The sequence below is a fragment of the Staurois parvus genome, unplaced genomic scaffold (genome assembly GCF_062004578.1).
Source record: "Staurois parvus isolate SC_StPar_1 unplaced genomic scaffold, SC_StPar_1.0 ptg001014l, whole genome shotgun sequence".
In the NCBI taxonomy this organism is placed as follows: Eukaryota; Metazoa; Chordata; class Amphibia; order Anura; family Ranidae; genus Staurois; species Staurois parvus.
Window position 1 is genome coordinate 2445638 of NW_028318810.1, and position 72089 is coordinate 2517726.

The window sequence follows — 72089 nt, forward strand, 5'->3', positions numbered from 1 at the left end:
CTGCTCCCCCCACAGCCCCTCCCCCCCTATACTCACATGAGCCCCGTCCCGATCTAGCATTGTGCCAGGTCTCTCTCTCCTCAATGACTGAAAAACAGCAGGGGGGCTACTGCTGTTAATCATGGCCAGTGAACCAACGAGAAGAGAGGGAACAGGGCCGAGCCACGGCTCTATGTGCCTCAAGTATGCACAGAGCGGGGCTCAGGAGCGAGCAGGCACCAGTGCCCCCATAGCAAGCGGCTTCCTATTGGGGTCACTGGTCAAGGGGGAGGAACCAGGAGTGCCGAAGAGGATGTGGGCTTCTCTGTGCAAAACCATTGCACAGAGCAGGTAAGTAGGACATGTTTGTTATGAAAAAAAAACAAACCCTTCAATATCACTTTAACATGTAATTTTAAAAGTTGTTTTCCATTTCCTTTCAGTGAAAATATAATCGGCCCTGCTGATTGTCAATGCGCAGTTATGTTGCACCATTGAAACCATTAGGAAGCCCACCTTAAAGAGTAAAAATAAAACAATCTCCCTTTGGATAATCTTTGTACATTACAAGGATTTTAACAAACTTTGTATCAGATTTCTACCTTTTGTTGCTATGAAGAAATAGCTGTTTGTTTAGTTATGCCAAAGTGCAAAATTAAGCTGAATGGGAGTGACTTTCAATATCCATTAGCTGGTGAATTTGCAGGGTTTCGGTGAGGAAATTTGCAATATCTAAATCCCTTTAGAAATGATTAATCCCTTTGGGAGTATATCACCAATAATGAAATTCCTTTTGCACAGGATGCCTAAGATCTCACTTGTATCTTAGTGTAGACCTCTAGGAAAATCAATGAACCAATCACACAAGCAGGAAATGACATTTCTGGGGTGTAATGTACACAGGGGTGACTGACCATTTGGGAACTCGGGCACTGCCCGAGGGCCCAGGGTCAGAAGGAGGCCCCATGAGATGCCCCGGTACCTTTTTCATAGGCTTTTTTGGGTGTGGTTTGAATGTGGGCAAGGACACAGGGGCCCCATGGTCCCCTATTGCCCGGGGGCCCCATGAGTTGTCAGTCAGCCCCTGAATGTACACCAATGGTATGTGGAATGCCTCCACATTGCATTGAATTTTACAGAGAACTACAGTGCTGCCGCTTGAAAAGGAAAGGTAATTTTTAATAACATTCAATTACAATATGGTCTGTGTAGCTATATTATATGCTATATTATTTTTCCTTTCCAATAGTTTTTGTTGTTTTAATAGAAAAGATGAATTACAAACATTCATTTGAAACAGAGTTTTGAATAGGGCAGAATCGGTTACCTTATAGGTGGTAATATACATGGGACATCATAAAATATCACATTAGAAGAATCTTTATGTAATAACGGTGCATAGAGTTCCCTTTCGCCATATGCATTCCGTCTAGCCAAAAATAGCTCAAACCAGGCCATGTCCAACTGTAGGGTGAGATAGTCCATTGATGAGTAAAAAAAATGTACATTAACAGTCTCGTAAAGGATTTTGTCTCATGGTTCAAGCTTTATGATGAAACACATCAAACAATCTCTGAGAGGAGGTGAGTTGAGTAAGAAAGAAGGGAGGAAAAGAGGTGAAAAGGAAAGGAATAGAGATGGAGATGGTGTGAGAGGGCTTCAACTAGTTGCTCCCTCAGTGCTGTACCAAGGGCCACAGACCTTATTGAATTTAGTATGCTTACATTGTAAGTTGCTAGCTAGTTTTTTGTGAAGCATAATCCAAGAAAGTTTTTCATGGTAGCGATTACTTGGACAACTGGGGATTTCCTTGCCTTGGCAATCCACATATTTGGTGCCATAAATACTGTATAAAGAATATTAGGGTCTGGTTATCTTAAGGGATTTCTGCAATTGGTTTGTTCAAGAGTGCTGTTCTTGCATTCTTCAGTATATTGACAAAGGTAATGGTGTGGATAAAGGTGAATATGTGCGTCCAGAACCATCGAATTGCGGGGCAGGTTCACCATACGTGGAACATGGTGCCATCTTGTCTGCATCATCGGGAGCAGAGAGGAGATGCCTGAGGATATATTTAGGTGAGTCTGAAAGGGACTAAATACCATCTGGAAAGGACTTTATTATTTTCGTTGAGCAAGGTTGTGTTAAGTATACTTTTATGGATCCTTTCCATCTATTTAGTCCAGTCCACATCGGATATCTCTGTGCCTAAGCCTGCTTCCCAAGCCAGTTGGTGGGGCAATCTAGTATTTGTCTGAAGGAACCAATACAGCATCGAGATACCTCTCATGAAGCCTGCATCCTGCAAGAATCTGGATTTGAATATTGATCTCCGTTTAATGTTTGAGGGAAAGGAGGAAATTAAATATTTGGTGCATATGCGTATGGAATATATGCTATGTTATTTTTTTTTTTACTTGCTATTTTCTGCCCACAAAACAGGAGTTACCCTTCAAACAATGATGTGCATTCCATACTGTTGCACATGTATGTAGCCCTTTTTTTTATCCACCGCTATATATGCTCCAACCTGAAGCATCTCAAAAATATAGAGTTAGAACTGCAGTATACAGAGAAGTCTTGGCTAAGCACTGAGGTGTCCACATATATTTGCAAATGTGTGCAACTAAATCTTCTGTTTTTATTGTTAATTATTAAACAGGGCCATTTTTTTTTTCTTGCAGGCTAGCTGGTAAGTGTGCTGGGAAATCTTTGTCTGTTTGTGATGTGTGTTGCCCTTCCATGTGCACCTTACTGCAAAAGCTAGTTATAAATTGGGGTGGTTGCCATATTTTTTTGTATAGCACATACTGTATGTAGACAGTGAGTGGCTGAACGAGGCTGGTGAAGATCAGCATCAATGAGATGCAAAAAAAAGAGGTAAAAACTGTAATTTCTAAAACAGTGTACTTGTTTAGAAAATGCAATGTTCTCCACTTATGCCTTACATCTAAATTTCAATTTTGATTGTTGAGAACCTTTTAAGGAAATGCAAACTGCATAATTCTGGTTGTGGAGGAGTCAGAGCATTCAGCCACCGCTACTGAGAGGACATAGTGCCAATTGGTTGAAGTTCTGTTATCCAATATAATACTTTGCAATCATAAAAGTATTTGATGTGTCTGACTCTGTGGGGGATGTTTGGAACTATTAATTCTGGAACAGTAAATCCTGTGAAGCGGACAACGTGCAGCAAACAGACACTGTGTGCACAGAAAAATTGTAAATAACATGACAGAGAAGGACTTGTCATCAGTGCAAGCTGGAAAAATCAGTGTGGGAGAAGACACAAAGATACAGTCAAATTATTAGTTCCACATTCTGTTTACGGAGCTTAGCTAGAGCTGTCAGTGGTATAGTGGCTTCTCTGGTGGTGAATGGCTCCTGTGTTCATCAAGACAGCGAAAAAGCCAAATGTTCTCATTTTCTCAGAAACCAAGGAACTGACATCATGCAGAAGTAAACCAAGTTCGCTATTTGTGTACATATAGAATTATAATACATGTCAAAAATATTTTAAGGTATCCAGTGCTGACCATTGTATTTTAGTGAGTCCACCAATTACTGCAAAGTCTCAGGCAAAGTCTCCTGTATGTAGAGCTCAACCTTTTTTTTTTAGTTTTGGATAAAGTATGGCAGTGTTAGATATAGCAGGAGAGAAACCCAGACTTTATGTACTGTATGTCCACATCTCAACAAATCATGTACAACTATGAACAAAATATGTAGTCATGGACTTTGTGTGGACATATAGAAGAGAAACTGAGCACCGTAAAACAACTTTATTATGTACCATTAAAAATCTATTACACATCATTAAAAACTACTCTCCGCATAGGGCTTCACAACATGCAAAGTTTCAAATTACAATTCACATGTGGGCTTGACGAATTTCAGAAATCCTCGTTCAGGAGAACATGTGACAGAATCAGTACACTGGAAGGGTAGACTGGAATATACAGTATACTGTAACATGGGCATGTTTCCCATAGAGGTGCAAATGAGTAGACCAAGGTGAAGCCACTGCCTCTCGGGTGGGAAATTCAGGTACATTCAGTAAACAGCCAATGGTCTTGTATACGTAATCTTAAAAAAGAAGGATCAACTTCTTAATGAGGAACCATCCAGATCCAATGTAAGCAAGTCACCATGAAGACAGCATGGTAGCCAAGGTAATCGTGGCACATATATTCCAAAGAGGGCGCTCTTGATAAGTATCTTAGAAACAAAATCAGTTCACATCAATCCAGCCAGAAGGGTTCCCTAAACGCGTTGACTCTACATGTGAATTGTAATTGGAATCTTTGCATGTTGTGGAGACCTATGTGGAGAGTCATTTTTGTAATGTCGTGTAATAGATTTAATGGTAGCTAATAAAGTTGTTTTTACAGTACTCAGTTTCTCTTCTATATGTCCACACAAAGTCCATGGCTACATATTTTGTTCATAGTTGTATAAAGCAGCATTAGATCTTTTAATATTTTTTTATTGCAGTCTGTGCCACATTAGGGAGATCCATCCTACTTATTGTTTCTGACCTTTGCCTCCAGTACAGAAAGTGATGAGATATCTAGAATTTTTGAACTTTCAGTGAATTCTTAGTCCTTGACTTGACTTTTTTCCAGCGGCTGTTTTTGGCTTTTGATGTTTTTTCTACAGCTAGTAAACTACCCAGCATGTTATCCTATGTGTCCATGCACACATAGACTGGAATCAACATTTTTTGGCTGGGACGTTTCTTAGCTGGAAAAAAAACCCAGGACTAGGTTTCTAGAGGAGTTTTTAGCTCTAACTCTGAAAAACATGGTAAAACGCCACAAACAGGTGCTTTTGGACTTTTTTTGACCAAAAAAAAAATGTTTTGTCTTGGTCAAAAAAACGCTAAAAAACGCAAATGTGTACAAACGCAGACAAATGCAGCTAAACGCTAATGCAAAAATTCAAAAAAAAAAGCTGACAACTCACGTATTTAACATGACACACATACACAGCTAACGTTACCAGTTATCGCAATGTCCAGTGTGCATGAGGACTTAAAGGAAGTGAGGGAAAATGGTGCAGTGGGTAAACCTATCCAGGTTATAGCTGTGTGACACCTAAAAACTTCTAGGTCTGTCTCTAGAAATGGAAGTGAAGACCAAAAAAAACAAAGGGGTGTTAAAATCCAGCCGGCTGATCATTCCTGCTGAACCGGTCAAGATTTGTACCGTCTATGGTCAGCTAAAGACTGCATCCTATCAGATGTTCAGACGGGAGGGTAAATAGGGTCATTTGCACATGTGTATTGGGTCTTGTAAACCATTATTTGCTTTTAAAGGTTGTAGTGTGTACAGCTACCCAATGCCTGGAATTTGAGCTGTATCGGAAAGAATCTGTCGAAATTCAAGCTGTGTATGGCTAGTTTTAGTCAACTTAGACAAAGTGGTGAGTAATTTGCCAGCAGAGGACAGGAAGCTTAGTGTTCCTCAATTAGGCTCCATGCACACTGGCTTGAAAAAATGCCAGTGCTCTTGGAAGAAAAAAATGCTAATTTTGAGCATTTTTTTTGTACTAGTGTTTAGAACCATTTAGGGTCATTTAGCATTTTTTTCTGCCAGAAAAACGCTCTCAAAAATGCAAAACAGAAGAGTTTATTTCTGCCTCTAAACGCTGAGCTTAAAAAACTCCTTTAGACTACCTAATGTGCATGGATGGGATAATATTAGCTGCTTCTACAGGCAAAACGCCAAACTAGGAGCAGTGTTTTTTTAAGCCAGTGTGCATGGAGCCTAAGAGTTTCCAAAATTTATGGAGGCCATTCTGCAGGATTTGTATGAAGTAGTCCCCCCGGAAAATAGAAGGTGTAGAGTGCCTAATTTTTTCTATTAATACAAAGACCACTAAACTTTTTTTTCCACTTGTTTCATGACTTAGGCCTCATGCACACTAGGCTCTTCTGAACGACAGGAGAAAAGTAGCATTAAAAACACAGCTAAAGCTGTGTTTTTCAAATGCGACTAGATGCATTCAGGCTCATCAAGTGTTTGGGCATTTATTTATTTCATTCATATGAATGAACACTCAAGCTCTAAACGCATTGGGTGCTTAGGCGCTATTTAGACGCGTGTACATACATTTCAGCACGTTGAGCGCGTTTTCTGCCTGAATGTGCGTCTCTTAACCTCCCTGGCGGTATTCCCGAGTGTAGCTCGGGGTAAAATGTCAGTGCCAAAAGCGGTAACCAAGAGCTACACTCGGGCTTACCATGCGGCGCTGCATAGGGAGTCCCTGCAGAGCTTACCTTGTCCTTCGCTCCCGCGATGTGTCCCCTGCAGCGTCCCCGGCCATCTCCTCCGGCTGATGCCGGCATCCGGCTTCTGTGTTCCAGTCCCTGTGACGTCGGGACGTACGGGCGCCGCCGGCGGCAGGAAATTTGAAAATTTTAAAAAAATTAAATTTTTTTCAAAACGAATTTTACATAGTAAAACATTGCTGTTTCAAACCATTTCACATACATTTTGTCCCGAGTGCTTTGTCCTGTGCCCTGCCTGCATTTTGACTGTTCTTTCTGCCTGGAAACTGAGAAACGTCCATGGCGTCCAAAAAGTGTCCCTTTAGGTCAAAAGCGGGTTTAGACCAGCTAGAGAACAGCGATAGTAAATCAGAACCACTTGCAGAATTGAGTGATAATGATTCGTGGGGGAAATTCATCATCAGACACTGAAAACAATTTTGCGACTTTGCTCAGTGATGTGCGAACTTGGCGCTATATTTCAAATTTCAGTGTTTTTAGTTTGATTATATTATTGAATTAAATGTATTATTATTATATTATTATTTTTTATGATTATTTATTAAATTATAATTTATGATTTTGTGTTTCAAATTTTATCATACCCGGAATGTTTACTAGACTCTTGTTCGGACAGATTTCAGTGTTATTCCTAAATATTACAGCCTACAATAAAAAAACTACATTTTTCCATGCAAAATAATGGTACCGCTTTCAGCACCAAAAATCTGAAATAATCAGACCGCTAGGGAGGTTAAATGCGATTTTAGTGCATTCAGATTTCTGGCCCTAAACACCCCTGCCCAAAAATGCCTGTAAACGCTTATGTGGGCATAGACACATAGGCTACCATAGAGGGGCGTTAAGGGGCATAAAAATACCAAATTTATAAAACGCCTGTAGAATGGGCATTTGACAGCTGCAGCGTGCATGAGGCCTTACTCTAACACACTGTCTGACATTTTGTGTAGATCACTTGGCACTCTATTAATCAATAACACCTACACACAGGGAGGAATTTGAAGGGTAAATAATGACCAATCTGGCAGCATTTTTAGGTACAGTCCATTCTGAAGAATCAAATCTGTGCTGTCATAAGGCTCTGCCCTGGAATGACAATACATTTCCAGATTACTCTTTATTTTCTGGCAGCTGGTACTCCGCAATGACGCAATGGTGATCAGGAGGGAGGAATGGTGGGGATATGACAGCATCTTGAAGGGTAGCCAGTGGAGAGTCCAGCTGTTGAATAAGCTCACCTTAATCTTTAACCATTTCCTGCCCGTGCCTATTCCGACGCTTCTATCCTACATGGAAAAATGCTACAGATAATTACTTAGTATCCCCCAAACATTATATATATATTTAAGCAGAGGCACTAAAGAATAAAATGGTGGAAGTAGCAATTTTTTTTATGTCACACGGTATTTGAGCAGAGATTTTTCAAATGCACTTTTTGGGGAAAAAATACACTTTAATTGAATTTTAATGCACACAAACACAATATAATACTCACCTGCCTGGAGTTTGCATCTCTGTACCTGTAATAAAAAAATAAATTTTTGGTGAAATATAAAAGATGATGTTACGCTGAGTAAATAGATACCGAATGCTCATGGAATGGTGACAAACTACGGTACTTAAAAATCTGCATAGGCAATGATTTAAATGCCTTTACAGATTACCAGTTTGGGGTTACACAGAGTTACAGTCTGGAAATAGAATTATTGCTCTTGCCTCACGTGTGGTGCAATCGCCATTTATGTATACGTGTAGGACCAACATGTGCATTTACCTTTGTGCGCAAGCACGGTGAGACACTTTAAAAAAAATTATAATTATTATTTTATAATTTATTTTATTTTAATTTATTTTACTTTAACTTTATTTTTTTTATAATCTTTATTGAACAACATCCCTTGTGATAGCTGAAGCAGTGACAGGTCTTCTTTATGGCGAGATCTGGGGTACATTAGACCTCATATCTCTCCTCTGCCCTTTAAAAGATCTAATCAAACCAAAATCAGTTTGATTATATACTTTCACGAGCCAGTAATGGCTTCCTTACATCCTGGCAAAACTGGAGATGATTAGGGACATTCAGGTCCTCAATCATCCCTATGGTAAGCCGGTCTAACCGACATCGATAAGCTGTGGGAAGGGGGAGGACAATTTTGGACTAAAGCCCACTAGATCAGAAAAAAAGATACTGGGATGAAGCCATCCAAATATAACTATTTCAACCTGGCAACGTATGGGTATGTCATGGAGGCTGAAGTGGTTAAAGGCAAAGTGTAATTACTTTTGGTCAATTGCCTAAAAAATTTTTAAGTTTTCAAATTTGATTTTTTTAAATACAGTATATTTTTGTAAAATATTTATGTGGCAAAGGTTTGGGTAGAGCAGAACACACAGAGAGAGCTAGAGTAGATTAAGGACCCTTAGCACAAGGGTTTCTTTACTGAAGGGTTCAACAGAGAGTTGGGCAAGGGTAGATCCATTGAGAAGCAATTTGGCTGTACATAGCCACCCAAAGGGGTCCCTGGCCAGTGATTGGGCAGGGCAAGGTTTAAGTCCAAGGCCACAGGACATTAACCGGACACAACAGCAGAAAGGCAACAATATGACACAGCAAGTGTTAAAGCAGAAGTCTGGTACAGCAAGGGTTAACATCTCCCAATACAGGGCATTGATCCAGGCACAGCAAGAGTTAAGACAGCAGTCTGGCCACCAAACAAGTTAGCCAGTCCAGTTGTCATGTACCTGATAGGTGACAGAAATTACGAAGTTGGCTTCCTGGTCGGTCCTCTCAGCTGATATCTCTGGCCCAAGCACTACTGGAGTGAGACAGATGGTGCCAAGGGAGGGGAGAAACAAGAGTGCCAGTAGATGTTGATGGCAGAAACTTGGACTGGAGATGCTGACTCAGAAGATCCAGCAGAACATCTGGTGAGGAACAGAAGAACCAGCAGAGGTTAAAGGCATACTTCAAATGTGCTGCAGATTCAGAAGCCAAGAGTCTATTACACTCCCAGTGAGCCTGAGACAGGAACACACAGGAATGACTGGAGCTGATGTTGGATTCAGCCAGGGCAGGCACTCAGTAATAGTGTAGAGCCAAATCAGAGGGAGAAGTGTAGTCACATAGGAGGCCAAGGTCAGCAGCAAGGTACAGGTACAGTCATAAGCCAAATCAGAGTTGTGGATGGAGTCAAGGGCAGGACCTGTATAGTCAGAATCCAAGATCAGGTCAGGGGCAAGCTGGCTTGTTATTAGGAAATTTATACAGGACACAATCAGAGCACAGGATACAGCTGAAGACAATTCAGCACTGACACTGTGTTAAAGCATCCCTGAAAGCTGGAGAGACCAAGAATTTAGCAACTGTTCAAAAACAGCAGGCACACTATGAGTTAGGTCCAATTAGGTGCATGTCACCTTTGAGACTTATCTCTATTACCTATATGTGATTGGTAGGGTTAGGTTTATTGCACACCCAGAGAATACAATTTGGGAGAAGCACACAGAGCAATTATGCCTGTACCTCCCCTCTGCTGCCCTTTCACAGAAGCCTTTTTTTAATTTTAGAACATAATACAAAGTCTTCTGTGAATGTGCTAAGGAGGGGAGGGGCAGGCATAGCAGTTCCAGAGACTCTGTTCTTGAAGGACCTGAGATCACAGAAAGCACTGTCAGAGCTCCACAAATTATCTTCCTAGTGGATAATAAACCTGTCAGATGTGATAGACCTTGGTAGACTTAAAGGAGAAATACAGCCAAAGCTCTCTTGGCTGTACATCACCTGTGGATCACAGGAGTGCAGTTCGTTCTGCCTTCTGTGACTATAGCCGGTCCAGACTGGGGAAAGATCCCGACTTTAAAGTCGGGATCCACCCCAGAGTCAGCAGCAGCACTTGGCTCAGGCTCTCAGCGAACTGCCGAGAGCCTGAACCAGCTGCTCCCTCCCCCTTCATAGCCCAACACTCCAGTGAGCTCGGTTTGGGCAGAGCAGAGAGCGGTGACTGACAGAACTCAGCAATCAGCAGTCATATAATCGCTGAGTTCTCACAGATACAGCACCGGACCCATGCTGCATCCACCTAAGTAAGTATGATTTTTAAAACTCATGGGATGCCTGCAGTTTTTACAAAGTAGCTGAATTCCTGGAATTCAGATTTAAACAGGCCATCAGGTCCTAATGCTAATTCTGGGCATGCACACGCATCCACACACACGTCACTCCCATGCACGCATACGCATTTAGCTAATGTTCGACCACATCATGGAGCCAGCTGGCTAATATGAAATTCTTGATACCAGTAGAAAGAGGTTTAGGCAGGAATCTTTCCAAGGCAGTTCGATGGGTCCTGGAGAAGGAGAAGTGGACCTGGGTGGCCTGGCTTCAGAACCAGACAGGCAATGCAATCGCAGAGCTCTGTCACTTGTCCCCTGGCTCAAATAAATATACTCCACATGCCAGTCGCAGCAGGGGGGGTGAGACTGCATGGCACCTCACACACAGGGGTATGGAATGGGGGAAGCTGTGTGTAAGGCGCTAGATGCATGGCTCCCTGCATACGCCATTGTAGATTGGTGGGAGACAAAGTGGAGTTAAAGGGGGGAGGCTGGGTGCCCATGATATCAATATATTTAAATACAGGATGTATCTATTAAACTTTGCAAACTTGCTGGGCTTTCTAATAAGTAAGCCCAGCAATGCCTGCATGCTTCTTTGTAGCTTGTGTATAGAGTAAAGCAGAGTAAAGCAGACTAAAGCACAGAAGGTCATTCCTCTGAATTATTCAACAGCCTCTGTAATCTGATCTCTCCTGCTGTTCACAGCTGTTTCACAGCACAACCATAAAGAGAAGCCTTTGAAAGCTGCTGTTTTACCTTAGAGTTGGTCACCTGCTGGCCACCAGTGATAAATACAAAATGCAATCATTCATCGGGGGGGGGCGGGTCCAAACTGCGCTGTGTGTGTCAATGGATACACACATGGCACGGTTTGGGATCTAGCCCACACAAGCACCCCCATAACAAGTGGCTTGCTATGGTGGGCAGGAGGGAGGAGCCAGGCCACCTGCGGGAAACCCAGAAAAGGAGGATCAGGGCTACTCTGAGCAGGTAAGTATAACATGTTTAAATTGAAAAAAAAAAATTCCTCTATAATGTGGACATTCATAAGACACCCCCAGCCCTTACTACTCACCCCCAACATCACAGGGACAAGCTCTCTTGGTATATAAATGGCTTACAACTATAACAAGGGCATTATTTAAAAAGATACTAAACACACACTAATTTACATTCTCCCTTCTCTTTCTGTATGTGGATGATGGCTCTGTAATCACTTTAAGTCCTCATGCACACGGGATGTTTTAACAGCGGTTGTTTTTGTCTTTCGACATTTGTTTCTACAGCCAGAAAACCCCCCCAGCATGATATCCTATGTGTCTGTGACTGTAATCAATGTTTTTTGGCAGGGACGTTTTTTAGGTGGGAAAAAAACCCAGAACTAGTGGGTTTCTAGTGGAGTTTTTTAGCTATAAAAACGTTCTAATGCTGAAAATGCAGTGCATCGTGGTAAGTTGGAGCAAATCAGCGTTTTTGGACTTTTTTTGACAAAAAAAACGCAAATGCGAAAGAAAAAATGCAGCACAATGCCGCTAAACGCTAATACAAAAACGCTAAAAAATGCTGAAAAACTCACGTTTTTAACGTGACTTTCTGCAGCTAATATTAGCGGCGTTATTAAAGCGCCCCGTGTGCATTGAGCCTAACAAACAAAAACATTTAAGTACCTTTTTCCTAATCGATATACAGCTGTCACATGACCCAGATCTTTCCCAGCCTGTCTGCAGGGAAACATAAGTAGGAGGAGCTTCTAGTCCTCTGCTGCTGGTCACATGTTAAAAATTAAAAAAAAGCAGCCTTTGGAATACAGAGTAAAAATAAATAATAATAATAAACAGTTTAAAATTGTCATACAAATATATATTTGAAATCAAATCTTTATTCTTTTTTGGCAGTAACATGGTGTGGGCATATTTCTGCCAGTCACAGGCTGTGTCACGCCCCTCCAGCCTGTGTTTTAGAATAAGAGGGAGGTAAAGCCTCCATCAATTAAAATGTAATATCCCACCTCCCCCACTGTGTTGCTGGTTACTGGGCATGGAGGAAGAGGGAGGGAGTGGGCTGTCATTTACCACTGTGTATACGCCCACATGTGTGACTCTATAGTCACATGGGCTGCTCAGTTGTGATAGAAAGGAAATACTTTTCATAGAAACTCACTGAAGACTGAGCACGTGCACAGCTACCAACACTGCTCTGCAAAATCCCCAACTGCATTGGGGACATGGACAGGAGGGGGAGACAGAGAACAGCAGGGTCAACCAGATTTGTTGCAGAATACAGAAAACGAATCCCATAGTAACTGAGTGAGTATGAACAGCATATAATACACCTTTTTTGATAGATTTTTATGATGTGGGTTTAACTTTGGTCAGAGTTGCTCAGTTTGTTTTTACCTACAAGATCTCCTTGCCTGCATAGGCAGTTTTTTTTCAGTGAAGGTGACTTAACCAGTTAAGGTAGGTACTGTATATTTTAATGATGTAAAATTTCAGAGAGAGGTGAAGGGGAGGAGGGAGGACTGTGGGGGTAATTGAAACCCGGAGAGATACTTTAACCACATGCCGCCCAGCCACTGTAGAAATACAGCTGCAGGGCGGCATGGGCAGACAAAACCACGTTTTAAAACGTGTGTTTTGTAAATAGGTAGGGATCGCGCGCGAGGCTGTCCCGCCGTTCACAGCCGCGGATGTCAGTCGCCGGGTCACAGCTGGTCGTTACCGGCTATGTCCCGGTGATCAGCGGCAATAGCTGACAGAGAGCACAGCTGCAGTAGCTGTGCTTTCTGTCAGTTCCCTGACAGCTCCAGGACAAGCTGATTGAGACAGAAGAGTTTCTCTCTCCCGATCAGCGGTATCCCGTGCAGTACACACCCCCGCCCCCTAGTAAAACACTCCACCTCACACAGATAACCCTTCCGTGAAAAATAAACTTAACCCCTTCCTCCCCAGTGCCATTAGTACAGTGTCAGTGTTTTTTTTTTTTGCACTGATCACTGTATTGGTGTCACTGGGGATGTCAGTGACCCCAAGTCAGTACCCCCAATGTCAGTCCCGCCATAAGTCGCTGATCGCCGCCATTATTAGTAAAAAAAAAATAAAAATCCCAGTATCTTTCCCGCCATTTGTAAACACTATAACTTTCACGTAAACCAATTAATTTACACGTATTGGGTTTTTTTTTTAGCAAAGACATGTCGCAGAATACATTTTGGCAGAAATTTATGACTAAATTTGATTTTTAAATTTTTTTTTACTGGACATGTTTTATAGCAAAATGTCCAAAATATTGGTTTTTTTCCTCAAAATTGTCAGCCTTTTTTTTATAGCGCAAAAAATAAAAACTGCACAGGCGAGCAAATACCACCAAAAGAAAGCTCAATTTGTGGGAAAAAAAAGAATGTAAATTTCATTTATGTACCGCATTGCATGACCGCGCAATTGTCTGTTAAACTAGTGCAGCTCTGTATAGCAAAAAAATGGCGTAAATTGCAGTATCTATACCATAGTTTGTAGATGCTATAACTTTCACACAAAGCTATCAATATACACTTATTGGGATTTTGTTTTACCAAAAACATGGAGCAGAATACATTTTGGCCTAAATTTATAACCAACTTTGAGTTTATTATATATTTTTTATAGCTGAAAGTAAAAAATATAGTTTTTCCTCAAAATTTTTGGCATTTTTTTGTTTATAGTGTGAAAAATAAAAAGCGCACAGGTGATCAAATACCACCAAAAGAAAGCTCTATTTGTGTGAAAAAAAGGACGTAAATTTTGTTTGGGTGCAGCATTGCATGACCGCGCAATTATCAGTTGAATTAGTGCAGCGCCGAGTAACAAAAAGAGGCATGGTCAGGAAGGGGGGTAAATCCTCAGGAGGTCAAGTGGTTAAATTATACCGTCACTGGTTTTTATAACACAATGAGCTAAGAATAACATGTAAACAGCCTTACAGAGGATTAAAGAAGTTTTTTCCTAAGGACAGGTAAGCCGATGTACCAGTGACTCCTCTCTTTGCTATTAAAGGAATGCCAGCAATGTCACCTGAAGAGGCACCTTGGGCTGGGTGAAGTGACATGATATTTGTCAAACCTGGAGGGGAAATGTGAAGAATCAGAGTTCATGGCTCACTGGGCCTGCCAACAGGTGGGCCACATGTCTCCTGGGAGGCCTTCATATACTGTCACTGTCCCTGGTGACCTGGAGTGTCAGGAGCCACGCTCTGTAGGTCACCCTCCTCTGCAGGAAGCTGCACTGCCTCAGCACTTTTAAATCTACCAAATAAAAAGGTTATCATCTCAGCAAACATTCTATCTGCCTACCGCCCACTGCACCTACTTTATCATCCTTCAGAACTGCTCTGGAACTTCTCATTACGTTAAATATCTCCCACCTCTTTCCTCTGAAATGACTAGTGTGATTTCCAGCTGCATTACCACAGAACGCAACTGAGAGCTTAAAGCAGTATTAAACCCCCAAAAACAAAAATGTATTAAAATGCAGCTCAACTGTTCTTAGATGTGATAGTTGCATTAGTTTTCTTTTCCTTTATTTTCACCTGGTGATGCAGACAGTAGAAACATAGAAAAGTGACGGCAGAAAAAGACCGAGTAGTCCATCGAGTCTGCCCGTTTTTTTTTTTTTTGTTTCAGTTTTTTTTTTTGTTTCTTTTATGTGTTTTTGTTTTTTTTTTGTTAACCTTTTTGTCTGAGTATAGATCTATGCTTGTCCCATGTATGTTTGAAGCTATTTACTGTTGACTACTCACTACCTCTGCTGGAAATTTATTCCAAGCATCAACTACTCTTTCAGTACAAATGTACATTCTGAGATTAGATTATAAATTTCCTCCAGTTAGTTTGAGGTCATGTTCTTGTGTTGTTGATTTTGATTTTGTATTGGAAATACTGCCCTCCTGAACCTTATTCACCCACTTGATGGATTTAAAGGTTTCAGTCATGTCTCCCCCTTCCCTTCTTTCCTCCAGACTGCACGTTAAGTTCCTGAAGTCACTCTTGATATGTTTTATCCCTCAGACCATTCACCATTTTTGTTGCCCGTCTCTGGACTTGTTCTATCTTATTAATATCTTTTTGTAAGTGAGGTCTCCAGAACTGGACACAGTATTCTAAATGAGGTCTAACTAAAGATCTATAGGGAAATCAGGACCTCCTTCCTCCTGCTGGTGACCCCTCTAGTGATATAAAGATCTATGTAGGGGAATCGGGACCTCCTTCCTCCTGCTGGTGACCCCTCTAGTGATATAAAGATCTATGTAGGGGAATCGGGACATCCTTCCTCCTGCTGGTGACCCCTCTAGTGATATAAAGATCTATATAGGGGAATCGGGACCTCCTTCCTCCTGCTGGTGACCCCTCTAGTGATATAAAGATCTATATAGGGGAATCGGGACCTCCTTCCTCCTGCTGGTGACCCCTCTAGTGATATAAAGATCTATGTAGGGGAATCGGGACATCCTTCCTCCTGCTGGTGACCCCTCTAGTGATATAAAGATCTATGTAGGGGAATCGGGACATCCTTCCTCCTGCTGGTGACCCCTCTAGTGATATAAAGATCTATGTAGGGAAACCGGGACCTCCTTCGTCCTGCTGGTGACCCCTCTAGTGATATAAAGATCTACGTAGGGGAATCGGGACCTCCTTCCTCCTGCTGGTGACCCCTCTAGTGATATAAAGATCTACGTAGGGGAATCGGGACCTCCTTCCTCCTGCTGGGGACCCCTCTAGTGATATAAAGATCTACGTAGGGGAATCGGGACCTCCTTCCTCCTGCTGGGGACCCCTCTAGTGATATAAAGATCTACGTAGGGGAATCGGGACCTCCTTCCTCCTGCTGGTGACCCCTCTAGTGATATAAAGATCTACGTAGGGGAATCGGAACCTCATTGCTCCTGCTGGTGACCCCTCTAGTGATATAAAGATCTACGTAGGGGAATCGGGACCTCCTTCCTCCTGCTGGTGACCCCTTTAGTGATATAAAGATCTACGTAGGGGAATCGGGACCTCCTTCCTCCTGCTGATGACCCCTCTAGTGATATAAAGATCTATATAGGGGAATTGGAACCTCCTTCCTCCTTCTCCTTCGGGTGACCCATCTAGTGATATAAAGATCTATATAGGGGAATCGGGACCTCCTTCCTTCTGCTGGTGACCCCTCTAGTGATATAAAGATCTATGTAGGGGAATCGGGACCTCCTTCCTCCTGCTGGTGACCCCTCTAGTGATATAAAGATCTATATAGGGGAATCGGGACCTCCTTCCTCCTGCTGGTGACCCATCTAGTGATATAAAGATCTATATAGGGGAATCGGGACCTCCTTCCTCCTTCTGGTGACCCATCTAGTGATATAAAGATCTATATAAGGGAATCGGGACCTCCTTCCTCCTTCTGGTGACCCATCTAGTGATATAAAGATCTATTTAGGGGAATTGGGACCTCCTTCCTCCTGCTGGTGACCCATCTAGTGATATAAAGATCTATATAAGGGAATCGGGACCTCCTTCCTCCTGCTGGTGACCCATCTAGTGATATAAAGATCTATATAAGGGAATCGGGACCTCCTTCCTCCTGCTGGTGACCCATCTAGTGATATAAAGATCTATATAAGGGAATCGGGACCTCCTTCCTCCTGCTGGTGACCCATCTAGTGATATAAAGATCTATTTAGGGGAATCGGGGCCTCCTTCCTCCTGCTGGTGACCATTCTAGTGATATAAAGATCTATATAGGGGAATCGGGACCTCCTTCCTCCTGCTGGTGACCCCTCTAGTGATACATCCTAGAATTCTATTCACTTTCCCCGCTGCCTGGCCACACTGTTTGCTCATTTTGCAATCATCAGTAAAGCTGAGTCCACATGGATCGAAATTCTGCCAGTTCAGCAGTATCTGAACACCACAAACTGAAAACACAATTTAATTAAGCTCAATATTCAAAGCAACCCCTGACTCCCACCCCCTGATCCATCCATGTCGCCATGGTTTATTTTGTTAAGAAATCACTTTGAAAAACATCCTCCTAACATTTTTAGTGCTGGCCATCTTTCTGGAATCTATCTATCTATCTATCTATCTATCTATCTATCTATCTATCTATCATCTATCTATCTATCTGTCTGCCCTTAGCTCAGGCATGCAGGCAGGAGGGAGTGCCTAGCCCTTCCTAACCTACAGGTAGGTTTATAATAAAGCTCGCCTGTAGGTAAAATGATATCTTCCAAACATTCACCGTTTAGGAGATATTCTAGAGAGCAGCAGCCGGTGAAGTCACCGGCATGCTGTTCCTTCAGAGCTCTGTGCGCAGCCGGCATGTGCAGGAGTGACGTCTTCGTGGCTTGGCCATTCAAGCGGCCACATACCGGGAACCCATAAAGAAGACTGGGTGAAGATGGAAGCCTCTGCAGCGATGTCAGAGCGCCGCTGAAGGGCTTTGTTCCCAGGTAAGTCTTTCATAATGTGCTAGTATGTGATGCATACTATCACATTCAGGGCTGCTGAAACCATGGTGGGGCCACATACATCCAACCTGACAGCAGTTATGAATGAACACAATGAGTGATCATTACCAATTACTCATTGTGTTCATTCAGGAAAGGAAAGGGCTGGTAAATGTGCCATATTTACCGGACCCTTCCCCCACTCTTCATCCTAAAGGATCCTATTGTGTGCTTGCAGCTGCCAGTGGAAAGGAGAGGAGGGAAAGCAGCAGCACTGGGGGAGGGCACACAGGGGGGCCTGAGCAGCAGGGGGAAATGGTGCATAGGGAAGGTGCGGCAGGGGGAGCAATTACCCTGCAAGGTAAACGCATAATGTGATCAGGGCCGTGGATAAGAGGGTACCACTAGACCTCCTGTATGGGGCCAGGCCAGCAGGGGGGCCCAGGCAGCTGGGTGGATCAGATGTGGGCGGGGGGTGATTGGCACGGTGGGAGGGGCAATTACTGGAACCAATCCCTTTATGGCTCTCTCTGCAGCAGCTGACAGCGAGCAGGAGGGAGAGGAGAAGAAGTCAGCTTTCAGCTGCTGCAGAGAGCCATACAGGGAATCAGTTCCATTAATTGCCCCTCCCACCGTGCCAATCACCCCCCCCCCCCGCCCACATCTGATCCACCCAGCTGCCTGGGCCCCCCTGCTGGCCTGGCCCCATACAGGAGGTCTAGTGGTACCCTCTTATCCACGGCCCTGATCACATTATGCGTTTACCTTGCAGGGTTTTTTTTTATACCGTTTGTATAGGCTCAAATTGCACTGAAAAAAATTGCATATGATTTGAACAGGAATGTGGTGAGATATCTTTCCAAATCACATGTGGTTTCCCTCACCGCTCCTGTGTGAACCCAGGCTGAAGACACTATGACAAGCCTGGGATCACACAGGAGCGGTGTGGAAAACCACGTGGGATTCGGACAGGAATCGCACTGCTTTCCTGTTCAAATCACGTTATTTTTTTTTCAGTGCGATTCGAGCCCATTCATTTTGTATAGGCTCAATTTGCACCACAAAGGTATCGGTTTCAGGTATCAGAGCATTTGCACGAGTATGAGTACTCATGCAAATACTCGGTATAGATTCCAATACCGGTATCGGTGCAACCCTAATAGTAACCCTAATAGTTGCTCTAAAACAGCCATTGGTCAATGGAAAGAAAGTGTGTTTTTTGCGTTTTTGTCTTTCATTTTGTCCTTACACTAAATAGAAAAATAAAACACGTTCTAGGTGCATCAACAAAAAAAGTGCGCAAAGCCTTAGGGCCGGTTCTCACCGGAACACATGTATTTATTTCCATGTGATGCCATGCAGTGACATTCTGACAGCCCATTCATTTGAACAGGCTGTAAATTGCAGTAGAACATAGAGTGCGCACAACTTTTTCCAAACGCGCTGTACAAAACCACTTTTTACTGCAGTACCATGCGATTTAATGCCTGCAAACATGCTGTTGTGATTTTGCAATCTGCATTTGGGGTGCCTTTGACAATATATTGGAACCTGCAAAGGCAGCATGTTCACTAGTAGTGTGGGAACTGCCTATGGAGTGTGCCTTTCCCACAGTGTGCTTTGGTGTAAACCAACCCTTTTAGTGTATTTGTTTATACAGCAGCCACAGCCTGGGTAGAAAAGTCTGTCCCATGCCAAAATGCTGCAGAGAAGGACCCTTGCTCTCTGCATGGAAGCAGTGGTCTCTCTGCAGGGGTCAAGCTCACACCCTGCTGGGTCAGAGCTAGACCCTCCAATTCAGCAGGGAGCATGAGCAAGAAAACAAAGCATTAGACTTGTTCACCTTGGGCACCTTAAATAAATATAATGTAGCTGATTTAAACTGAAACTTAAATTGGGCTTTAAATATACCATAAAAATGGAATAGCACTTAAAGAGCTTGTTTAATAAATGAATTATAATTATTTAAAAAAAAAAAAATTGTAATATTATCTAGGAGCTAGCCAGTTACTCGACCCGCCTTTATTTTCCATATACCACCTACATACAAGCTGTTGAATATATTCATAGTTTGGCAGCGATATGTGAATCTGGCAATTGATGTGAAATGAAACGGCACATTCATGGCACATATTCCAAGACAGGATTTACTCACTAGAATAAAAGCTGCTGTAATATCTGGAAAATGAGCCAAGTTTACATGATACTGAGACTTGGGATCACTGGGAGCTGACGTGTATGTTTTCCAGATGGAGAATGGGATTATTCTGGGGCTCTGCTCATTTGATGAGGTATTAGCACTGGGTCTCTCTGGTGCTTTTTTTAATATGTATCCTAAAAGGTGACACAGGAGGGAGCAATGTGTGTCTGTCCCTACCATCATGGAGTGACACCGACAAGAAGGAATATATGACATGTCTGCCTTTCTTGCCTTAGGATGATACATACGGGGGGGGGGGGGGCTATGTGACATGGAGACTGCCCCTTCCACCATAGGTTGACATATATAAGAGGGAGCTATGTGACATGGAGACTGTCCCCTCCACCATAGGTTGACATATATAAGAGGGAGCTATGTGGCGTGGAGACTGCCGCTTCCATCATAGGTTGACATATATAAGAGGGAGCTATATGATATGGAGACTGTCTTTTCCACCATAGTTTGACATATATAAGAGGGAGCAATGTGGCATGGAGACTGTCCCTTCCACCATAGGTTGACATATATAGGAGGGAGCTATATGAAATGGAGACTGCCCCTTCCACCATAGGTTGACATATATAAGAGGGAGCTATGTGGCATGGAGACTGTCCCTTCCACCATAGGTTGACATATATAAGAGGGAGCTATATGAAATGGAGACTGCCCCTTCCACCATAGGTTGATATATATAGGAGGGAGCTATATGACATGGGAGACTGTCCCCTCCACCATAGGTTGACATATATAGGAGGGAGCTATATGACATGGAGACTGTCCCTTCCAGCACAGGATGACATACATAGGAAGGGGCTATTTGACATATATAGGGGGGAGCTATATAACATGGAGACTATCCCTTCCAGCACAGGGTGACATATATAGGAGGGAGTTATATGGCATGGAGACCAGCCTTTCCAGCACAGGGTGGCATATACCGTTAGGTCCATATACTGCATATTTTATATATCCATATACAGGCACAATTTTAGATTTTTTCAGGTATTTACCAAAACATATTAAAGCTAGTTATATAATGGATATGGGCGGAAAGTGCACACTCTGAGGTTTAATTCAAGGTATGCACATCCAAATTGGAGGGAGGGTTTAGGAATTACAGCTCTTAAGAGTAGCAATCCCCACTTTTTCAAGGGACCAAAAGTAATTGGACAAATGAATATAATCATAAATAAAATGTTAATTTTTAATATTTTGTTGAGAATCCTTTACTGGCAATGACTGCCTGAAGTCTGGAACCCATGGACATTACCAAAGACTGGGTTTCCTCTTTTCTGATGCTTTGCCAGGCTCTAACTGCAGCTGTCTTCAGTTCTTCTTTGTTGGTCTTTCTGCCTTTAATTTTGCCTTCAGCAAGTAAAATGCATGTTCAATTGGGTTGAAATAAGGCGGTTGACTCGGTCATTGCAGAATATTCCACTTCTTTTCCTTCAAAAGCTCCTGGGTTGCTTTTGCAGTGTGTTTTGGATCATTGTCCATCTGTAGTGTGAAGCACCATCCAATCAACTTTGCTGCATTTGGCTGAATCTGGGCTGACAGTATATCTCTAAACACTGCAGAATTCATCAGGCTGCTTCTTTCTTCTGTCACATCATCAATAAACACCAATGACCCAGTGCCATTGGAAGCCATGCATGCTCATGCCATCACACTGCCTCCACCATGTTTTACAGATGATGTTGTGTGCTTTGGATCATGAACTGTTCCAAGCCTTCTCCACACTTTTTTCTTCCCATCATTCTGGTACAGATTCATTAGTTTCATCCATCCAAAGAACGCTTTACCAGAACTGATCTGGCTTTTTAGATGTTTTTTGGCAAAGTCAAATCTGGCGTTTCTATTCTTCAGGCTTATGAATGGTTTGCACCGTCTGTATTTGCTCTTGTGATGTCTTCTCTTCTTTTGCCTGAAGGCCTAATTGACTGCCTCAGTGTGCGCCAACAAGCTCCAATGTTTTTGGCAAGCCAGCTCTTACATTACAGTCCAGGGATGAGAGGTTTGGCTATGGCCTCGAAGGTCTCTATTTGCACCCCAGCCCATTCACAAAATGCCTTGTATTTTTTTTTAAGAATACAAGGTGTTCTGTGAATGGATAAGGAGAGGAAGGGGAGGGTTGGGTGGATATAGGACATGATTCCTCCTCCATTTATAGGCCTCTTTCACATGAACATCATCTTTTCAGTCATATTTTTTCTAGGAAAAAACAGATTCAGTTTACATAAGTTTGCACATCCATTTTCAGTTCAGTTTACATCAGTTTGCACTTTAGTTCAGTTCAATTTCCATTGGTTTATATCAGTTCAGTTCTATTCAGTTTACATCAGTCTACATCCGTTCCGTTTCAACGGATCTGGACGTTGGCTGTCCCATTTTAAAAATACAGACCTGAACTTACATGAATAATGACGGATGTAAACTGATGATCATTTGTTTACATCCGCCCACACATAGACTTACATTGTGGTAGTCTGGATCTATCTGTAAAACTGGCAGATGGATCTAGACTGAATGCCTGTGTGAAAGGAGCCATAGAATATATTGTATTCTGTAAAAAAATACAATTCACAATATTTGCAAAATAGGCAGAGAGGGAGAGGAGAGGGCAGGGATGTACCCTCCACTGCCATAGCTGCATACCTCTTCTGTGCAGCACACAGAAATCCAGCACTGTGTGTATGAGCCAGCATGCAACTAAGTATGATTTTTATACTATGTAGCAGCCATCCAATATGGTACAAGTAGCACTACCCCCTTAGGAGATGCTACGTTTTTGGGTCCTGCATAGCCAGACACTGAGACAGTAACCAGTCCTTAGGCTTGTTTTTGTGATTTTATTAAAGGGTATTGAACTTGGATGGGGTTGAGGGATGGGATAGGATGCCCAAGAAAGGGTGAACTGCGAGGATAAACTAAGGACAGGAAGCAAAATCTGTCTCTTCTTTGAGAGCTCTCCAGTGTACCCCCTCAGACCCCAGAAGAACCCTCCTCTTCACACAGTAATACTAAGGGTATTCCCTGGGCAAGGGGATCCAGAAGCTGCCAAAGATTAAACAGTCCTAACTGAGGAGCTACTTGGGTTCTCCACCTGACTGCACTCTCCCCTTATCTGGCCCAGGGGGTGTACAGTTACACACACTGTCCTTCCTGATAGCTTTATGGGTTGGTGGCTGCCTTCAGGCCTTACACTGGGCTGGCTCCTTTCCTACCTGCTGCTCAGACTGTCCCTCCTAGTAGACAGTGGCAGAGTGGAGGTCTCCTCTTCCAGCACCTGCCTGTAGGCAGGTAGGTCCATTCCCTGGGCCCCCTCCCAGGCTCCACACTCCAGCCTCCTATTCTATCTTCTACCCAACAAACATTTACATCCTGCTGATCAGGCTCTATCATATCTGAGGGCTGTCCTGACATCCTGCCAAACCCCCTGCTTGGGGATTGGTCAAGATCCATCAGACATGCAGATCAGCCCCACCTCACCCCCACCCCCTGCCTTCTAGAAACTTATCAAGCTTCTAGAGCAGGGGGAGGTATCAGGGTATCAGGGAACTGACCCGCAGAGCCCTCAGCCCTGACCTGGAGTAACCTGGCTGACTCATCCCAGGCTAACTCATTCTAGACTGCGTTTTAGCCTCTGCCTAAAAAAAACTAGCTAGCGCTCCCTAGCTAATTAGAGGAGAGCTACGTAAATAATATTAGGACTATCCTACTTACTTACAAACAGTATCTAAAATAGTTTTTAAAAATCAGCTTAAAAGTAGTTTAGCTTCCAAGCATCACCTATGGATAATTTGGTATATTGTACTTTGTTGGCATTTTGCAGGAGCACATTTTAGGGCTTGGCATATTTAGCACCTATTTTTTTGACACAGTCTTACCTTTCATATTTTACTGAAAATGTGGAGGTTATATTGTGTGTGTGCACTAAAAATAAAATGATTGTATTTTTTTACTGAAAATATTAACGTGGATAAACAGCTTGGTAATTACTGTGTGACATAAAAAAAAATTGCAACTGCCATCATTTTATCCTACAGGTCCTCTTGGGACTTAAGGAGGTGCTGGGGACGCCATTTTCTATTGAGTAGACTACAAATAATCAATCTTTATGCTATGCCAGTAATGTGAGAAAGGAAGGAAGACAATTACAGGTGTGGGGAAATAAAGGGAAATCCTGACTTTAAACTGTTATTACTGAGGCAGCGTAGGGAAACTTTTACTTTGGCAGCCACAGAAAATAACGGAGAGCAAACTCAAAAGAAAAGGTCATTTTTTTTAAAAGACCTTGAATTTCAAAGTACTTGCAGAGAAATAATAAACTTTCAGTCAATTTTAATCAGAACCAGAGCTATGCATTAAAGAATAAAGGATTATGCCAGGCATTTAAGTGCCAGTCCCTATGGGTAATTATTCTCATTCACAACGTGTAAAATTCAACAGTCTTCTGAAATCTATGACTTTGATATTAGGGAGTTTCCAAAACTTTCACATATAATAGACTCTTTCATTCGTCATTAAAGCCGCTCGTTAGCCCAAGAGCATTGAATTTATTTTTATAGGACACGCCCGGTTTGAGTAAGTAACCACTTCAGGGCTAGTTTATTTTTGCCCCCAGTTCTCAGTGTTTGCTGTTTGTAATTTTTGTGTTTTCAAGTATCATTCTACTAAAAGTCCTTCCCTCTTATCTTTTTGTCCCCTGAACAATGGCGAGCTTCACCGCCAACCTGTGTGTCATGTGATCCTGTACACAGCAGGTGGGTAATTATCAGTGACAGAACACAAAGGTGGCACTCATGGTAACATCTGTTGTCCTTAGCTTTTATAATGGAAAGGCAGCTGGCACAATATCAGCAGGGATGAAGAATCATACCATGTTATCTGGGGCATGATAAAAATGCATTAGCATCAGATATACTTAAAAACAAGGGTGGGATGCTGGGATGCCAGTCTGTCAGTTGTATATGGATACTGGACAAATTGGTATTATAAAAGGAAGTGAATGATCGTATAGAGCAGTGGTTCTCAACCTTCCTAATGCCGTGACCCTTTAATACAGTTCCTCATGTTGTGGTGACCCCCAACCATAAAATTATTTACCCAGTAATTATAATTCATGAGTGTCGTTTTACCTCCAATACTGCTGCTTTCAACACAGTAGCTGCTTTTAACAGAGTAGCTGCTTTCAACACAGCAGCTGCTTTCTACACAGTAGCTGCTCTTTACACATCGGAAATATGTGTTTTCTGATGGTCCTAGGGGACCCCTGTGAAAGGGTCGTTCGACCCCCAAAGGGGTTGCGACCCACAGGTTGAGAACCACTGGTATAGAGGGTCCGAACACAGCTGCTGAGTAAAGGCGTAGGAGCAGTTATGTGCAATTTATTTAATCTCACAGGCCCTGCATAAACTCTATTCTGCACCCCAGAGTAATTATACCATAGTTACTAATGCCCCATACACACGATAAGAAAATCGTAGGAAAAATTTAATGGAACCACTGATCCAATGATTTTCTCTTCGTTGATGAGTAGGATGTTTTAACAGATAACGATACTGTGAATGAAAAAATCCGGTTGAACAACAGTGAAAAAGTTTGTCATATTGCATACGAACGACCGATTTTCTATGCGGTGGTATGACGGTCGTACGAAAAAAATCTATCAAGCGCTATCACGCATGAGCGGAAACAGATGACTCGGATGTTTATGTCCAAGGAATCTTCGTAAACACGAACGAAAAATCCAAATGTTAAAAGTAGATTGTCCTAATGAGATGATGACACCAGAATTGTGCAGATTATATTTTATGTATCACCATTTATGTATATAGGTCATGTAATAAATGATATTATACTCATTGCTGGTAATTGTTGTGTATATCGCTTGTTCTGGCCGGAAGGGCGTGGCTACAAGGTCACACGCACACCGCATCACTTCCACTTGTACGGAAGACGTCAACACTACGTATTGCCCGAAAGATTTTTCTAGATTGGTTAATGTGGGCCACGATTTCAATCAATGAACGAACGCCTCTCAGTCGTCAGATGACCAATCGGTCAATTTTCTAATCGTGTATTCCCACCTTAAGGCTAAAGCTGGACATGTACATTAGTATATTAGGACATATACATTAGTGCTTGGTTTTATTGTTTCTTTATGCATTTGGTGCTTAGCGCTAATGTACTGGCATTAGATAGTGGTTTGACATACGGAGAACTTCAGGCTTCCGAAAGATGTATTTTTAGTGCTCTTGCTATTAACAAGTATGCTTGAATTGCACAGCATGCATGCTAAAGAGGAACTACAGTCATTGTGCAAAAGAAATAAAAAAATTGGCAGCTAAAAATACTTTAGCCACTGACTTTTAATAAAGAGACACTCACCAGTCGAGGGATTCAGCTGTGTCTTTACCTGGGCTGGCTCTTCATCAGTCTTCAGGTCCCTGGCACCAGCATCTTGACTGTGGGAAGCCGGCTGGGATTTCCTGCCGTTTCAAAGCCAGCTTCCCATTGTGCATATGTGAGACGCGCTGCACTTCCAGACTGGTCCCGCAGCCTCTAGAGCAGCGGTTCTCAACCTGGGGGTCGAACGACCATTTCCCAGGGGTCGCCTAAGACCATCGGAAAACACATATTTCCGATGGTCTTAGGAACCGAGACACCGCTCCTCTCTCCGGCGATGTGTGGGCGGGATGATACGCTGCTCCTGTCACCTGGCCACACCTCCGGGATCGCTCAGCAGCTCCGCCTCCTCGCCGCTGATTGGCCACCGGAACTGTAGCTCAGGAGAGGCACACAGGCGGCCAATCACCGGCAAGGTGGTGGAGCTTGGAGAGGAGGAGCCGAGCGGCAGCGCGCGTACATCAAAGAAGATCGAGGGAGCTGCCGGAGCGAGTGAAGAGGAGAGCGGCCAGAGAAGGAAGACAGCTGACAGGTAAGTGAGAGAGCGAGCCCAGGCTGTCACTAATACCAACGATGGGGCACTATTCCTCCCCCCACTGACACCAACGATGGGGCACTATTCCTCCCCCCACTGACACCAACGATGGGGCACTATTTCCCCCCCCACTGACACCAACGATGGGACACTATTTCCCCCCCCACTGACACCAACGATGGGACACTATTTTCCCCCCCCCTGACCCCAATGATGGGGCACTATTCTCCCCTCCACCACACTGACATCAATGATGGGGCACTATTCCTCCCCCCACTGACACCAACGATGGGACACTATTTCCCCCCCCCGACCCCAATGATGGGGCACTATACTCCCCTCCACCACACTGACATCAATGATGGGGCACTATTCCTCCCACTGACACCAATGATGGGGCACTATTCCTCCCACTGACACCAATGATGGGGCACTATTCCTCCCCCCACTGACACCAACGATGGGACACTATTTCCCCCCCCCTGACCCCAATGATGGGGCACTATTTCCCCCCCCCGACCCCAATGATGGGGCACTATTCTCCCCTCCACCACACTGACATCAATGATGGGGCACTATTCCTCCCACTGACACCAATGATGGGACACTATTCCTCCCACTGACACCAATGATGGGGCACTATTCCTCCCACTGACACCAATGATGTGGCACTATTCCTCCCACTGACACCAATGATGTGGCACTATTCCTCCCACTGACACCAGTGACGGGGCACTACTCCCCCCACTGACACCAGTGACGGGGCACTACTCCCCCCACTGACACCAGTGACGGGGCACTACTCCCCCCACTGACACCAGTGACGGGGCACTACTCCCCCCACTGACACCAGTGACGGGGCACTACTCCCCCCACTGACACCAGTGATGGGGCACTACTCCCCCCACTGACACCAGTGATGGGGCACTACTCCCCCCACTGACACCAATGATGGGGCACTACTCCCCCCACTGACACCAATGATGGGGCACTACTCCCCCCACTGACACCAATGATGGGGCACTACTCCTCCCACCGACACCAGTGATGGGGCACTACTCCTCCCACCGACACCAGTGATGGGGCACTACTCCCCCCACCGACACCAGTGATGGGGCACTACTCCCCCCACCGACACCAATGATGGGGCACTATTCCTCCCACCGACAGCAATGATGGGGCACTATTCCTCCCACTGACAGCAATGATGGGGCACTATTCCTCCCACTGACAGCAATGATGGGGCACTATTCCTCCCACTGACACCAATGATGGGGCACTATTCCTCCCACTGACACCAATGATGGGGCACTATTCCTCCCACTGATACCAACGATGGGGCACTATTCCTCCCACTGATACCAACGATGGGGCACTATTACTCCCACTGACACCAACGATGGGGCACTATTCCTCCCACTGACACCAACGATGGGGCACTATTCCTCCCACTGACACCAACGATGGGGCACTATTCCTCCCACTGATACCAACGATGGGGCACTATTCCTCCCACTGACACCAGTGATGGGGCACTATTCCTCCCACTGACACCAGTGATGGGGCACTATTCCTTACACTGACACCAGTGATGGGGCACTATTCCTCCCACTGACACCAGTGATGGGGCACTATTCCTCCCACTGACACCAGTGATGGGGCACTATTCCTCCCACTGATACCAACGATGGGGCACTATTCATCCCACTGACATCAGTGATGGGGCACTACTCCTTCCACTGACACCAATGAAGTGGCACTACTCCTCCCACTGCAAAATTACAGTTATGAAGTAGCAACGAAAATAATTTTATGGTTGGGGGTCACCACAACATGAGGAACTGTATTAAGGGGTCGCGGCATTAGAAAGGTTGAGAACCACTGCTCTAGAGATATGTGACATGTCCCAGGATGTTGCGGGTGGGGAGGGGGACAATTCCCATTCTGCTATTCCAATGTACACCAGAAAAGTGGAAGGGTCACAACGGTATCTGTTAGAAAAAGGTACCCATTCCCAGAAAAAAAATGTTTAAATAATGGGAGAGGAGAGTGGCAAAGTTCCACTTTAAAGAATTAGTATAGGTATGAACAAAATTTACCCTCAAACCTTCCTTTCCCGCTCTAGATTGTGTTCCAGAACTTTTTTTTTTCTTTTACCCTGATCCTGTGGTGGAAAAAAATATTTTATTACTCCTTGTGATTTCACCAGGCTTGTAAAAATCTTGCAGGGGTAGCCATTGGGTGCTTAATTCCTAATGACATAGGCACTCCACAAGAACTACAAATCCCAAGAGCCCTTTCCCTACACACAATATGGATAATTCACTAAGTTTCCTGTGTTATTAAATTGGTGCAGAAAATTGTGGGAAGTGGTGTGCACCATATTGACCAGGCAGACTATTTCAGATCTATTGACCAAGCAGACTACTTCAGGACTATCTGTGCACTTATGCCAGTTTCTGTTTCAGAGTGAAATAGACTCTAGCACAGGCCAGGGTTAACAGAGGAAATACGGCAGTTTTTCATACAGAATACCCACCAGATAAGCCCTGGCTCACAAGAGCAGTCAGCAAATTGCTCACATCCCCTTCTCTGCCCGTGCAGTAATCACACTACACAAGCAGAGAATGCAGGGTTAAAAAAACCTCATCCCCATCCCACTCTGAACTGAGCAGGGATGGGCAAAGATATAGAAGCATGCAGCTCCAGCTCCCCTGTTCTCTGTACTGTCACCAGCACAGCAGAACACAGAACTGATTGCTCCTAAGGAACAATAGAGCATGTGCCCCTTTTATTAATAAGGAGCAGCACCTGCTCCATCTTTTGAGTTTGGTGGTGCAAGCATTATGCTTGCACCACTCTCTGTCGATTCCCCAATAAGTGGGCAACTCTTGGGCATCAAGACAGTAGCAATGTTTTGCAGGGAAAGAAATCAATGAAAGCATGCAGTGAAGAACAGAGAGGTGCTGGGATGGGCAGAGGTCCGTAGTCCAGCAGGCAAGGCTGAAAAGGCTGGCTGGGGTTTTAGTAAAGCATAGGCTGCGTATTGTCAGCTCAAACATAAGGCTAGGTTCACATCTATGCAGGTTGCGTTTGAGCCGTTTCTGCATTGCGCTTCGAGTTTTTGTACTTGTGTTTTTGCCACATTTTTGCCACGTTTTTGATACGTTTTCCGTTTTTTTCATTCTTTTTATTTTTCTTGTTGCTAGGCAGATTTAAACCACAAAACGTATCAAAAATGCGACAAAAACGCAACATGCTTTTCTGCAGCGTTTCCATTGAAGTCTAGAGAAACAAAAATGCAACTTCCAAAAAACACACAGGTGTGAACATGTCCCATAGGAAATAATGTTAAATGGACTGTACTGCGGTTCTGCAAAACACTGCAGAAAACGCTTAGGTGTGAACCTAGGGTAAGAGAGGAGCATACTGTATTTCTAGCAGCTTAACAGTTACTTTTCTGAACCCTAACCATTTTTAAAGAGTTATAACATGGGAAATGTGCATGTAATGCAGAGAGGTTCTAAATACATTCCTGGCACCAGTCTAGTCTTATGTGAAAAAACAATAGTCAGCCTAAAATAATCCATCCGGAGGGCACTAGTACTCATGAGACCAGCAACTACCATCCCAGGAGCTGCCTGATCAATTGCTTCCCATGGTCAGTCAGTCATCACTAGCCCCTTTGTGATAGCAGTATATAGTAAAAAAATTAAACAATATGTGAAAAAAAATATGATAAAGTAAAAAATGAAAAAATCAGCCTTCCAACCCTTCACACTCAATGATATACCGTATTTTTTGCACCATAAGACGCACCTGACCATAAGAAAAAAAAAATATTCTGAACCAATGGACTGCAGACATAGTACAGAAGATGACCAGAGACTGCGGACACAGTACAGGAGATGACCAGAGACTGCAGACACAGTACAGGAGATGACCAGAGACTGCAGACACAGTACAGGAGATGACCAGAGACTGCAGACACAGTACAGGAGATGACCAGAGACTGCAGACACAGTACAGGAGATGACCAGAGACTGCGGACACAGTACAGGAGATGACCAGAGACTGCGGACACAGTACAGGAGATGACCAGAGACTGCGGACACAGTACAGGAGATGACCAGAGACTGCGGACACAGTACAGGAGATGACCAGAGACTGCGGACACAGTACAGGAGATGACCAGAGACTGCGGACACAGTACAGGAGATGACCAGAGACTGCGGACACAGTACAGGAGATGACCAGAGACTGCGGACACAGTACAGGAGATGACCAGAGACTGCGGACACAGTACAGGAGATGACCAGAGACTGCGGACACAGTACAGGAGATGACCAGAGACTGCGGACACAGTACAGGAGATGACCAGAGACTGCGGACACAGTACAGGAGATGACCAGAGACTGCGGACACAGTACAGGAGATGACCAGAGACTGCGGACACAGTACAGGAGATGACCAGAGACTGCGGACACAGTACAGGAGATGACCAGAGACTGCGGACACAGTACAGGAGATGACCAGAGACTGCGGACACAGTACAGGAGATGACCAGAGACTGCGGACACAGTACAGGAGATGACCGGAGACTGCGGACACAGTACAGGAGATGACCGGAGACTGCGGACACAGTACAGGAGATGACCGGAGACTGCGGACACAGTACAGGAGATGACCGGAGACTGCGGACACAGTACAGGAGATGACCGGAGACTGCGGACACAGTACAGGAGATGACCGGAGACTGCGGACACAGTACAGGAGATGACCGGAGACTGCGGACACAGTACAGGAGAGGACCGGAGACTGTGGACATAGTACAGGAGAGGACCAGAGACTGTGGACATAGTACAGGAGATGACCAGAGACTGCGGTCACAGTACAGGAGATGACCAGAGACTGCGGACACAGTACAGGAGATGACCAGAGACTGCGGACACAGTACAGGAAATGACCAGAGACTGCGGACACAGTACAGGAGATGACCAGAGACTGCGGACACAGTACAGGGGGATGACCAGAGACTGCGGACATAGTACAGGGGATGACCAGAGACTGTGGACATAGTACAGGGGATGACCAGAGACTGCGGACATAGTACAGGGGATGACCAGAGACTGTGGACACAGAACAGATGACCAGAGACTGCAGACAGTGCAGGGAATAACCAGAGACTGCAGACAGTGCAGGGGATGACCAGAGACTGCAGACAGTGCAGGGGATGACCAGAGACTGCAGACAGTAAAGGAGATGACCAAAGACTGACCTTTGGGGAGGGAGGGGGAGCGGGTACCTGAATTTGACAGGTACCCGCTCACACTTTCGCGGAGTTGTCCTTCCCTCTTCTTCCCGCGCCGGCTTCTGTGACAGCCGGGTGCCCACTGCGCATGCGCGAGAAGCGCTGCGCTTTGTGAATGGCCCGGCGCCTTCTGGGACCTGTCATGTGTCCCAGAAGACACCGGACCATTCACAAAGCGAAGCGCATGCGCAGTGGGCACCCGGCTGTCACAGAAGCCAGCGCGGGAAGACTGTACAGTGCTGGAGTGAGGAACCGATAAGGCCCTGCAAGAGAGAAGAGCTGAGCGGCCGGCCCGGTATTCTGACATGGTGGCGGCAAAAATACCGGACCAGCCGCTTTATATTTGCTCCATAAGACACACTGACATTTCCCCCCCTTTTTTGGGGGGGACAAAGTGCGTCTTATGGAGCGAAAAATACGGTACATATACATATGCAGGATGCATGTATGAACATAAATGTCTATTACACATCCCCACAAACACCAGAGCTAGTTGAATCATTTTAGGTCTCACATTTTAGTCCAATAACTGATAACCTGTTATGATTTTAGGCTAGGTTCACATATGTGCGGGTGCTGCGCATCCGCATGAAAATCCATGCAGCCGCGCCACCTGCACAGAGGAATGTGGACCCGCAGACGGGTACCATTAGTTCTAATGGCATGCCGCACGCACTGGAAATCGCAACCGTACAGGGCTTCTTCCCTGCATGTCATGGGGCACAGGAGTCCATTCAAATGGATGGGCTCTCGTGCCCGCACAAAACGCGGCCCACACGACTGCATATATGTGAACCGGGGGTCAGTGCATATCCTATTTACAATTTCAGGTATCCTTGATTATCACCAGCTCATGCAATTTTGAGCCTAGAAATATATATTTGTTTTAAGTTTTATCTCCTTTGTTTAAAGGAAATCTATGGTCACAGCAAACACTTTTATTTTAAAACATCAGCACTAAGCAATATAAACAATAGTTATAGTTAACAATTCAATATAATCTTATTAGATAAATACTCTTTCATGCTGTGAGTTCTGTCTGTCTGCTGGCTGTCTTTTTCCACTACCTCCTGGATTCTCTGCATGCGTGTAACATCTCCTCCATTTCTAAGGACTACATATCTCATGGTACCTTGCTGCCAATAAGCAGTTATTTCATTACTGACTCCGCCTGCTGAAACTCCTCCTTTCAGCACCTCTCTAGTACATAAGGCGGGCTCTGTGAAATGAGTGACACAGAAGTGCCTACTCACAGGACATAGTGACTACAGGTCACAGAATTAAAGGAAGGAAATGTGTGAGATCTTCACAAAGTAAGTTTACAAACTTTAAGAACATTTATATTAATAGGAGTAGGCTAGAAATAATTTAAATACCATGTGAAAATGAATATAACATTTTACATTTTGACCACAGATACACTTAACCACTTGCCAACTGCGCTATAGCCTTTTAGAGGCGGCAGGAGACAGATTCAGCATTGAACCGATGCTAGATCCACCTTGGTGGACCCCCCTGGATTTTTGGGGAGGCCTCCAGCTCTGACATTGCCTCTGCACACTCTCACGCATGCCAGGTATTAATCTCCCACTGACTGCTCTTGAAGCCTTGTGCTATAGGGGGGGGGGGGGGGGGAACAACCTGCCACAGTCTCTCTATAATCTATTCATTTCTCATCCATCCTGACACAGGTTACTCCCACCATTTTCTTACAAACTGGGTGTGTCCTTCACAAAGGCACAACAACAGAAAATTCTACATTTTACACAAAAATCTTCCATGGCTAGCAGCGTCCAGGAGACCAATTACAAACTTCTCACCCAATGGTACTGGGTCCCAACCAAGCTACACCACATCTTGCCCCAGATTCCTAGTGCTTGCTGGTGGTGTTACACTGAGAGTGGTACTTTTCTCCACATTTTCTGGCAATGCCCGAAGCTTCAGTCCTTTTTGCGGCGACCGACTGGCATAAATAAGCTCCATTGGAAGGATGTTAATCCTCCCACTCTTTCCCTACAAGGTAAATGACCTCAGGGACATGGAGGACCTCAAAGCCACTGTTAGGGATCCAGGTATGACCAGCAATGTGTGGACTGACACAGGGAAACGCAGGCTTCAGAAATGAAATAATAATATAATTTATTAAGATCTACTCGAGTATACAAACGCACAGTATAAAACAAAACCAAACCTCCAACTAATGTCAGTATGTTCAGGAACACAGACAGGCGTAGTCAGGCTGGAGAGGTGGAGTGGTCAGGCAGGAACAATCGGGCAGACAAGGTACAAAAAGAGAATGCAGGAGAAATATCAGGAATAGCTGGGGTCGGTGCAGGCGGAGTTCGATCAGAGTCAGAGTCAAGCAGAGGAAGCAGGCAGGCAGACGACAGGACCAGGTACAGGGGCTCATGGGAACAAACACCAAGGCACTGATTGCAGGCCTGGTCCTGCTTAAATAGACCTCCTCCAATCAGCCTCAGGTGATGGCTTGATTGCAGGAGTGAGACCCTGGCTGCTGAAAGCACCCTCTGGTAGGAGCTGGTACTGCAGCCCACAGAGCAAGTGAGCCACAGCACCACCAGTGGTGAGTCCATTCCTGACAGCCACCTTGCGCAACTCATAAGAGACCTTTCCCCCTCTCTTCCCCCTACTCTCCACTTATTATCTACTGGCACTGCAGCACACGTCCCCAAGCTGGGTCTCTAGTCTCTTTCCTATATATCCACCTGCTGATGTCTGTGGAGGGCAAAGCCTTTATTATCAATCTCCATCCTACAATGTATGAGCATAATTACAGCCTTTCCAAGAATATGCATCAACCATTTTTTACCCATGAATAACCCCTTTTTATTGTATTTCTATTATGCTGACCAGAATACCCACAACATAATACATTTTGACAATATCTTGTTTTTGTCTTAAAGTGGTTCTAAAGGCTCAAGGTTTTTTACCTTCATGCATTGTATGCATGATGGCAAAAAACCTTCTGTGTGCAGCATTAATCCCAGCCCCCCCTAACACTCACCTAAGCCCTCTCTCGATTCAGCGATGTGCACTGGAGTCTTGGCTATCTCAGGACTCCCTCTTCTCATTGGCTGAGACTGCCTCCAACTGCTATCAAACACAGCCAACGAGAAGAGAGGGGGGGGGGAGTCGAGCCACGAATCCGTGTGTGAATGGACACATGGAGCAACGGGTGCCCCCATAACAAGCTGCTTGCTGTGGGGACACCCAATAGGAGGGAGAGGCCAGGAGAGCCTGCAGGGGACCCGATAACAGGAGGATTCAGGCTGCTCTGTGCAAAACCACTACACACAGCAGGTAAGGATAGACATGTTTGTAATTTTTTCTTTAAAAAAAATAAGCCTTTAGAATCACTTTAATACTCCTATTTCACACTATTCTTTTACAAAAATCTGTATGACATTGTATGCTCCCATGCTGATTTCTGAAGATATGCTTTTATTGTTACCCTGTTTGCCTTACTTGTGCAAAATAACTTTATAAATAAAGGAATTATAAAAAAAAAAAGTGACTGAAGCTAATCGGACACAGCCACTGTTCGGGTGTTCAGAAGCCACAGTTCCAGATGGTAGCTGAAAGCTGTAGCCGGCAGGGAAGAATCCTTTCACCATTGTGCTTTATCATGGATGGAGGAATCTATTGAATTTCTCTCTTGCAACCAGAACGCTGCATGTTTAGGAGATATTCCTTGTAGCTACAGGTAGGCTTTGTTATAGGTCTACCTGGAGGTACAAGTCACCAACAGTGTTTACTACTGCGTTCACAATCCTAGCAGTGCCTACAAGTCCTACACTAATCCCAACCCAGAAAATTTGGTAGCAGCACTCCCTATGCTTTCCCTATCAAAGATAAAGCACCTGGTCATTGTGGATAATGTGACCTCACAATTTTATAGTGATCGGGCTGAAGGCTGGCCATACACTGTACAATGTTCTGTACAATTTCTGCCCAATTTCCTTTAGATTTACTTTCAACTATGTAGTGCAAGAGCCTGCCTAATTGGATACAATTGAAAGTGTTATTTAGGTTTGACCTCATATTATATGATTTTTGGTAAATCTAAAGCAAAATTCTCAAGAAAATTGTATAATGTATGGCCAGCCTTATACAAACCCATCCTTATTGACCCATTCAAATCAACTGACCTAAGTTTAAAGCATTGCATTTTGGTTACCAGGAATTCATCTGGGTGAATTGACTTTATTAATTCACTGGGATCACATATTTTGAACCTTCTGAATTAACCGTGAACCTCATCCCTAGAGTTCAATAATGTAACGACCAGCTATTAACCAGAAAACACAAAAAATAAATGCTGCAGTGTAAAGTAGGACACCATCACCTTGTCTTGCCTTAATGTCAGAGTGGTTTCTTTGTGGTAGATACACACAATCATTCCTCTAATTATGGGAAGAGAAGTGACCCCCAAAATCATGCAATAAAATCTATAAGAGATTTGGAGACGTATTGGCCAGTATTCAGTAATTGCCAAACCAGAACGACAAAAAGACATGAAACCCTCATGGGACTGTTTAACCTCCCTGGCGGTATGATTATTTCAGATTTTTGGTGCTGAAAGCGGTACCATTTTTTTGCATGGAAATATGTAGTTTTTTTATTGTAGGCTGTAATATTTAGGAATAACTCACTGAAATCTGTCCGAACAAGAGTCTATTAAACATCCCGGGTAGGATAAAATTTGAAACACGAAATCATAAATTATAATTTAATAAATAATCATAAAAAATAATAATATAATACATTTAATTCAATAATATAATCAAACCAAAAACACTGAAATTTGAAATATAGCGCCAAGTTCGCACATCACTGAGCAAAGTCGCAAAATTGTTTTCAGTGTCTGATGACGAATTTCCCCCACAAATCATTATCACTCAATTCTGCAAGTGGTTCTGATTTACTATCGCTATTCTCTAGCCGGTCTAAAACCGCATTTGACCTAAAGGGACACTTTTTGGACGCCATGGACTTTTCTCAGTTTCCAGGCAGAAAGAACAGTAAAAATGCAGGCAGGGCACAGGACAAAGCACTCGGGACAAAATGTATGTGAAATGGGTTGAAACAGCAATGTTTTGCTATGTAAAATTTTTTTTAAAAAAAAATAAATTTTTTAAAATTTTCCACAGCCGGCAGCGCCCGTACGTCCCGACGTCACAGGGACCGGAACACAGAAGCCGGATGTCAGCATTGGCCGGAGGAGATGGCCGGGGACGCTGCAGGGGACACATCGCTGGAGTGAAGGACAAGGTAAGTGCTGCAGGGACTCCCTATGCAGCGCCGCATGGTAAGCCCGAGTGTAGCTCTTGGTTACCGCTTTTGGTACTGACATTTTACCCCGAGCTACACTCGGGAATACCGCCAGGGAGGTTAATGGAGCGGCTATGTAAAATCACCCACAGCAATCAATGCAGATTCAGTTCTAAGGCTCTGTTCACACCAATGCATTTTTTAGTGCTTTTTGCAGAAACACACTACAGTCCATTTAACATGGTTTCCTATGGGACACGTTCACATCTGTGCTTTTTTGAGCCGCTGCGTTTTTGGAAAGGGTCAGGGACTTTTTTAAAAGTAAAAAGCAGCATTTTTGCTACAATAGAATTCGATGAAGAAGCTGCTGAAATGCATGGTAGTGCGTTTTTGCCGCGTTTTGCATTTTTATTCTGTCCAGCGGCAAAAAACAAAATTCCACTTTAACAAAAAAAAAGCTGAGCAAAACGCGGTAAAAATGCATCAAAAACATGTCAAAAATGCTAAACAAACTTCAAAAAGCACTGGAGAAACCATCAAACGGAAAAAATATAACTGGTTATTAACATTTATAGGTAAAGTTGATCCAGGGAATATCCGATTGTCTCTCAGGGGATCAGAAAGGATTTTTTTCCCCTGCAGGAGAAAATTGGATCATGCTTTGCTGGGTTTTCTTTTTTTTTTTACTTCCTCTGGATCAATTGTGGGTATAAGATTATAACTTTTTTTTTTTTTGGTTGAACTGCATGGACTTTTGTCTTTTTTCAGCCAGACTAACTATGTAAAATGCATAAATGTGAGCAGAGCCTTAGTTTAGACTTACTATATCATTTTCTGTGCATTATGTTCTTAAATAAATTATTTAGTCAGAAAGATTTAATTATAAAGTATATCTGAAGTCAAAAATAAATCTTAAAATTATTGCTGCTTACCAGTCCCTAGTTGTAGTGACTGCATTAGTTTTCTTTGTTCAGTCTTTTCAGGTATATTTTCTGCAAGTACAGAAACATTTTCTGTTGCTCTTGACAAAAATGGTCTATGAAACTTCCTGTGCAATGAAATTAAATATCAAACAATGTTATCAGCCTTCCCAAGTACCTTCTGTGAACTACGTAACACCTCACCTTATGTAATGGAGATGAGATGAAGAGGTGAACAAGTGTTGTCGCACTAGTGCAGGAAGTGCATTATTGGCAAGATAGATAAAAATAAAAAAAAAAAGCCTGGAAAAAAGAAAACCAATGTGGCCACCATGGACTGGTAAGATGCAACAGTAAAAATGTTTGTTCTTGGGTTTATATATACTATATTTTCAAAGGCATTGAAAGAATCCATTGATGCTCCTTGGTGTTAAACCCATCTCCAGCCAAAAGATTGTATTTCTTTGTGGATAACGAGAGCAAGGGTTAGGACTTCTTTCAGTTTTTTATTGCTATCTATGTCTTTACTGGGGAAGACTGCTTGGCACTTCCTAACAGGACATGAAGTGAGGGACACTGCCGACACTGTCTGTGCCTTCCTGTTCTGGTGACAACTGTTACCCCTATTTCTGCAGTGCTACCCCCTTAGGAATCGCAAGAGATTTGGGTCCCCCATTAGTCCTGCACAGCCAGGCAACATGCATTTTCCACACAGACTTGCATCCAGGAGACAGTAACCAGTCCTTGAGCTTGTTTTTTTTGGTCAGTTCCCTGATACCTCCCCCTGCTCTAGAATTCTGGAGAAGGTTCTAGAAACAGTGGGAGAGGTTGAGGAGGGGCTGGTCTGCACTTAGGGGACCCTGGCCAATCCCCAAGCAGGAGGCTTGGCATGGGGCCAGGGCAGTCCTTAAATGTGAGAGAGCCTACTTAGCAGCAGGAGAGTTTGGGTGGAAGATGGAGAGTGAAAGCTGAGTAGCAGGAGCTGGGGAGGGGACCCAGTTGTGAAGGGGCTTACCTACAGGCAGTGGAGCTGGGAAGGAAAGTAAAGCTCAGGACCTCATCAGCCCCCACAGCGAGGACCACCTGTGTAGCTGGGAAGGACCTACCCAGCAGAAGGCCTGAGAGCAGCCACCAACCCATCAGTTCACAGACAAGAGGACTGTGTGAGTAGACCTGCAACCCCTGGGCCAGTACGGGGAAGGAGCACTCTGGTAGGAAACTGGATTCGCTTTCTATCCAGGACTGTCTTACATTTAAAGTGACAGGCACTGGATCCCCTGCCCAAGGATTCCTTCACACAGCTGGATAGAGGAGCTGCACAACAAAGAATCCAAAATTTGCATATATACTGTCTATATTTTTATTTGTTCGATTTTATAGTGTTGTGCAACCATAATGACTATAACGTGTGTAGGTGCTACTTATCATGATGGTGCATGATTTGGCACGCTTACATGATTTTAGATTGTTTATATATGTAGCACCCTCCTAGTCAGGTGCTAGGATAGGAACATTTAGTTTGGGCCCACTGTAATCAATGCGATTAAATTGTTCTGTTAGGCAGATTTAGTTTGGCTCACTGTACCCAGTGAAGCTGGAATTTGTTTTGGGTTTTAGTTTTAGGCTCCAAATACTGGAAAAAACGCTGGATAAAAAATGCTGGTAGTAGCGTTTTAGTAGCGTTCAGAAGCGTTTAGGAGCATTTTGTTAGCATTTTTACAGTACATGTAGAGGAAAAAAAAGTTAGAAAAAAGCTAAAAGTCACTGATCGCCGCCATTACTAGTAAAAATAATTTTTTTTAAAGAAATCCCAGTATATATACCGCCATTTGTAAACACTATAGCTTTCATGTAAACCATTTAATTTACACATATTGGGATTTTTTTTTAGCAAAGACATGTAGCAAAATACATTTTGGCCCAAATTTATAATGAAATTTAACTTTTTACACTTTTTTACTGGACATGTTTAATAGCAAAAAGTAAAAAATATTTTTTCTCAAAATTGTCAGTCTATTTTTTTTTTATAGTGCAAAAAAAAATGCACAGACGAGCAAATACCACCGAAAAAAAGCTCTATTCTTGGGAAAAAAAGGTGTAACTTGGCGTTGCATGACTGTGCAATTGTCAGTTAAAGTAACGCAGTGCCGTAATGCAAAAAATGGCCTAGTAAGGAAGGTGGGGGGGGGGGGTAAATCCTCTGGAGGGCAAGTGGTTAAAAACTGCTGTAGTAAAATCACAGACAGCATGCATTAATTTACTTAGACCTGACTGATATACTTCTCTTGATAGAAAGGAACAGCACAACTATTGTGCAACATTAGGCTGCTTTCACACTGCTGCCTTGAAAAATGCATATGCGTTTTTGCCTTTTTTATGCATTTGCGGTGCATTTTCTGGGTGCCTATTACCCAGGATGCACCTGTGAAAAAAGGACACGTGACTGAAAAAACACACCAAAAACACAATCACAGTGAGTTATTCACGCTTTTCCAGTCATTTCAATGGGGACCTGCGTTTTTGGTGCAGTTTTGAAAAGCGCACCAAAGATGCAGCATGCAGGACTTCACAAAATACACTGCACCAGAAGTGTAGTAGTGTGAAGATTCCCATAGGATTTAAAGGGATTGCTCTTTGTTGCATTTTTAACACAGTAAAATTGCAAACAAAAAAGTATCTGTGTGAAATCAGCCTTACTAAGCAGTATGCATATGACATGGGCCAATATGGCTGCCTCCATGTACATTATATAATGACAAACAAAACAAAGGTTTTATAAGAATATTATGCTGATTAGGGATTTACACAAAGTAGTTTTCTTTCACCAAAACACAATCAAATATATCATAATTTGTCCTTTTAGGTGAACCAAGGAGACATTCTGATATGATAGCATTTGCAGCTGAATTATGGATGTTGCTCATTGACTGGATTTGGTCTTGAAATTGCATGATAAAGATGAAATTAGATTTCACATAAACAAAAAGTAACAAGTGCTTCCCTTTCCTATAAATCCAATAGGCGTCATTGTGGGAACTGGGGCATTGTCAGGACATGTTACTTCCACATGATGAGCCCTGACCAGAGCGGAGAGGAAAGGGGGTGGAGGTATCCTGCAAGATGGAGGTAAATGACTGGCTTACATTACCGCTAATCTCTTAAATGCTGCACTTACCATATGTCAAGCGTCGGGGCTGAAAAAAAAAAGTAATTACATGTACAAGAAAAAACAAAATAAAATCTCTTCTTCCTAAAGTAAATCCTAACTGAGTGGCATTTAGTTTGTTAAAGTATGCATATCATAAACAATTGCTGTGCTTTTATCTGTTATTTTTTTTATTATTATTATTATTGCTGTTTTTATTACAATTCTTGTTTTTACTTTTTTAACCTTTTTTGCATTTCAGTGCAGCTGATTTGCAGACTCTTTCCCATGGCAGGTTTCCTGATGACAAAAGTGGACCATTCCTGCATAATGTGTGTTAAATAGAGACACTTTTAGTCTCCATCGGAAGCCTGTATGACAGGGTAATAACACAGGAGCACAATTCGGAGAAAGGGACAGAGTGTTGTCACCCCAAAACAGGAAGTGCTTGTACAAGGATCTCCCCCTCTATGTTCCCTTGATCCAGGACAGTCATTATATCTGTATTGATTACATGTGACTGACATGACATCAGCTGAATGCTGGCCACTAGTCCCACCTCAGCATTGCTATTGCAACAGTGCGCCCTTTGCAGTAAGGCTAGTTCTCCAAGCTTAGCTGGCAGAGGATAAAATTCCTGTGTTGCACGGAACTGTTCCTACTGCTGGAGCCTTGGCCATGCTGGTATTGGAGAAGTTGTAGGCAGTAGGAATGCTGTGCAGAGTGAAGTTCTGTTGGAGAAGCTGTGGGGGGTGTTATGCAGGTCCAAGGCTCTGCTAGTGTTGGAGAAGCTGTCTGGGTGTTATGCTGTTCCAAGGCTTTGCTGATGCTGGAGAAGCTGGTAGGGTGTTATGCTGTTCCAAGGCTCTGCTAATGCTGGAGAAGCTGGTAGGGTGTTGTGCTGGACCAAGGCTCTTCTGGTGTTCGATAAGCTGCTAGGGTGTTCTGCTGGTCCAAGGATCTGCTTGTATATGTGAAACTAAGGGGGTGTTGTACTGGACTGAGGCTCTGTTGGTGTTGGAGAAGCTGCTAGAGTGTTGTGCTGGACCAAAACTCTGCTGATTTTGGAGAAGCTGTGGGGATGTTATGCTGGCCCAAGGCTCTGCTGGTGTTGCTAGGGTGTTGTGCTGGACCAAGCCTTTGCTGATGCATGACAAGTGATAGGGGTGTTGTGCTGGACCAAGGCTCTGCTGAAGCTGGAGAAGCTGCTAGGGTGTTGTGCTGGACCAAGGCTCTTCTGGTGTTCGATAAGCTGCTAGGGTGTTCTGCTGGACCAAGGCTCTGCTTGTATATGTGAAACTAGGGGGGTGTTGTACTGGACTGAGACTCTGTTGGTGTTGGAGAAGCTTATAGGGTGTTGTGCTGGACCAAGGCTCTGCTGATTTTGGAGAAATTGTGGGGGTGTTATGCTGGACCAAGGCTCTGCTGGTGTTGCTAGGGTGTTGTTCTGGATCTAGCATTTGCTGATGTATGAAAAGCGATGGGGGTGTTGTGCTGGATGGAGGCTCTGCTAATGTTGGAGAAGCTGCTGGGGTGTTGTTCTGGAGCAAGGCTCTGCTGGTGTTGGATAAGCTGCGGGAGGGTTGTGCTGGACGGAGGCTCTGCTGGCATCTGATGCAAGGATGGTGTTGGTGAGTTCCTGTAGCTCACCATTGCCACCAGCTTCTACCAAAATCAGCTGCTGAGGAAGGAGCTGTCATAACTCCAGAGCAGGTACAGGGTCACCAGGCACAGCCTTAGGGTGTTTGATATGCATATGTAGCTACATTTCTTGGTTAGGCTTTGGTTCTGGCTACATTACCTTTAGTATTTGTAAGTACTAATTAATATATATATTAAGTGATTTCATGAGTGGTTACATTTCTTACCCCTCAGCTCTCTCGTCCTTACTCTGGAACCCCTCCTGCATCTTTCTTTTCCCGAAACATCCTGCCCCTTCCCAACTTGGACACCTCAGTACCTCCTACCCCTCTCTATCATGATTCCCTGTACCTCCTTCCCCTTCTGCACACCACCATGTATCAATTGCCCCCCACCCCCTTCTTTAATCTAGTGTTGACAACCCAGGAGACTAAATACAGGGTCCACTCCCATTCTTCTGGGGGTTAAAGCAAATCATGAAATTTTAGGAGATGTTCTGCAGAGACTCCCAAGCAAACCTGGGATGGCACAAAGGCATTTAACATATTTGGATCAGTTCAAATATGGTAAGTGATGATCAACAGACCAGCCAGAGATCTCACAGTATCTATATCTGCTGGTCAGCTAACCAACTGGGCTCTAAGTAGATAACGTGGACACCCCAAAAATGTTTATGTGCAGAAGTTAGCAGAAAAGTTCACAAAAAATACCATGTTACTTATAATAAAATATACATCTTATGGAATATTACTAGTATCTGATTTTAAAGCGACCCTGTGGCCACACCATTCATTTCAACAAAAAAATTTCCCCTAAGATTATATGTGCATTTGACATATTTTTGCAAGCTATTTACCTGTAAAAGCCTCTCTTGTATAGACATCCAAAAGTCCTAAGGCTGCGGAGCACCACCATCTTGGAGGCGATGTTAGTAGCCTGAGCAGTCTCAGAGCTGTCACTCAAGTGTCATTCTATAGTATTTCAGTTTGTTCTTCCCCAGGAAGCTACATACAATAAAAGGTATTGTTAAGAGGTGAGATGAATGGCAAAGGAGCTGGGCCAGCACAGCATGTATTTAAGCTGTGCTAGGAAACTGACCCTTTCTGGAATAGTCAACATTTCTAGAAAATTTAAAGGCGCATTGCAAGTGAATAAAAATAATGTATGCAAAGGAAAAAACACTGCAAGCAGGCATTTAAAAAAAATTATTTCTCTGTATTTTACCTGCATTTTTTTAAATTGGTGACAGGATCTCTATGACTAATACTTTGATGTGTGTATATATAAGGAATAGAGAAAATGGAGCCATATGATGTGTACTATTTAGAAGATAAATTGTCACACCCATGTACAATTGAGGTATGTGAACTGAATGTTCTGATTAGAAATATGCCTTTAAATGAAATGAAAAACGTAACTTATACAGCTCTGTGAAATAATGCCCCTGTGACACAGCAGCTTGAGGGTTAAACTCACAGCGTGCTATTCTCAAGGCCAGATAGCGGAAAGGACAGAGGCCACAAAAATGTTATCAGTTTTTTTTTTTTTTCTTTACTATCTGTTAAATATTAATCTCCAGTGTGATATACATTAAAGTCAGTCATTTCCAGGACCAACGGCCATGCAAGTACACTGCATGTGTGAATTACTTACTATCTATAGTAAGGCCTGGATTAAAAGATACACTCTGTAACCAAACATTTGTGGACATCTAACCATCACACCTACCCTTACAGTCAAAATGATGTGGACATCCCACAAAATGACTGAGTTCAGGTGTTTATAGTGAAGAGTACTGCTAATGCTAAGGCATACCAATTCTGCCCTTCCAACTTTGTGACATGTTACAGTTTAGGGAAGGCTTCTTTATGTTCCAGCAGGACTGTGCCCCTGTACATAAAGACAACCCCATAAAGACATGGTTTGATGACTTTGGAGTAGAGGAAATCTCATGGCCAGCATAGAGGCCTGACCTCAACCCTAATGAATGAATTTGGTATGAATTGGAAAGTCAATTGGAAGCCAGGTCTTCTCATCCAACATCAGCTGCTGACCTCATGAATGCTCTTTTGGCTGAATGGGCAAACATTCCCACAGATACACCCCAAAATCTTGTGGAAAGCCATCTCTTAAGAGTGGAAGCAATTATAGTTGCAAAGGACTGGCCAACTTCATAATAATGCCCCTGGTTTTAAAATGGGATGTCCAACAAGCTCATATAAGTTTGCTAGTCAGGTGTTCACAAATGTTCAGTTTTTTAATGTATGTGATCCATTGCACGATTAACCACAGAACTTCTAGGTGGAACTGCAATCTCTTGTCCTATGATTTTTCTCAGTACAGCCTTCCACATTAGGATCTACAGAAAGCATAATGAACATACATGGGTATTTGAGACTCTTTGGACAGCATTCACTCTATTTACTACGGAGGGAGTAAGGAACACATCATGGACATGCATAACGAGCTTGTCGAACACCACCTTTTATACCTTGTGGGAACAAACCAGCTGTTTCCATTATAGGTAGGCAGGTAGCACCCTTGGTCATGGCTTCTTACATCATTTAGGAAATCCACCACTAAGATTCTGTCACTTTCTTCTTGATATCCCACTCCTCTTGCTGCAATCTCTGTAATACAGCATTGATCCAATAGAAAGAACGAATCCTCCGTGTAATGATCACTGACAATTCAGATGAAGAGGTCTTACACATAACAAACAAACAAATAGGAATGTGGTTAATACTCAATCACTTCCAGTCCAGGCCGATTCGGACAGTCCTCTCCTACATATAAAAAACTTAGAACTCCCTAACATTTTATATATATATCCTAGATTGTAAGCTCCAACGAGCAGGGCCCTTTTTTTCCTCTTGTACCAAATTGTATTGTAACTGTAATGTCTACCTTCATTTTGTAAAGCGCTGCGCAAACTGTTGGCACTATATAACTCCGGCATCAAGCTTCAGTACCTAAACATCTCTATAGGCAACTATTTAAAAGCCTTTACAGGTTACCAGTTTAGAGTTACACAAGAGGCCTGGTACTAGAATTATTGCTCTCACTCTGCTGTTCATGGCGATACCTCACATGCGTGGTCACTGTTTACATATGTGGGGCCAACATGATTTATTTTTTTACACTGTACTTTGAGGGGTTTTTGTATCACTTTTATTACAATCATGGGATGGACAGCATCCTCTGTGATAGCATGGGCTGTGACAGGTCTTCTTCATGGAGAGATCTGGGGTATTTGTGACCCCATATCTCTCCTCTGACTTCCAAAGCATCAGATCAAACCGAGATCGCTTTTACAAGCCGGTAAAGGCTTGTATACATGAGCCCAAAACCAGAATCTGATTTCTAACATCACACAGTGGGAAGAACAACATCAGTCCCTTCATGTCTCTGGAACTAGATTCTACTGGTTGTATCTTTGCCGGGCTCCCCGATTTCTTGGGAGAGCCCAGCAAAGGCGGTGAAAGGGGGGGACTTCCCTTCCATCGCCTCTGAAAGTAATCCAGCAGTTTATTAGCCACTCGGTTAACTTTTACAGTGTGCAGAATTTCCAGCTGCAGCGAAGGCCAAGATATCACCCTTCCAGCAATGTACAGGTACGCCGCTGGATGGGAAGCGGTTAAAGCAGATTAGTTTGTGTGTGTTGTGTGTATATATGTATATATATATATATATATATATATATATATATACAGTGCTCAGCATATTTGTCAGAAAACCTTAACTTTCCTTTCAGGTTCATTTTCTATGGGACACTATACTACAAAATACTCCCACAAATGCAGGCCATTGATTGGAAACAATATTTGTTAATTTGCACACACAAAAAAGTATTTTTCCTAACAAATTCATTCAAGACCATGTTGCAAAAATGAAGACACCCCAATGAAAGTCTTAAAAGCAAAGCTAAATTTTAGACAACAAAATCATAATTAACAAGAATTCAACTACAGGTGAGTCTAATTATTCATTAAACAGGTGTCCAGCAGACAGGTGATTATAAAAAGGCATTACAAAGAAAACTCTCTCCCATTTCATGCGGTCAGCAATAGCACCACATGGAAGAGAAAGTATTTCTTTACACAAGAAAGGTGATGGCTACATGATCAGCAAAGCTTTACTTATCAGTCAGAATACTGTAGCAAAAGTGATAAAAAATGTAACAAAAATGGAACTTCAACCATCTCACAGAGACATCCAGGCCATCCATGGAAGTTAGCACCTCAACAGGAGCGTCTTCTAATGAGAAGGGCTGAAGGAAAATGCCATGCAAGTTCACTGCAGTTAGCTAAAGAAGTAGAAAGCGAAACTGGGGTGATTGTTTCCCGTGACACAATACAGTGTACACAGCAGAGGAATGGCATGCATGGGTGTCGTCCAAGAAAAAAGTCTCTCCTAAAGCCCATGCACAAAGAGGCCTGGCTAGAATTTTGCAAGGCTCATGCTGAAAAAGAAGACTACTAGGACTCTGAACTTTGGAGTTGTGTGACCAAGATAAATGTTTTAGGAACTAATGGCTTCAAAACTGTATGGTGTCGCAAAGGTGAGGAGTACAAAGAAAAATGCATGGTGCCTACAGTGAAACATGGTGGTGGCAGTGTCCTTCTGGGGGCTGCTAGAGTGTTGCCGGTGTCAGGGAGCTACATTTCATTGATGGCATCATGAATTCACAGATGTACTGCTCTATATTGAAAGTGAAGATACTACCATCACTCTGTGCCCTTGGTCACAGTGCACTTTCCCAACATGACATCGATCCAAAACACACATCTAAGGCCACTGCTGCATTTCTGAAGAACAAGATCACAGTGATTCAGTGGCCAAGTATATCTTCTGATCTGAACCCAATCGAACACCTATGGGGAATTCTGAAGAGACAAGCTGAGCATCACTCTCCATCCAGCATCCAGGCTCTAAAAGAGGTCGTTCTTGAAGAATGGAAAAAGATAGATGTTGCAATAGGTCGCCAACTTGTTCATTCCATGCCTAGAAGACTTGGTGCTGTCCTTACAAATCATGGAGGTCAAATACTAGATGGAGTAGTTTTTGTTGTGGGGTGTATTCATTTTTGCATCAACTAATTTGAGTAAAACTGAAGATTTTGTAATCCATGTTATATTATTAACCTTACTTCCATGCAATGAGTTAAACAAATGTGCTATAAAACTCAGTTTTGTCAAAATTTTGTAAATTGTTCATTGAGATATTGATTTATTTACTTGTACAGCGCCCTCAATTTATGTAGCACTTTACATATATATTGTACATTCACATCAGTCCCTAACCCTCAAGGGGTGTACAATCTAAGGTCCCTAAATCACATTCATATACTAGGGCCAATTGAGACAGGAGCCAATTAACCTACTGGCATGTATTTGGAGTGTGGAAGGAAACTGGAGCACCCAGAGGAAACCCATACAGGCACAGGGAGAACATGCAAACTCAAGGCAGGTGGTGCCATGGTTGGGATTTGAACCAATGGCCCTAGTACTGGCAGGTGGAAGGGCTAACCATTTAGCCACTGTGCTGCCCATAAATCTTGCTTTTTATTAATTCATGCTGCGCACTGTGTGTGTATATATGTGTATATATATATATTTATATATATATAAAAGTGACCGGTGAGTGTATATAAATATATATATTTATATACACTCCCTGGTCACTTTATTAGGTATACCTGTTCAATTGCTTGCTAACACAAATTGCTATTCTTCCAATCACATGGCAGCAATTCAATGCATTTAGGCATCTAGACTTGGTGACGATGACTTGCTGAAGTTCATAACAAGTATCAGAATGGGGAAGAAAGGGGATTTAAATTACTTTGAACGTATGGTTCAGAGGAGAATGGGCAGACTGGTTGCTGCGACATTCAGATGGTAGGGTCAGAATTTGGTGTAAACAAAATGAAAGCATGGATCCATCCTGCATTGCATTGTAAGTGACTTGGAACGTGACATGGTTGCTGGTGCCAGACGGGCTGGTCTGAGTATTTCAAAAACTGCTGATCTACTGGGATTTTCATGCACAACCATCTCTAGGGTTTACAGAGAAGAGAAATATTCAATGAGCGGCAGTTGTGGGGACAAAAATGCCTTGTTGATGTCAGAGGTCAGAGGAGAACGAGCAGACTGGTTCGAGATGACAGATAGGCAACAGTAACTCAAATAACAACTTGTTACAACCAAGCTCTGCAGAAATTCATCTCTCAATGCACAACACGTCGAACCTTGAAGCAGATGAGCTACAGCAGCAGAAGATCACAACAGGTGCCATTGTACCCATCTTCTGATGACTACTTCCAGCAAAATAATGCACCATGTCACAAAGCTCAGTTCATCTCAAAGTGGTTTCTTGAACATGACAATGAGTACCCTGTCCTCCACAGTCACCAGATCTCCATCCAATAGAGCACCTTTGGCATATGGTAGAACGGGAGATTTGCATCATGAATGTGCAGCTGACAAATCTGCAGCAACTGCGTGATGCTCTCATGTCAATATCGACCAAAACTACTGAGCAATGTCCTCAACTTATTGAAACTATGCCAAGAAGAATTAAGGCAGTTCTAAAGGCAAAAGGGGGTGCAACTAGCAAGGGGTGCCTAAAAAAAGTGGCTGGTGAGTGTATATCTACTATGCTTAGGGAAGGATGTTGTCATGATCCTTCCAGCGAGATCTCAAGAAATGCTGAGCATCACAAATTTCCAAGAACACACTCCTGGGGCTTATTTCAGGATATTTGGGGTACTCAGGGATACTTGGGATTCCCCAAGATCTCACCAGAAGGATAATGACATCACACAATGCAGTACAGAAACCATGGGTAAGGTAGGTATATTTACTAACTTTTTTCTCTGCAGGTTTTGTTTATACATTTCATTCATTATGCACCCCTATCTTGTAAGTGACATATCATTCTGAAATAGACTGACCCTTTAGCAAACAAAAGAAAAACAGAAAGTAAATAATACAGTGTCTTTGGAATGCACAGGCTGGCAGCTGATCTGTTTACTGTGTCCTACATTATTTACAGTCATTTTCTATTATTCAATATAAGAAGTCCCCAAACTTTCCAGAACAGTCACCCTTAGCAAACGCCAATACAGTGTCATGGCAAGTGTTTTTCATTAGACCTGCTGATCCTGATACATGTTTTCTATTTCGTTGCGTTACTTTGTTCTTGTAGACGTCCATATTAAATTTATGGTAACTTCTTGTACAGTTTGAACCTATCAAACCACTTTTAAACAGCCTGTTTGTGAGTCACTGTACACAAAGTAAAACTTAAATCACAGTTTATATAGAAAAGATTAGTAATTTTATACAGTGGGTCTACGGATTTACAAACATTTACCGCATTGCACAGCTAGGCAGGGGATGAACATACAGTATATGCTGGTTCAGCCTCCAGTGTCAGTTCTCCACCTACACCAAATGCTCCTTTGGGCCTGCGTTCAGTGCCATTGTTTGCTTCTGTCTGCTGTTTGAGAGTGTCCCTATAGTGTAAGAGGATCCAATAGCTGGAATTATGAATATTTATATAGCGCTACTCTTTTGAGTGCTGCTGCGTTTCTGGATCCCTCTAAGCTTCGCACAGCCAGGCAACACGCATTTTCCACACTTGCATCCACAGTCAGTGAACAGTCCATGAGCTTGTTTTTTTGTTATCTTATTAGGGGATAGGATAGGGTAATTGGGATTATGGGATGCCCAACTTAACTGAATCAATGCACGGGGACAGCTTTGTTACTATTTACAGAAACAGATCCTGGACTGTTCTTTTCTTTGAAAGCCACAAGTTTTTGTGGATCAGTAGCATCTGCCCCTTATGGGCTAGGGGCTCGCAGCCCCTCTGAAAGTTAGTTCAGCTTGTTGCAAACTACATACAGAGATGTTTCCTATCCCCTGTAGAACTGCTCCCAGCTCTACAGACTGCAGACACTACCAGCCCTCCTGGCTGCTCTGAAGATCTCCTAGGACAAGGATAAAGGATTAAGCACAGTGCTGTCCTTTGAGAGCTTGCTACATGTGGCAGTCTTTCCCCTTGTAAATACCTGGGTGTGCTGATGTACTCACTCCCACTACTCCCAGGCCTTGATCCTGTTCATTCCATACTGCTGAATGGACCCTCCTGAGCCAGCCTGAGCCCAGCCTGGAGGCCAGCCCCACATAGACCTAGGGGACCCCTCCCAGGCCACCAACAGTCTCCTCAGCACTCCATCTTCCACCTGACTCCCATGCCAGCCTGACTCTCCCATATATATGGGTTGGTCTCACCACTTTTACCAGGGCCTCCAAACCTGAGATTGGTTAAACTCCCATAAATATGCAGATTTGGTCTCCATCCCTTCTACCCACTGGCTTATGGAAGGTTCCATGGTCCTCCAGAACTAGGTGGAGGCAATAGAGTCCAAACCTGTTAAGCCATCCATCCTGACGTGCAATAACCCGACCTGCACTACAGACTCACTTTGTTACCATGAATTATACACAATAGATTTAGCTACATTACTCTAGTAGCACGCTAGAGGGTGCTAAATGTATGTATCCCAGGTCAAGAAATAGGAGGTTTATTGCTAGCGGTGCATGCTTGTATGCAACCACAATTTGCTCCAAGCTGGCCAGGGGCACCTCCCTTCCTTTCTAAACACAGAACTTGCACAGGGTACGAACATTCCTGAATTGGGAAGCATTCAACAGTCTGGGCTCCCCGCACACCATATAGTTGAGGATCTCTTGTAATAAATGATTGTTCACACCATTAACTTTTCAGATGCTTCACTTGAACCACGATGATCCGTCACAATAACACAGCACATTATCAAGACCTTTTCCTTCTTCTCCATTTCTTTACTGAAACTAACAAGAACTGGGGAGGGGGGGTTCCACACAGTCTTTCCATATAATCAATTTCTTCAGTAGCAGACAATTTAGATCCCTTCAAATAGGAGCATCCAACGGTCTACCCTGGAGGAGCTGGTTCCTGGCTTCCCTTCCATCTACATCATAACCGCATGACACCAGTTCTTCCTTCATGTCTCTAGACTCCACTCAAGGAACATATATATGGCAGGGTGACCAATCCCCATAACACACTTCTAGGCAGGACTTTCCATGCAGAGAATTAATCCTTACCGACATGCTGGTGAAGGTTATAAAAATTGTGGAGTGCACTTGGAGCATCTCTGTGGCTCTGAATGGAGAGAAGGTATGTGCTGCTTCAGTTCTTGTTCCCCAAGCTTGCTTGCTGCCCAGGAAGGTGTACTATGCCACAGAGAAGCCCTAGCTTGGGGCCCAGTTTCCAGTTGTCCTGCTGGAGGGTATATGTAGGGAAGAAAGCTCAGGAATATGATTACTTGGTTTAAGTGAAAATTTGATCTGCTGAGGAGTGTCTGAAAGAGCTGGGTAGAAGCTGTGGACATATCAAGAAGTTTTGGTGGCTCATCCAAGGAGAAGGTGTGCTGCATTTACATTGCTTTATAGGCTGAACAAAACAGAGTTCCAGAATTAATTAATGGCCCTTTTTTTGTATTGACTGTGAGTAGAGATACTAACTCTGAATTTTTGGTCTTTTCAGGTATCCCGTGACCTAATTCCTCTCTCCTTAAGTTTACTGGTCCTATAGAAATTCCATTAAATTTTTTAAGGTAACTGGTGCTCAATTTCGTCCATCTCACAAAGAGCCAAGGATTCAGCCCTGAAGTGAAGTGCCACCCACTAAGTGACCTATGGTCCCTAATCACTTTCAGTGGTTGCTACACAAGGGAGCCTGAAAATATTTCTGAATGCATTTGCTGTTCTCTTTGAATGCTTAGGTATCAACTGCTATGGAAATGAAACCTGTATCTGATGAGTATTAGTTAGAACTTGGAAAAAACACCCTCGAATATACAGCCTTGTTGTTAAGCAGCCCATAGATGACCCCACCACAGGTGAAAGGAAAGAAAATCGCTCCATTCCCCCAGTCAGTGTTGATGGCAGATTGCCTCCTGCAGTGCTATTGTGTTCTGCCAGCAGGAGAACACAATGAATACTGCTAGCAGCTATAGCCACCAATGGATCGACTCGGGTAAAATAAGACTGCCCATAGATGGATTGAATCTCAGCAGGTCCTTACTGAACTGGCCAATTTTCCATCCATATATTGCTGGCTTTAAATAATTGTAAATCAGCAATGCAGCTATGCTACACTGAATGACCAAACGTTGGTGGACACCTGACATTTCTACCTACTATAAGGCCAAAGGTATGTGCACTTCGGACCTTATGGCAACAGTTTAGAGAAGGTCTTTTTTCAGCTCCAGCATGTTTGTGCTCATTCACAAAGCCAGATCCAAAAAGATATGATTTGGCAAGCCTGGGGTAGAGGAATTGGAGTGGCCTGCACAGAGTCCTGGCATCATGCTGGCTCATAACTTGAACTCTAATTATGTGCCAGGTCTTTTTGTTCAACGCCAGTATCGGACCTCACAAATGCTCTTTTGTCTGAATTGGCACAACTTTTCACATGCACACTCTGAAACCTTGTTACATGCCTTGCTGTGTTGTAATGCAATTCATTTAGAATGGCACCCCAACACAACAAGGCAACACACAAGCACCACAAAGCACAACACACCATAGTGCATTGTGTAACAAATATTGTCCCATGTAAGATTTTTGGAACACTTTGGTGTGTTGGCAGCTCATAATTTTCAATATATGTGTTAGCACCTGCGGCTGTCAGAATATAATAGCCATCAGGGGAGATTTGTCCATCCGTGCTGTTTCGTCTGGATGAAGGAATCTGAAAAGTGCATATGGACAGATTTACTCAGAAATAGGGATAAGCTTAGTGTTCAGTTCAACCATACGTTCAGACCAAAAGCTGACTGTTTAGACGTTCAACCAAACAGCAAAAGTTTAGGGCATTCAGTGCAGATGAATGTGCCAGCTTCCAGCTGTCAATGGTTGCTAAGGAAGCAGTGGCTGCTTGCACTGGCTGTGTCCTTACCAACCACTGACATAAAGCATGGAGACATGGATGGATGGGAGAGTTCGTTTTTAATATTAACATTGAATTAAAAGTCATTTTTGGTTTGTGGTGCTCAGATGCAGTGCAGTTCCCCTTTAAAGAGGGCTTCCAGATTTCAATAAGCTCCTTGTCCTCAGACCCCTACAGCCACCTGGCAGAGGTTGTGGGGATGAGACCCTTGTCCTTATCAACATGGGGCAAGATGGTTTGCCAGGGCGTATGCCTCCTGGGAAGGCACCCCTCCCCCCATCTTGAGGACTTGTGGCTTGGTATGTTTTTAGGGAGGTAGGGGCTCGTACCACCCTCCCCCTACCTTTCCTGGTCAGTTAGGCTGCATGCTCGGATTAAGGGAACAGTATGGATTTTTAAGAGAACCTCAAGATTTTTTTTGTTTTTTTTTGTCCGAGGCACCCTCTTAAAATTCCGTACCAGGCTCAAAGGGGTTGATTTACTAGTAATAGAATGAGAAACATCTGGTGCAGCTCTGCACAGGGTTTTATTGTCAACGCTTAATTGAATAAGCTGAAGTTAGAAGCTGATTGTAATGAAGAAAAGGCTTCCACTCTAACTGCACCTGGAATCTAGTAAGAAGATGGCCTCTGCTGTCGCTCCGGCCACGCCCTCTGCCGTGTTCCGCCCTGCCCACCAGGGGCTTGTGACCAATCTGAGGACATCTTCATACTAGATTCCACATGTGGTTAGAGCGGCGTCCTTTTCTGCATTACACTCGCAAGACTGGATACTATTGTGGACATCGCTCCCCCTTCATACCGGTGAGGTGACTATTGAGCTCCAGCTTGGAGTGGCACCACCACGCTACACATTTCAGCTTAGAAGCTGATTGGCTACTATGCACAGATTCACCAGATTCTGCACTCTCCTGTTTTAGAAAATCAACCCCAAAGGGTCTGGTATGGATTTTGGGGGGAACTCTACACAAATGTTTTTTCATTCTTCCTTTAGGACCCTTAGGGGTCTGCTATGTATTTTGGGGGACTTTTGGGGTCTGTATGCCAATTTTTCTTTAAAAAAAAAAGAAAAGAAAGGAAGAGGATGCCATTGCATTGGTAAGTTTTCCCTATGCTTTATTTTGATACCCCCTTGCCTATTAGCTCATGTTTATTTTGACACATTCAGCTGTAATATATTTAAATTGGTTTCGAGTTCTGCACCTGTTTGATGGTCTCCTAACCCAGGGCAGTCCGACTAATCGAGAAGAAGAACTAATTAAATCCAAAACACTCTCCAAATAAACTATACCACTACAATACCCCACAACATCAACTAAAACACCTTTACCCCAAAAGATGTGCAAAAATTAAGAAACAGAAGATGCTATAACATAAATCCTCAAAAACCAAAAAATTGTGTAGTCCAAACCCTATAAGTCCATAAATAGAAATAGAAATAAAATATATAAAAAATAAAAATAAAAAATAAAAAAAGTTTTTACATAAAAAAACAGTCAATCAAATTCTTCTTAAATAATGTCGTGTTTAAAGAAATCCTTCCGAAACTTACTTCAGTAATAAACCTCAAAAAAAAGAAAATATTGACATAGTGCATTATCTTTTTTATAAACAAATAAATTATAGTGACCTCATTCAGGTGAATACCAAAATCACATTAATATCCAATAAATGTGTATATAGTGAAAAAACACTGTGAATCAAACAAAAAAATCACTGTGAATGTGAATCACTCTTCAGTGCTCTTATTCAAAAATACCACTGTGACACTTCTATGTGCAGTAAGGAATGCATACCCTTACCCACATTCCAAAAACAAAACGCTTTGTAATCCTTCCAAAAGATAGGTGGGAAGCAATCCTCCTAGAGATCTCTACTCAAATTGTATTGCCTTCATACTGCCATCAGAATCCAAAAAGTCTTGAGACTCCATATATCACCATCCAGCATGTTCCACATATATACAGATAAATAAGGGACAATAGTGTAATACCGCCAAGAACAATCCAAAAATTACTTTTAATTAGAATGCTCACATTTCACAAACTTGAAAACCGCTTAAAAGTACCCATTTGTAGTCTTACTGTCAAACAGAAGAGTTTGATTGACTGTTTTTTTATGTAAAAACTTTTTTTATTTTTTATATATTTTATTTCTATTTATGGACTTATAGGGTTTGGACTACACAATTTTTTGGTTTTTGAGGATTTATGTTATAGCATCTTCTGTTTCTTAATCGGAAGAAGAGTCAGCGGCACACCGGAGGATAGATGAATATAGTGTGTATTTATTGATCCATAGGACACACAAAACACCAGGACATGAATACAGGACCTGTTAACGCGTTTCACACAATCTCGTGTTTAATCAGGTCCTGTATTCATGTCCTGGTGTTTTGTGTGTCCTATGGATCAATAAATACACACTATATTCATCATTCCTCCGGTGTATGGCTGACCCTTCTTTCTATTGCGTCGTGTGTGGTGGTGAGCCAGAGCCTGCACCTGTCCTGGATTGATCTGGATTGTTTGCCTGAGCGGTATACCTTTTGTTCTTTGGATTCCGTCCGACTAATCGCTACTCAGAAAATATTAACGCCAATTGGTCAGTGTGGCAGCCAAGTAACTAGCATTATCAGAAGCAGGTCAGTGATGGCGGCCTCCATATTTCTGTGAACAGGTGCTTAAAGTGCACAGCTCCTCTAATGGATTACAATTTAACTAATGATTACCAAAGCACTTCAGAATAAGATGAGCCAGGAAAAGCCAATAGTACATAATGACATCATGTAATTACTTTGCTGCTTCAGGAATGTAGCTGTCCCTTGACCGAGGCAGGTCAACAGTCCATCATATGACTGTCCAGTGTACCCTGAGGCTGCCTGAGATGTCAGCGACACTTCCTGTGCTGAGGAATCGCAGGAACTCTGGCAGGCTAGCAGCAAAGACATCCGCATGAACTGAAATCAACTTCAATGTTTATATCATCTTCATTCATTTATAAACTGACAACGCGTCCTTCTGCAATGTCTATAGACCGATAAATTGGATTAAAATGATTCATATAAAACATGCGCTGTAACAAAAGATGGTGAGTAAGCTGCACTTTGCACTGGTTTCATCTGTTTGCAGTTTATATGGATTTTTTCAACTCCTGCAAACTACAGTTAAAGGATATGTAAACCCTCACCTTGTAAAACAACCCATTCAGTTTAAAATAGATATGAAAGGTAAAACATTTGTGTATACATAAAAAAAACATTATAAATACCTATTAAGTGATCACACACCCTCTGTTCTCAGCTGCATAAAGAGCTCAGAGAGCTGGGGGAGGAGTAACAGCAGAACACTGATTTCCCCAGTGAATGGATGTGCAGGGAGGGCAAGTCAGGATGGACAAGTCTGATCCAGGGGCGGACTGACAACTCATGGGGCCCTTGGGCAATAGGGGATCATGGGGCCCCTGTGTCCTTGCCCAAACTCAAACAAGCCTATGAAAAAGGTACCAGGGGCATCTCATGGGGCCCCCTACTGACCCCGGGCCCTCGGCCAGTGCCCGAGTTTCCAAATGGTCAGTCCACCTCTGGTCTGATCATTGGAGGACAGCAGGCTGAGTTCCTTGCACAGCTAGAGAACTGACCATGCTGTGCTCTCCTGCCTAGTGTGATCAGTTCTTAATAGGGACTAGAAAGAACACTGGATGCAAATAGGGAAACAGAAAAAGGGTGCACCGACCTAGTGCATTATCGTTTAAAGATTTATTGAAGAACAAAGTAAGTATCATACTCACAATAGACATAAAAACACAGGCATGTCAAACTGAAGAAGATGTAGGATCCAAACAACATCTGAGTCCATACGATGGAACCCTGGATGACCAACTGGCTAACGCGATTTGAGGACACAACCTCTTCCTCAGAGCCAACACTACAGGAGTCTGCACTACACACTACAGGAGGAAGAGGTTGTGTCCTCGAAACGCGTTGGTCATCCAGGGTTCCATCGTATGGACTCAGATGTTGTTTGGATCCTACATCTTGTTCAGTTTGACATGCCTGTGTTATTATGTCCATTGTGAGTATGATACTTACTTTATTTCTTCAATAAATATTTTAAACGATAAAGCACTAGGTCGGTGCACCCTTTTTCTGTTTCTCCATTTGCATCCAGTGTATTTGGACCACCCCGGTCTGTAGAGGGCAGCAAGCAGTGCATAGTCCAGAAAATTCCAGAACATTCCTATTGGGTCTACTGAGTCTTTTCCTAGCGCAGGAGAAAAGTGTTTGTTGTGTTGGACTAGAAAGAACACCAGGGATTTCACACAAAGGAAGCAATACAAAGAGAACAGGAGACTTTTTCATACAAGTACATGGTACAGCGGGCAAATATCAGGAATATGAAATGTTGGCTTTACAAATTCTTTACAGTAGATCTAAACCTAATCACTCACGTGCCATGTAAGCTTTTACGCATTTGCTTTTTGGCCTCATGTACACCGGGCATAAAAAATGCTGCTTATACAGGTGTTTGGCATTTTTTTCTTTCAGCCTGTAGAAGCAACTCTATTTTAGCCAATGTGTCCATGCACATTTTGGTGTTTTCTGGCATATTTGTAGAGGGGCGCTCACATGCGGTCAAAAATACCCATCACAAGTGCATTCTTGAGAGAAGCGTTTGGACAGAAAAAATGGTTGATGCACCTAAACGTACGTAAGTGTGCCTACATATGGTGTTAAAGGATAAAGGGAAGTGTTTTTAATGCTCCTCAAAAGCCTACGAAAATTCTACACATGGCAGCACACAGTGCTGTTCACACTGAAGCGTTAGTGTTGCGGCAAAATTCATGCTGAGTCAGGAGGAGTTGAAGCCTCCCATTCAAGTCTATGGTGACGTTCCTCAAATGCCTGGCAGGCATTTGTGGCGCGTTTGTGAGGCGGTTACGAGGCGTTTGCGGAGTGTTAATACCATTAAACTTCATTATAGGCATTTGTGGTGTGGTTTTAATGCTTGCAAAACGCCTCAAAAACACGCGTTGGGCGTTTGGGGAGCATTTGAGGAGTGTTAAAAATGCTTCCAAAATGCCTGTCTAACGGCTGTCAAACGCTATAGGGGCATTTGCCAAGAGTGATAAATTAGTCAAGCGTGAACGAGCCCTTAGGCTTCAGGCATCCAGCTCATGACTTTCTTTAACCTCCCTGGCGGTATTCCCGAGTGTAGCTCGGGGTAAAATTTGAGTACAAAGAGCGGTAACCCCGAGCTACACTCGGGCTTACCATGCAGCGTTGCTCAGGGAGTCCCTGCAGCACTTACCTTGTCCTTCGCTCCCACGATGTGTCCCCTGCAGCGTCCCCGGCCATCTCCTCCGGCCGATGCCGGCATCCGGCTTCCGTGTTCCGGTCCCTGTGACGTCGGGACGTACGGGCGCCAGAACCGGCGGCAAATTTGACATTTTTAAAAAATGTCATTTTTTAAAAAATGATTATTACATAGTAAAACATTGCAGTTTCAACCCATTTCACATACATTTTGTCCCGAGTGCTTTGTCCGGCGCCCTGCCTGCATTTTTACTGTACTTTCTGCCTGGAAACTTAGAAACGTCCATGGCGTCCAAAAGGCGTTCCTTTACATCAAAAGCGGTTTTAGACCAGCTAGAGAACAGCGATAGTAAATCAGAACCACTTGCAGAATTGAGTGATAATGATTCGTGGGGGAAATTCGTCATCAGACACTGAAAACAATTTTGCGACTGAGCTCAGCGATGTGTGAATTTGCCTCTGTATTTCAAATTTCAGTGTTTTTGGTTTGATTATATTGAATTAAATTTATTATTATATTATTATTTTTATGATTATTTATTAAATTATAATTTATGATTTTGTGTTTCAAATTTTATCATACCCGGGATGTTTACTAGACTTTTGTTCGGACAGATTTCAGTGAGTTATTCCTAAAAATTACAGCCTACAATAAAAAAACTACATATTTCCATGCAAAAAAATGGTACCGCTTTCAGCACAAAAAATCGGAAAGAATCATACCGCCAAGGAGGTTAAGGGCTGGATCACACTGGATGCGACTTGGCATGTGATATGCATGCCCTGTGACTTACAAATCGCATGCCACATCTTACCCTATTGTCTGCTATGAGAGCGGTCATATCGGTGCGGTTCTGACTTGGTTGGAGCCGCACCAATTTCAAAAGTGGTACATGTACTACTTTTGTTGCGATTTGAATAGACATCTGTGTCAGATGTTTTGCAAATCGCAAGGAAATCGGCATCTCACCCAATTTTGAAATCGTGCAACTTCATTGTAAGTTGCACAATTTCAAAATTGGATTTGATGTGAATGGAGCCTTAGTCGTTCCAGATACAGGATCGCTGCAGCTGCTCCTATTGAACTCTATACACTTCTCTTGGGTGAACGGAGCCTAAACTGGCCCTGTTATGTGTATGCATGAATGTAAGTTGGGACCCTTAGATTGTACGCCCCTTGAGGGTTAGCGACTGATGTGAAGGATAAATATGTTATTATTATTATACAGGATTTATATAGCGCCAACAGTTTGCTCAGCGCTTTACAATATAACGGGAGACAATACAGATACAATACAGTTCAATACAAGAGGGATAGGAGGGCCTGATCCATGGAGCTTACAATCTAAGAGGGAGGGGCTAGTGGTACAAAAGGTAGTAACTGTGGGGGATGGACTGGTAGAAGATTCCGTTATTAGCTGAAGGCAGGATAGGCTTCCCTGAAGAGATAGGTTTTCATATTACAAAATAAACTTACACAGATGGACTATTAAAGGTGAACTCTGAGATCTAAATACATGGTGTGCCTTGTGTCTTTGTTCCAGATCCGTGCAGTAATCCAGTGTGGGGCTTTCCCTCTGTGCAGGAGCTTCCTGTAATAAAGACCGCTCACTGCTGCTCTGTCTTCTTGTGTAGGGTGACTGGTCTTGTCTCCACCCCTTCATGTCATTTTCTGCAGGCAGCCTGTAGCACAGTGGGGTGTGCTGAGTCCCTCCCACATCTCTGCACAATGCACAGGTTGGTATGGGACAGTGATGATGTCGCTGCTACCTTTACAAGGTAATATCTGGGTTTGTAAAGGAGTTTGGTGCACACAGAGTAGATTGTAGCTATTGAGGAATATATTTCAATGCACTTTTTGTGCATGTTTGAGTTCAACTTTAAAAATGTATTTTCCATTGGTAATAGAAATACAGGCGTACCTCAGTTTACTAACACCTCGGTTAACGTTTCCTCACACACTAACACTAATGATGGGGCACCATCATTGGTGTCAGTGGGGGGAATAGTGCTCCATCATTAGTGTCAGTGTGAGGAATAGTGCCCCATCATTGGTGCCAGTGGGGGGAATAGTGTCCCATCATTGGTGTCAGTGGGAATAATAGTGCCCCATCATTGGTGTCAGTGGGAGGAATAGTGTCCCATCATTGGTGTCAGTGGGAGGAATAGTGCCCCATCGTTGGTGTCTGTGGGAGGAATAGTGCCCCATCGTTGGTGTCAGTGGGGAGGAATAGTGTCCCATCATTGGTATCAGTGGGGGGAATAGTGCCCCATCATTGGTATCCATGGGAGGAATAGTGCCCCATCATTGGTATCAGTGGGAGGAATAGTGCCCCATCATTGGTATCAGTGGGAGGAATAGTGCCCCATCATTGGTATCAGTGGGAGGAATAGTGCCCCATCATTGGTGTCAGTGGGAGGAGTAGTGCCCCATCATTGGTATAAGTGGGAGGAATAGTGCCCCATCATTGGTGTCAGTGGGAGGAGTAGTGCCCCATCATTGGTGTCAGTGGGAGGAGTAGTGCCCCATCACTGGTATCAGTGGGAGGAATAGTGCCCCATCATTGGTGTCAGTGGGAGGAATAGTGTCCCATCATTGGTGTCAGTGGGAGGAATAGTGCCCCATCATTGGTGTCAGTGGGAGGAATCGTGCCCCATCATTGGTGTCAGTGGGAGGAATAGTGCCCCATCATTGGTGTCAGTGGGGAGGAATAGTGCCCCATCGTTGGTGTCAGTGGGGAGGAATAGTGTCCCATCATTGGTGTCAGTGGGAATAATAGTGCCCCATCATTGGTGTCAGTGGGAGGAATAGTGTCCCATCATTGGTGTCAGTGGGAGGAACAGTGTCCCATCATTAGTGTCAGTGTGAGGACTTGTGCCCCATCATTGGTATCAGTGGGAGGAATAGTGCCACATCATTGGTGTCAGGGGGAGGAATAGTGCCCCATCATTGGTGTCAGTGGGAGGAATAGTGTCCTATCATTGGTATCAGTGGGATGAATAGTGCCTCATCAGTGGTGTCAGTGGGAGGAATAGTGCCCCATCAGTGGTGTCAGTGGGAGGAATAGTGCCCCATCAGTGGTGTCAGTGGGAGGAATAGTGCCTCATCATTGGTATCAGTGGGAGGAATAGTGCCCCATCATTGGTATCAGTGGGAGGAATAGTGCCCCATCATTGGTATCAGTGGGAGGAATAGTGCCCCATCAGTGGTGTCAGGGGGAGGAATAGTGCCCCATCATTGGTGTCAGTGGCAGGAATAGTGCCTTATCATTGGTATCAGTGGGAGGAATATTGCCCCATCATTGGTATCAGTGGGAGGAATAGTGCCCCATCAGTGGTGTCAGGGGGAGGAATAGTGCCCCATCATTGGTGTCAGTGGGAGGAATAGTGCCCCATCATTGGTGTCAGTGGCAGGAATAGTGCCTTATCATTGGTATCAGTGGGAGGAATATTGCCCCATCATTGGTATCAGTGGGAGGAATAGTGCCCCATCAGTGGTGTCAGGGGGAGGAATAGTGCCCCATCATTGGTATCAGTGGGAGGAATAGTGCCCCATCATTGGTGTCAGTGGGAGGAATAGTGCCCCATCATTGGTATCAGTGGGAGGAATAGTGCCTTATCATTGGTATCAGTGGGAGGAATAGTGCCCCATCAGTGGTGTCAGGGGGAGGAATAGTGCCCCATCATTGGTATCAGTGGGAGGAATGGAGCCTAAAGAGGAAGGGGTGGAGTTTGCAGATGAAAGGGTGGGACAAATTTAGATGCGAGGGTGCCCAATTTTAGCCTTGCCTAGGGCAGCACAAAACCAAAAAAAACAAAACACATCACTGCCGGTGCAAGAACACAACAGCTCTCTTGGCTCCCTCCCTCCTCACAGGGCAGACTGATAGCAGCCGGGAACCAACACAAGTGACCCTACAGAAAGCGTCTTTTTATGGGGGCACTCAGCACCGGGGAGGCGCACTGGCGGGGGACCCCAGAAGAGGAGTATCGGGACTCCTCTGTACAAAACAATTGCACAGAGCAGGTAAGTGTGACATGTTTGTTGTTTTATTTAAAAAAAATTAAGCTTTACTTTTCCTCTCTGCCTTATAGCAAAAATACTGCTACAGGGCAGCAGAGGTGCACGAGATCACGCATATATACGTGATATTGTAGTTCCGGGTAGGGGGCGCGCATGTGCGGTGCCCTACCCGCGCCACCATTCGAGGACTCAGCTGTCAATCACTGGATCCCGGCCATTGATTACTCGCTGGCACTCGGTGATCGCCGAGTATCTCCGATGGGGGAGAGACCTGTGTATAAATAACACAGATCTCTCCCCTGTCAGCTCCTGCACCTTGTTTTGTATGGCTCTGCATAGCAGAGCCATACAAAGCAGTTTGCTTACAGTGAAACACAAGGACACAGTCCACATAGTAAAACAGCACATAGTTAACCTTTGATCGCCCCACATGTTAACCCCGTCCTGCCCAGTGCCATTAGTTCAGTGTCAGTGCTTTTTATTAGCACTGATCACTGTATTGGGTGTCACTGGGGATGTCAGTGACACCAAGTCAGTTCCCCCCCAGTGTCAGAATGCCCGCCATAGTCCTGCTATAAGTCGCTGATTGCCACCATTACTAGAAAAAATAAAATAAAATCCCAGTATCTATACTGCCATTTGTAAACGCTATATCTTTCATGAAACCAATTAATTTACACGTATTGGGATTTTTTTTTAGCAAAGACATGGAGCAAAATACATTTTGGCCGAAATTTATGATGAAATTTGATTTTTTATTTTTGTTTTACTGGACGTTTAATAGTAAAAAGTAAAAAAAAAAACAACGCACAGGCGATCAAATACCACCAAAAGAAAGCTCTATTTGTGGGGAAAAAAATGTAATCTGGGTGCAGTGCTGCATGACCGCGCAATTGTCAGTTAAAGTAGCGCAGCGCCGTATTGCAAAAAAAAATGGCCTGGTCAGGAAGGGGGGAATCCTCAGGAGGGCAAGTGGTTAAAGTGTTACTAAACCCCCAACAGTAAAATCAGTCTGTATATGCAGTAAAGCATTCTTGTTATACTCACTGTGGAACCTAAGGGGTTAATCCTCCACATTGTGTAAAAAGGATGTTTGATCCTGACTTCTTTGATCCTCCCCTTCTTGCAGTGTCTCTGGCTCTGGGGCAAGCTGCACATGCTCAGTTTGGTGTATATTGCCAGAGAGCTTTTTTTTTTCTTGGGAGAGTGCATGTGATCAGCACAGGGCCAATCAGCACTCTCCAGACAGAGGTCAGGGGTTCTGCATCCTCCTACAGGAGAATGAAAACCCCCTCCTACAAACTGTAACCAGTGCTCTGCTGGACACGAATAGAAGTCACAAGACTGCTCTAACTACTGATGAGAAAAGGTATTTAGCAGTTTATATTTACTAAAATAATTGCACTTCCATTATTTATGTACTGTAGGAGACCAGCTACAGTGAATGCAGGGGTCGGGGAGAGCAGATATAGTGAATGCAGGGTCCGGGGAGAGCAGATATAGTGAATGCAGGGTCCTGGGAGACTGGATATAGTGGATGCAGGGTCCGGGGAGACCAGATATAGTGAACGCAGGGTCCGGAGAGACCGGATATAGTGAATGCAGGGTCTGGGGATACCAGATATAGTGAACGCAGGTTCCGGGGATACCAGATATAGTGAATGCAGGGTCCGGGGAGACCGGATATAGTGAATGCAGGGTCCGGGGAGACCAGATATAGTGAATGCAGGGTCCTGGGAGACCAGATATAGTGAATGCAGGGTCCGGGGAGAACAGACATAGTGAATGCAGGGTCCGGGGAGACCAGATATAGTGAATGCAGGGTCCTGGGAGACCAGATATAGTGAATGCAGGGTCCGGGGAGAACAGACATAGTGAATGCAGGGTCCGGGGAGACCAGATATAGTGAATGCAGGGTCCGGGGAGAACAGACATAGTGAATGCAGGGTCCGGGGAGACCAGATATAGTGAATGCAGGGTCCGGGAAGACAAGATATAGTGAATGCAGGGTCCTGGGAGACAGATATAGTGAATGCAGGGTCCGGGAAGACAAGATATAGTGAATGCAGGGTCCTGGGAGACCAGATATAGTGAATGCGGGGTCCGGGGAGACCAGATATAGTGAATGCAGGGTCCTGGGAGACCAGATATAGTGAATGCGGGGTCCTGGGTTTAGTAACACTTTAACAATACTTGGGAGTATTTTTGGACCATGTATTGATTGTTTTTCACCTTTTGTATGTGTGTGTTTTTGTATGCACTGTTTGCGCTTTTGCAAAAAAAATGTGCGATTTATTGTGATCAAAGTTATTTTCATGTATTGCCGTCGTTAGCGAACAGTGCAGTTTTGTGTTACCATATGGGTTTTTGCTACAGTTTGGTTGTTCATTTTTTATATATATAGGATAAAGGTTTCTTTTTAAGTGTTTTGCTGCCTTGCATGTACCATCCCACGTGCTTTGCTGTCAGGCGATATATGATGTCTGGAGAGGTAGGGGAGTCCCCACATGTTGGGACCTGTAGGTCCCCTTCGGTTGACAAACCACAGACAATATTTTCTGCTGAGAGCTCGTCCTGCCTACAACACACGGCCTCTGTACCTCCTAACCCTGTCACCTTGTGGTTGCGTTCAGCCTTTGCATGCTTCCAGATCTAAACACTCTGCAAGTTTTTGTTCCCTAAACTAAAAACCTCGGGAAACCTCAGAAGCGCAGATCCTAGCAAGAACAAGGAGGTCTGGGACCATCCCCCCATCATAGCAGCTGCCTTGAAATTGTAGTTTCCATAATTAGTTAGATAGCAAAGAATAGTGACTGTGTTTCTACAAAGAGGGGGAGGCAGAGAAAGGAGGAGGGGACAGACAGGGAGAGACTCACAAGGGGAGTGAGTACTGAATTCTCTTCTGTCCTCTTGTCTAAGTCAAAGCTGTTGACCAAAAAAGACACTTTTTCCTGATTCTACTGCTTCTTGCAATTTTTTTTTCTTTCTAAGTTTTTTCCCACTCCCTCATTTTAATAAGCGCAGCCACTCAACCCCCTCCTTCCCTTCTTCTCTCCCAGAAGAGTCCCAGAGCCAAAGAGGAAAACATCTGGATTTTGTTTTTCAAGAAGAAGAGGGGGAAGGAGTGAGAGAGCGAAAAAGAGAGCAGGAACCATGGGTGTAGTGAGCACACCCCAAAAACCCCCTACTTTGGCAGTTGTGAAGTGGGAGAGGAAAGGTTGATGGTTCTAAGATGCTGGCTTGGAGAACATCGTGGAACAGAATACAGAAGAAGAGGACCTGTCCAGATACAGTGTGGGCTACAGGTCTCTTCTCCAACTGGATCATGTGCTCAGGTTAAAACCAAAATTGGCAGGTTAATCTGGTTTGGAATTTACAAGTGCGAACTTTCCTTGGGCTTCGATCGTGTGTTGTGGATATCACTTTGCCCTATCAATCCGAACAAAGTCCGAAGAACATTTAACAAGGTAAAGAGACTGTAGTACTATAGTGGTTATGATTTAGTATATTAATATTATTATACAATGTTTATATAGCACCAATAGTTTGCTCTTGAATTCTGAGTGTGTCCGACATGTCCTACCAGTGATTCCAAATCTACTTTTAGTTGTCTTTGGATTTGCATTAGATTGTACTGGAAACCAGACAGTTTAAGATCCAATATGTCCTACCAGTGATTCCAAATCTACTTTTAGTTGTCTCTGGATTTGTAGTACATTGTACTGGAAACCAGATAGTTTAAGATCAAATATGTCCTACCGGTGATTACAAATCTGCTTTCAGGGTCTCTAGATTTTTCATATATTGTACTGGAAACCAGACAGTTTAAGATCCAATATGTCCAACTGGGGATTCCAAATCTACTTTTAGGGTCTATAGATGTGCAATACATTGTACTGCAAACCAGATCGTTTGGGATTCAATATGTCCTGCTGGTGATTCCATAATCTTTCTTTAGGGTCTCTACATATGCAATACATTGTACTGGAAACCAGATAGTTTAAAATCCAATATGTCCTACTGGGGATTCCAAATCTACTTTTAGGTATCTCTAAAATTTTCAATACATTGTACTGAAAACCATAAAGTTTGGGGTCCAAAAACAATTCCAAAACTGCCCTTGGAATTCCAGGGCAATGACAGATATAAGCTGACCATAAACATGCAGATACCTGACCAAGAACAACAGGCACAGAGGTGCCCCCAATCCTTGAAGGCTTTGTTCTCTGCCCAGATCTTACCAATTCTATTGACCGGTGTTAGCTGCACATGGTCAGTGAAATCTTTGTTACTTCACTGAAAATATGTTGGAAAATCTTTTTTTATTATGTCGCCTTTGATAATCGTAGTGCACCTCTACAAAACTCAAATGACAGAGGATGTGCCCAAAACAATGACAACTTTGATTTTTATCAGGGCTCTGTATGGCCACCCCAATACTTGGGTTTCCAACTAGCCAGTCCCAGGTTTTCTGCTCTGTAGGTTCTTCTCATAGTTGCATGGGCTACTTCTATTTAAATAATTGGTAAGCTAAAAACAAGCATAGCAGGTAGATTTTCTTATTTTAAAACTTAGATAGCATATATACACATTTAGCAGTAATACAACTACAAACTTTCAGAGTTCTTAAGATTCATGAAGTTTAATTGGCAAACATGCCCTGACTTAAGGTGGCATCATATAATTTGCAATGCAAAGCAACAAATGTCTCTATAAGCCTGTCCATAAACCACAAATACAATATATTACCACCTGCTAGTTATAATGTGGTAGGGTATGAGTCTACAAAGGATTTAGCCTAACAATCACTATACTAATGTAAACCTTAAAGACAATAGAAAGAGAAGTGTTCACATAGTACTTGCATTTATAGATAGAACTTCCAATTGCTTTGTGTATCTTAGGTTACTTCTCTAAAGAAAGAGCTGCCTGCGTGTTGTCACATTTAGATTTAGCTCTGTTTCTAAATTGGCTGCAGAACTGCTGATACCAGCATGGCTGTCAGTGTTTGCTGGAGTTGTCCAGCCACTTGCCTCCGGGGCTGTTGGGTAGTAAACACTATATAGTGATAGGCAGCATGCACATCGGTGGGCGGCACATGGGGGTGGCTGCACACACCTCTGACGTACCTGAAATATTAGAATTGACAGTGTTCTATAGAGTTTAGAAGAACTTTTAGCTGCCCTTGAATTTCCAGGGACAATACAGTTTTGTTTTGCTGGATTCATGTATTGCCTAACCACCCCATAACAACCGTGCAAGTTTCAAAATGATCTCCCGATCATGGCACTGATCTCCCGGTCTCTACAGAAGGGCTTCGGTGAATGACGTTACCAGGCTGACTCTGCCTGAACACTTAGTTGATGCACTAAGGCTGGGTTCACATATGTGCGGGTGGTGCCGCTGTGGATACGCACACAAATCTGTGCAGCCGCACCACCCGCAGAGAAATGCAGACCTGCGGGCGGGTGCCATTAGTTCTAATGGCACGCCGCCCGCACTGGAAATCGCAACCGTACTGGGAACCGAGATTCCCGTGCGAGCTGCGTTTTCAGAAGTGCAGGGACTTCTTCCCTGCGTGTGCCCGGGGCACGGGAGTCCATTAAAATGAATGGGCTCTCGTGCCTGCGCAAAACGTGGACCACAGGAACGTGGATATGTGAACGGGGGTTAAACTGGAGGGTGCTTCCAATCAGCTTCCAGGTTTTATTGTCAAAGCTTAACTGAACAATCTGAAGTCAGAAGCTGATTGGCTACCATGCGCAGCTGCAGCAGATTTTGCCCTCTCCAGTTTTAGTAAATCAACCCCTTAGTGATCATACACTGATATTTTTTTCGTTCAGCTCGCAGGCTTAAAATATAGAAGATTTCTCCCTCCATGCTAACAGCGCTTGAACGAATCTTCCCTGTTGGGCTATTGTATCCTGACAGCTGGCAGCAGCAACAGCTGTCAGAATACCCAGACAGCGGATGCATCTGATTGGATGCAGCCTTTCTTTAGGCAGACAACTTTCCACCCGGTTCCATTGATTCTTTAATCGAAGGATGTCTGGAGGGAGGGGGCTGACAATGCTGCGCACTAAGCAAATTTCATCCGGTTCATCAGGAATGGTAAAGCTTAAGGCTAGATTCACGCTTTTCTCTTGGAGTGCATTCTGTTAACACTGTTTTTCTTTTTCCAAAATGAATTGCTGGCAAAGCATCTCAGCGTCCCAGAAAAAGAGACATGCACTTTTTCTGGCAACACACCGCAATGCTCATTAGTGCATTGGAACGCAATGTGCAGCAATGCACGTCCATCAGGAAGGTGCATTGGGACACCATTCAAAATGAATGGCACCAACGCAAGTGACGTGCTTTGCCCCACGTTGCAGTAATGTGTGTTACTATGCACGTTCCCACATCTCAATAGTGTGAGCTGAGAAGAAAACTGGCTATAATAGATCGTAATTCAGCCAGGTCAGTAGGGACCAGCTGAATCTCAATCCATCTATGGCCATTCCTGTTTGAGAGAAGTTGATATAATGATCGACTCCTCTCAAACAGGACTATTGGTATCTTTTCTAATCAGTGTATTCTGACAGTGGAGGAATCCCCGCTGTCATAATACAATAGTGTAGCAGGGAGGACTCCTCCATCTCGCTTGTGCGGATGGGGGAATCCATTCTCCTTTTTTATTGAAAAAAACTGAGCCATCCATGGCCCCTTTGGTAGAACAACTTCAAGGATTCCAGGGAAAAGGTAGATATTTTTGAACTTATTATTCCCTATCACCACTACTTATGGATGTATCAGGGGCGGACTGACAACTCATGGGGCCCCCGGGCAATAGGGGATCATGGGGCCCCTGTGTCCTTGCCCAAACTCAAAAAAGCCTATGAAAAAGGTACCAGGGGCATCTCATGGGGCCCTCTACTGACCCTGGGCCCTCGGGCAGTGCCCGAGTTTCCAAATGGTCAGTCCGCCCCTGGGATGTATGTATGTAAAAGATGGATAGGTTGAGGCTAAAGTTCTGGTTTAGTGACTATCAGGAATTTTTATTGAAATAAAACCACTTTTGGTCTAATTTAATTGACGTGTCATGACAGTGAATGTAAATCCATGTTTGATCCAATATAACATTTTGTTCCCATTGAAAATTTTGCAGTAAGTACTCCATTGACCGTTGGGAATATCCCAATTTACATGGATTTTCCCAACAGCCACAGCTGTGAATATAGGATTGATCAGCACTGATGTGAGCATTCACAGATACCTGTACTGTAGATTTGTAATCAGGCAGAGGGAAGACACTGCACAGAGCACCGCCATAAGGAAGGTGTGTGCAGCTAGAAAAAGTGGGTACTATGCATGGATGGATATATGTGATATGACAGTAAGCTGAAGAGCATCCTATGTGTCTTTATGTTATGGACTATAGAAACTTTACTGGGTACGGAGATCTGCCCACACGTATGGCAACTTAACTGAGTGGTCAGACTTTTGATCCCATTTCGCAAAGACATAAAATGGTGGTTTCCATGAACCGCAAGGAAAAGGAATTGAAATAACTTTGATTAAACATGGCAGAAATTTCTGATCGCTTTCATTGAAATTGCAGTAGGTTTTTCACGGTTCAGTTGCATTTCAATTAGTTTTTTTTTAGTGTGCGCACTAGAAACTAACACCAGGCGCAAAAAAAGAAAGTGAGCTCAAAAAAAGTGACGCACACAAAAAATGCGCAGGATGTACACTTAGTCCTCCTCCAAAGAGAAAGAACTCTGGCCCCAATCCCCAGGATGCAAGAATCCTAATGGGGACTGTACTCATGGTCCACCTGGCCAGAATCAAGCAGATCCCATTCCTCAGGGAGGCAAGGCAAGGTCCACCCAAGTACTAGGTGGGGCTTCACAAAAGGGAGACCTCATGGATGAGGCAGAACCTGGTGACAGGGACACCTGCCCTCACCCCAGGACTTTCAGGGGAGTCCGAGAACCTACATCCTACTAATTGGAGGTGATTTAAAATGCATAGTGCTGTGCAAATAAGGCAAGAAAGGTATAAGGGGTAAGTGCTTTGGATTTCAGTTGCTTTGAATATCAGTTAGTTAGATGTTAGAATTTAGCCCATTGAAAGGTACATTTGATGGATACAAGCCCAGTTTTGACTTCACAATTTACAGAATTCTGGTGTTTTTTCAAACCAGTGGGTGGTAGATTGAATACAAAAGAATACTTTGTGATACAAAATAATACTTTCTTTCATATTTGCAATTAATGGTGGATTAAATATGAATGAACTTGCTGAAAATTTCCATTTAAATGGCCATCATACAACCCCAATTACACTATGCTTTGCAGTAATGCATGGGTGTTAAGGCATGCTGCATTAAGGCTGACTTTTCACTTTGAATGGGCTGACAGCTCACCGTAACACATGGAAAAACGGACAGTGCGCCGCAACACA

At 43.6% G+C, this 72089-nt stretch overlaps 1 protein-coding gene and 1 long non-coding RNA gene across 3 annotated transcripts in view; one reads left to right on the plus strand and one right to left on the minus strand.

Annotated features, from left to right (window-relative positions):
* Positions 1–21228: 21228 nt before the first annotated feature.
* Positions 21229–44445, minus strand: LOC149441202 (uncharacterized). The gene is made up of 2 exons (XR_016307427.1): positions 44157–44445; positions 21229–22259 (listed from the first exon to the last, which is right to left on the minus strand). It is a non-coding gene; the product is annotated as an uncharacterized LOC149441202 (long non-coding RNA).
* A 21781-nt stretch (positions 44446–66226) lies between these two features.
* Positions 66227–72089, plus strand: part of S1PR2 (sphingosine-1-phosphate receptor 2) — a 108341-nt gene continuing 102478 nt past the window's right edge. For both annotated transcript variants that reach the window (XM_089657643.1, XM_089657642.1), the window contains exon 1: positions 66227–67111. The gene's annotated coding sequence lies outside the window, so the exon portion shown is untranslated. The remainder of the gene's footprint in view (positions 67112–72089) is intronic.